The 72089-nt window shown below is 41.3% G+C and overlaps 1 long non-coding RNA gene across 1 annotated transcript; it reads right to left on the bottom strand.

Moving 5' to 3' along the window:
- Positions 1 to 24322: 24322 nt before the first annotated feature.
- Positions 24323 to 54192, bottom strand: LOC140134090 (uncharacterized). The gene is made up of 3 exons (XR_011856080.1): positions 54155 to 54192; positions 43365 to 43411; positions 24323 to 24556 (listed from the first exon to the last, which is right to left on the bottom strand). It is a non-coding gene; the product is annotated as an uncharacterized lncRNA (long non-coding RNA).
- Between the last annotated feature and the right edge of the window lie 17897 nt (positions 54193 to 72089).

A 72089-nucleotide genomic window follows, 5' to 3' on the forward strand; every position in this document is an offset into this window, starting at 1 on the left:
TTGGACAGGTGTACCTAATAAAGTGGCCGGTGAGTGTAGAGTTTACAGGGAAAAAAAGCTGCTCCAGTTTCCTGAGATTTGAAGGGTGCCTTCTCCAAACTGCCATTTTGAGATCTCTCTCACAGATGTGCAGACCTGAATCCCATAGAACACCCTTCAAATCTCAGGGACCTGGAGCAGTTTGCCAAAGAAGAATGGTCTAAAATTCCAGCAGAGCATTGTAAGAAACTCATTGATAGTTACAGGAAGCGGTTGTTCTCTCTTTTGTGTTTTTTCACTAGAAGAAAAATAAATGAAAATATTAATACCAAAGAATTTGTGATTGCAATCATTTTCTGGAAGAAAACAAGTATTATCTGAAAGAATTGCATGGGTGTCAATACTTTTGACCAACACTTTATATACTTGTGTATAAGCCAAGTTTTTTACCACAAAAAAGTGCTGAAAAATCCCACCTTGGCTTATACACAAGTGTATAAAAAAAAACTCACATACTCACCTTACACTCCTCCTCTTCCATCTTCTCTTCACTAGTAGCAGAGTGGGCTGAGATATGTACATGCACTCTGCCCGTCAGCACATTATGATGCCGCATCATAGTATGAGCCAGTGGCCAGAGTGCATGGTCGTGTCTCTGCCTGCTCTGCTATGAGTGAAGGGACGAAGAAAGAGGATCTGCAGGGAGGATTGAAAGGTGAGTATGTAAGTTTATGTATGTATTGAATGAATAAAGAAAATGTTTTCTTTATGCGCTGCAGGGCTACAGGGAATTTAATTATTTGGGGGGAGCTGCATGGCATTTCATTAATAGGGAAAATGCAGACCACTTCATTAATTGGGGGCTGCAGGAAGTTTCATTATTTATGAGGCTGAAGCTGCATGGCATTTCATTACAGGGATGCATGGGGCAATTCTTTACTGGGGGAGGCTGCTGGGTATTACATTACTCAGGAAGGCTGCTGGGCATTACATTACTCTCGGAGGCCATAACAATTGATTTTCCCCCCTAGGCTTATACTAGAGTCAATAAGTTTTCCCAGTTATGTGAGGTAAAATTAGGGGCCTCATCTTATACTCAGTTGGCTTATACTCAAGTTTATATGGTAAGTAGAAAATGCCAGTCACATTGATTCGCCCAGTGGGCATTTCTTTTGTCCAAGGGAGTGGCATACACTGCTGCATGCAATCACTGCTTGTTGCCATCACTAGACCTTGGTGTCTTGGCTGAGCTAACTAACGGATTCTTGAAATCTCTGGATGGTCAGTCTGGGGACTCAGACGGGTAAGTAAATGTGCTTCTTTGTATCTATACATACAAGGATACACGTTTGCAATAAGTAATACCTTTTACCTTTTTGTCACCCAGATTTACATTTTCAGCTGTTGTGACCAGAGCCCTCTTATTCTTTGCACTGTTGTGATTGCTTATGTTAAAGTACCTTATGAATTGTGAAGTGCTGCAAAATATTTTTTTTTAAACATGATTCACCATCATACCTTAAGTAAAATGTGCAGATTTACCTGCAGGACATTTCTTTCCATTTGTTACACATAACAAAGCACATTCCGATGGGATCATGTTCATGTTGTCTACTTCTGTATAGTAAGAGTAAGATTTCCCATTTAGACATAAGTAATGACCGATCCCTGACAGCTACACACTGTGGAGAATCTCAAATTAATTGACTGAGTGCATTGTTTTCACTAAACTGATTGGGCTCAGTGGTAGATGTCTAGTCAGCATTACAAACACATTTCAGGAATTTCTGTCTTCATGTTAATGTTCTGAGGTGTTTAATCCTTTAAATCAACTGTTTTTAATGTCAAACTACCAGAGATTTGGGGATCTGAATTATGAAGTCCCTATTATTGTTATTTAACCGATCTATATCCTGCATGAAAATTGCTGACTGATTAAGTGATGGCAAGGCAGGAACCGTATGTTGATAAATAATGTTCCGATACACACTTGCATCACTTTTGCCATGTAGCTATATGAAAAATCCAACTCCTACTGCAGAAAACTTTCCCCAAACCATGACACTTCCACCACCCCCTTTCACTGACTTCTTTACCCACTTTTGGCTCAGTTTGAGTTCAATTTGTTTACAAAAATAATGTTTCCCATCAAACCCAAACAAGTGGAACTTGCTTTCTTCACTAAAATGAAGTGAGGATCACCCAAAATGATCCAAACCTTTTGATTCTTTCAGGTATAGAGGGGCTTGGTCAATGCAGAGTGGGCTTTCACTGTTTAGTGCTAAACTGAAGAGCAATTCCAGTTGCAGTGTTGAAGCGATTACCCATGGAGATTCTCTGCATTATCCTGCACTCCTTTGCATTTGTCTAGGGCAACCAGCCCTTTTGGGGAAATTGAATGAGTTTGTGATGTTGTATAGGTATAGCAAAATTCTAGAATTCACTGATTTGGAATGACCAACTTCTCTTGCTATGGCTGATAAGGGCTTCTTAAGGGCTTCAGACACTTTGGAATGGCATACCATTTTTTCAAAGTCTATGAAAACTTTACAGTTAGTCTGGCAGTAAAATAGATTAATAGATTAACACAGCTAACTTGCAGGTATCTGAAAGTGTTCTTTAACCCCTGATCACCGACACTAGTTTTCAGCTCAATGACCAGACTCGATTTTTCAAATCTGACATGTCTCACGATAATTGGCTATAACTTCGGAATGCTTTAACATATCCTGGTGATTTTGAGAATGTTTTCTCGTGACACATTGAGGCAGATTTACTTACCCGGTCCATTCGCGATCCAGCGGCGCGTTCTCTGCGCTGGATTCGGGTCCGGCCGGGATTTAATAAGGTAGTTCCTCCGCCGTCCACCGGGTGGCGCTGCTGCGCTGAAAAGCATCTGAACGCGCCGGAATTCACCGAGGCTGGCTGAGTGAAGGTAAGCGTGTCCCAAGCAACACATTTTCCGTTTTTAAATGTGGCGGTTTTTCCGAATACGTCGGGTTTTCGTTCGGCCACGCCCCCCGATTTCCATTGCGCGCATGCCGGCGCCGATGCGACACAATCCGATCGCGTGCGCCAAAATCCCGGGGCAATTCAGGTACAATCAGCGCAAATCGGAAATATTCGGGTAACACGTCGTGAAAACGCGAATTGGGCCCTTAGTAAATGACCCCCATTTACTTCATGTTAGTTATAAAATTTAAGTGATAAGTTTTGCGTTTCGTTCTGAAAAAAATTTGGCAAAAGTTTGTAAAAATTCTTCATTTTCCAAGTTTGAAATGTTCTGGTTTCCAGACAAGATGTAAAACTACCCAAAAAGTTTGATAATTAACATTTACAGAATATCTGCTTTATTTTTCTAGAATGTTATGAGGCGCAGAACTTTAGGTGCGATTTTTCTTATTTTCATGAAAATTGCCAAAACGCACATTTTGAGGGACAACTCAGCTTACCCCAATATAGAAAGTTCACCCTTCAACATATGTCAAACAACTTCTATTAAGTCTATTAACCCTTTAAGTGTTTCACATGGGTTAAAAAATATGGACCTGCGATTTAGAAACTATAGAATTTTTTTGGAAAATACATTTATTTAGGCCAAACTGACAGTTTCAGAATAAATTAAATGATGAAACGCACTGCAACGCTTGATGCCAAATTCCTCCCGAGTTTACTGATACCCCATCCGATCGCTTATTCAAGCCTTTACACTGCAATACACTTGTATTGCAGTGTATAGTGTAAGTAACTGAGCATGCCGCGCATGCTCAGTTACTTACAGCCGGGTCCTGCCAGGAAGGCAGAACCCGGCAGGGAGAGAAGCAGGAAGCCCCAGGTCACTCGTCGGGACCCGGGGCAGCGGCAGGAGGGATCGGATCCCCCGGTAAGCACACCAGGGGGGGTCCGATCCACGGGGGACACACTTGCACGCCGCGGTCATGCTTGACCGTGGCGTGTAAGGGGTTAAACACTCGGGATCGGAGTTTTTCCGATCCCAGGTGTTAGTGCCGGGTCTGGGCTGTGATATCACATCCCGACACCGGCACCAGCGAGACCCGGTGTCCCGAAACCTTCTTCTGACGCGACGCCGTAGAAAGGCGTACGCGTCACAAGAAGTACCCTTAATGTCCGCCGTAAAAAGCCGATATGGCGGTCATTAAGGGGTTAATTTTGATCAGTGTTCTTTTTGATTTAACTGTTTTACATTTTAAATATGTGCTTGACTATGTATACAATTTATCAAATAAGCTTGAAAACTTCTATTTTACTCATGATAAGGATATTACATATCACATAGAGGTATGCAATGACCTTGACATTTAAGAAATGGTATTGTTCTCTAAGTTTGATTTACAGTGTACAATGTAAATTGTGACCAAACAGGTCAACATGATATAATTAAATAGGTTGGACTTCACGGACTGATGTCTTTTTATAATCATATTTACTATTATAGGAACCCCATTGAAGCCAATGGGAGACTTGAGCATTTTTCAAATGCACAGGAAAGCTTGGCCAAAAACCTGGAAACCTCAGAAAATGATGGAAACACCACGGAAATGGACAGGAAACAGCAGTGGCAGCATGCGTGGATGCCTCTGAGGCTGCCTGATCACACCATTATGCCAAAATTATGGACAACAGCATGGTGATGACAGAGTGACCGAGCAAGGCTGCTATGGAGACAATTAAATTTGGATAATGCCTGTATGTGGCAGTCCAAAAAAGTTTTCAAAACAGAGGACCGGGTAGGTGGCCCGGCAGAAAAAATTAATATATAGAGTACCTGTATGTGGCACTCCCAAAAATTGTTTAAAACAGAGGACCAGGTAGGTGGCCCTCCAAAAAAATTAAATACATAGAGTAGCTGTATGTGGCACTGTCAGTCGACAGCTGCACTGAAAACCCTCTCTGACAACACGCTAGCGGCAGGGCAGGCTAGAACCTCCAAGGCGTACAGTGCCAGTTCGGGCCAGATGTCCATCTTTGAAACCCAGTAGTTGGAGGGGGCTTTGTAATCATTTAGGACGATGGTATGGTCAGCTACGTACTCCCTCACCATCTTTCTGTAAAGATCACCCCTACTCTGCCAAGACTGGGGACAGGTGACTCGATGGGGTGACATAAACTGGTAAAGGCCTTGTAAAGTGTAACCCTGCCAGTGCTGGACAAGCTGCCTGCTCGCCTACTCTCCCTCGCTACTTGTGCCGCAGAAGTATGCTAGCGCTGTCAGATGGGAAAAACTGTTTCAGCTTGTGCACCAGGGCCTGCTGGTATTCATGCACTCTCACACTCCTTTCCTCTACAGGGATGAGAGTGAAAAGATTTTGCTTGTACCGTGGGTCCAGGAGAATGAATACCCAGTAATCGGTGCTGGAAAAAATTCTTTGAACGCAAGGGTCACGAGATCCTCGCAGCCTAGCATGAAATCTGCCATATGCGCCAGAGTCCCAACGCGCAACAATTCACTCCCCTCACTGGCCTGACTCTCCGTTTCCTCCTCCAACTCCTCTTCTTCTGCCCATACACGCTGAACAGTTAAGGACTGAGCAATGGTCCCCTCTTCTGTCTCGCCGACATTCTGCTCCTCTTCCTCTTCCACCTCCTCCTGAGAGTGGCAGCATCTGTGGTCGACTTTCTGAAATGCGCACAGATGCGGCGCACCTTAGGAACCGCTGAACTATCAGATTTAACACATGGGCCAGGCATGCCACATTTGTCAGTCTGCCGAGTTGCAGACCCGCCACCAGATTATGGCCATTGTCACACACAACCATGCCAGGCTTGAGGTTCAGCCGTGCCAGCTACAGATCGGTCTGCGTCGTGATGCCCTGTAATAGCTCTTGGGCGGTGTGCCTTTTATCGCCTAGGCTCAGCAGTTTGAGCAATGCCTGCTGCTGCACCTAGAGCTACCGACTGATGGCACCATGCCCACGGATGGTAATTCGGAGGAGGAGGTGGAGGAGGGGTCGGAGCAGGAGTAGGCATAGTAGGCCTGAGAGACCGTGAACGAGGTAGGCCCTGCAATCCTCAGCGTCAGCAGTATATGACCAGCCCCAGGGTCAGACTCGGTCCCAGCCTCCACCAAGTTAACCGAATGTGCCATCAGCGATATCTAGCGGCCCTGCCCGGCAGCACTCGTCCACATGTCCGTGGTTAGGTGGACCTTGTCAGAAACGGCATTGGTCAGGGCACGGATGATGTTGTCTGCCACGTGCTGGTGCAGTGCTGGGACGACACATCGGGGAAAAGTATTGGCGACTGGGGACCGAATACCGAGGGGAGGCCACCACCATGAGGTTGCGAAAGGCCTCGGTCTGTACTAGCTTATAGAGCAGCATCTCCAGGCTCAGTAATTTGGAGATGTGGACGTTGAGGGCTTGGGCTTGTGGGTGGAACTGTATTTCCTCTTGCGCTCCAGCGTCTTGGGTATAGACAGGCACATGGAGACATTGGTGGACGTTGTGGAGGATCTCGGAAGCGAAGGTGTGATTTTCGCCCGGGAAGTGTTTGTGCCAGGGTCCTGGGCAGGGGGCTGACTAGCAGAGGCAGCAAATGACAAAGGGGAAGGAGCAGTGGTGGACCCGGCCGGAGGTGAACGGCCTTGGTTCCATTGAGTGGGGTGTTTAGCACTCATATGCCTGTGAATTCCAGTTGGTGGTTAAGCTAGTAGTGGTGGAACCCCCGCTGATCCTGGTGTGGCAAAGGTTGCACACCACAGTCCGTCGGACATCCTCTGTTTCTTTAATGAACCTCCTGACTTCTGAAGATCTAGCCCTCGCCACTGGCCCCACCACTGCCTTTTCCATCCTGTTCTGGTATAGGACTCGCCTCCGTCTCAGAAGTACTGTGTTCACTCGGCCTATCAACCCAGCTTGCGTCTGTCACCTCATTATCCTCCGATCCCTCAGTCTGCTCCCCCCTCAAACTTCCTGCCCTGACAACAACTTCACCACTGTCTGACAACCGTGTCTCCTCATCCTCCGACACCTCTTTACACACTTCTTCCACTACGTCAACATTGTCATCATCATCCACACACTGCGACCGGTGGAAAACCTGGGCATCGGGAAAGTGCTCAGCAGCAACCGGACAAGTGGTTTGTGACTGTGGGAAGGGTCCAGAAAACAGTTCCTAAGAGTATGCCGGTTCAAATGCCAAATTTTCCTGGGAGGGGGGCAGACTCGGGGGAAGGAGGTTGAAGTGGAGGAGCTGGAGGAGTGCTCACTTGGGTAACATGAGTGGACTGCGTGGAAGACTGACTGGTGGACAAATAGCTTGAAGCATTGTCCACAATCCACAACATTACCTGTTCGCACTGTTGTGGCCTCAACAGTGCTCTTCCATGAGTCCCAGTAAGTTGAGACATGAAGCTAGGGAGTGTAGCTCTGTCTCGTTCCCCTGCTCCCTCATCAGCAGGTGGTGTCTCACCCCGCCAAGGACCACTGCCTCTGACCCCTGCAGTAATTGTATACCCACGCCCATGTCCTCTACCCTTAGCCCTCGGGTTGAACATTTCCCAAATAAAAGTCTCTTTTATAGAGAAAAGATTAATATAAACAAAAAATTTTTTGGTAATTTTTTTTTTTTTCTTTGGTTTAATAGAACAAAAAGTGCAGAAGAAATCAGACAGAAACCTCAGAAGATGATTGCTATGGCTAGTTTCTAACCAACAGTGACAGCACACAAAAGGATTTTGTGCTGTGACTGTCAATTTAACTTTCGAAAAACGCTAATATAGCCCTAACAAGGGCTGTTGGGTTCTTGGAGAATCACTCCTGCCTAACAGTAAGGTTCTTGGAGAATCACTTCTACCTAACAGTAATATACTAGAACACCCTAACGCTATCCCTGACCAGCACCAGCTCTATCCCTAACGGCATCCAGACAGAGAATGATCCGAGCAGTGCGGGCAGGGGCTAGTATATTCCAGGGTCACCTGATCAGGCCAGCCAACCACTGCTATTGACATGTAAGTGTACCACCTGCTGGGTGTACTGCAGAGTCTCCTGGCTTGTGATTGGCTCTGTTTCTAGCCACCAAAAATCTAAACGCGGGGAGATGCCATTTTCTCGAGCTGGCGAAATACTCGTCCGAGCAATGAGCAGTTGCGAGTACGCTAATGCTTGACGAGTATGCTCGCTCATCTCTAGTGCTTTTCATAAAGTTATGAATAATGGTAAATGCCTCCTGAAAACTAGAATTCCCCAATTCAGTGCCCAAAGTTAAGACATATATAGCACTGGCTTGCAACTACACCAAGCCAATAAAATAAGAAAACAAATACCCCAATAATTGACCCCATCTAAATAAGTTGCCACAGTATGAGGAGGTATGAGAAGCCACAGTGTAAGGGAATATGAGGGGTAACAAGATAAGGGGATAGACAGATGAGAAGGGCCCAAGATGTGAGGATGGACTACAATATGAGGGGGAGATGGGGAAGATGAAGGGCCACAACATGAGAAGGAGATGAGAGGCCACAATTTGAGGGAGATATGAGGGGCCAAAATATAATGGGGGGGGGGGGGAAATAACAGGGCCACAATCTGGGGGTAGATGATGGAGTCACAATATGAGGCAGAGCTGAGAGGCCACAACATGAGGGAGATAAGAGCAGACAAAATATGAGGGAAAAATGATGGGTCCAAAATATGAGGAGGAGATCAAAAAGGCCACAATTTGAGGTAGAGATAAGAGGGGGAAACAATTCATAGGGGAGATGAAGGGGCTAAAATATGAGATGACAGAGGCGCTTATTGTTTTTAATAACAGGTCCTACCTAATGCTGGATCGTAAGTCCATGTTCTCAAAATTTAATTACATTTTAAAATATATTTTTCATGAGTTTCTCTTCCCTGAACACAAATATGTTTATATCTAAATGCCTGCAAAAACCCAGCAAAACACCTAACTAATTACCAAATGCAAGCATTTAGGTCTTAACACATCTGCTTTCAGATGCGATTAAGATACATTTTTTAGGGGGGGGGGCGTGGCCGGCTGGGAATGGAGTAGGACGCACATCTCGCTGCTCCTTGCAATCTGACCCCAAAAGCGGCTAAAAAAGGCACTTGTGCAGAACGAAACTTACCCCAACAGAAGCCTTTGGCCTCTCATACTTACCGATCAAGGTGGGGAAGGCGAAAAAATGCAGAGAACCGGCGAAACTCACAGAATTCCTTCCCTCCATGAGGTCACAAGATGTTGGCGGACGAACGAGGGCAGCTTACTCTAGCGCCCATACAGCAACATCACGGTTGCAGTGATACTCCAGCAGCTCATCGCCAGCATCGAGAGATGACCACCTGATACAACAGTGTCAGCGGGGAGACATAAGTACGCCGGGGGGAAGCCCAAGCTTGATAGCCCACCAACAACTGCAATATCAGGTGAGCCATGCACACCAGCAGCTACATGCATCCATTATACCTCCGAACTCGTCACTTATACTTCAGGAATTACTGAAAACCATGCTAAGTGATTTGAGATCATCCCTTCAACAAGATATTCATAAGGCACTACAAACCTTTCAAAAAGAATGCACAGAACTCAGAGATAGAACGATGCATGTAGAAAGCAAAATGGTGGAGGTGACGGCAGCTCATAATGAGCTTGTAGATATGAGCAACAACTTGGAGGAAGAAGTGAGAGACTTGCGATTAAAATTAGCAGACATGGAGGACAGATCCCGCAGGAATAATGTGAGATTCCGCGGTATCCCAGAATCAGTTAAGCCAGAAATGCTGGAGGAGTTCCTCACTGACTACTTTGTGGCCTTACTACCTGATACGCCACAACCAGACCTGCTCATAGACCGTGTACATAGACTACCTAAAGCTAAAGCCCTGTCAGCTACAGTACCGAGGGATGTAATAGCCCATTTACACTTTTTCCACTTTAAGGAAAGCCTTATGAGAGAAGCAAGAAAACCAAGAGAGATACCGGAAAGATTTAAAGACATTTTACTGTTTGCGGATCTTTCGGACGTTACACTGGCTAGAAGAAGGGAGTTCCAGGAAGCGGCAAAAGTCCTTAGAGCGCATGATATCCCCTATAAGGGCTCATTCTGCTATTTCCTATGGAGGGAGGAGGGGTCACCTCCTCCTCACCTCCAGCACACGGCGGTATGCCCGCACGGCGGGTATACCTCGTGTGAATGTACCCTAAATGGGGATTTCCCGTTAAAATGATCATCTTAAAAGATGGGAAACAAATCATGGTCACCTCACCGGCTATGGCTGAGGTAATGGCTAATCACTACGACAATCTCTACAATCTCAAAAGCGATAAAGACACTATACAACGTCAAGTGGGGGACATTAATGCATTTTTACACTCGGTAGACCTCCCCTCCCTGTCAAAGGAACAAACGGAGTCTATAGCTACACCTATCACATTAACAGAAGTGATTAAATGAATCAAAACACTAAAAAACAATAAGGCTCCTGGACCCGACGGATTATCCAATGATTACTATAAGACATTCTGCACTATTGGGCCCATATCTGGTGAAGGTATATAACAATATACAAGAAACAAGCAAAATTCCCAAAGAGATGTTAGCAGCCTCTATAATCACACTACCCAAACCGGGGAAAACTCCGGACAAGCCATCCAACTTCCATCCGATATCATTACTAAATACGGACCTGAAGATTTACTCTAAGATAATGGCAGAAAGATTGTCTCCCATCTTGCCTGGGCTTATTCATAAGGACCAGGTGGGCTTCATTAGAGGGAGAGTGACATCTGATGGCACACGCAGATTTATAGATCTGGTAGAGATGGTGGGGCGGACAGGGACGCCTTCTCTGCTTCTCTCCTTGGATGCAGAGAAGGCGTTCGACCGTGTACACTGGGGTTATCTAGAGGCCGTATTAGAAAAATTTGGTTTCACAGAAGAGGCCAAACGGGGAATAATGGCATTATACTCAGTCCCATCCGCATTTGTATCCCTAGCGGGCTACACCTCCAAGCCCTTTAATATTACAAATTGAACAAGGCAGGGGTGCCCCTTATCCCCTCTTATATTTACACTAATTATGGAACCATTGGCAGAAAAAGTGAGAAAATCAAATAATATATCGGGAATCCAGGTAGGCCAAACATGTCACAAAATTGGGTTATTTGCAGATGACATAATTATCTCAATTACTCAGCCAGAAGCCACATTAGTAGCAGTGTCCCGATTATTGGAAACATTCAGTAAAGTTTCCTACTATAAACTTAACGCAACTAAATCTACAATTCTATGCATGAATGTTTCCGAACAGACCAAAATAGAAATACAATCCAATTTCCCATTTAAATGGGCAGACCACTCTATACCATATCTAGGTGTCCAGTTAGCATTTCCAGTATCAAAATTATACCAACTAAATTTTATACCCTTGTTAAATACCATTGAAACAGATCTATCAGAGTATGCAAAGCATCAGGTCTCCTGGGTTGGGAGAATAGCCTCCATAAAAATGATGATCTTACCGAAGATAGTATATTTATTTAGGATTGTGCCGATCCCATTATCCAACAAATACCTAAGTAAATTACAGCAGTTAATTAATAGGCATATCTGGCTAAATAAAAAACCCAGGACCGCAGCCAACATATTATATCTCCCACAGGACAAAGGAGGTCTGGGACTCCCCCGAATCACTAGCTACTACGAAGCTGTAGTATTAGAACAAGCAAGACAATGGCTAGATCTACAGGCCAATAAAGCATGAGTACAAATAGAAAACGAGATTAGTCCTGAAGGCTCGACTATAGCCAAGCTATGGTCATTAGCATTGGGTAAGAGTATAACCCCCCCACCCTTGTTGACGGCAAAGACGCGGTTTAAAATTTGGGAGAAGCAGTGTATAACCAATAAAATAATAACTTTAAGACCTCAAGAATCCCCAATCGCATTAATCCCTAAATTAGTTGAAAATCTGGATTTGTCAAACTGGGTTAATTCAGGAGTACACTCAGTATCTGATATATGGCAAAAGGATTACTTAATAGCCTTCACAGAAATCTGTAAAAAATTTGATATAACAAAGAAAGACTATTACAAATATCTTAGGCATAGACATTTTCTAGCAGCTACCCCAAGGGGTAATATTTCTCCCAAATCCATTTTTGAAAGAACCTTTTTACACCCAAACAAGCTACAAAAAAGTATATCATTTGCGTATAAAGCCATAGAATCAGTTTTAGAAATTAAAACATTAGGCTGCATAGAAAGTTGGGAAAAAGCCCTGAATATACAGCTTGAACCAGAGGATTGGGAATTCATTTTTAAAAACCCCAAAACATTATCTAGATGTGCTATGCACCTAGAAACGGGGAGGAAAATGTTGTATAGGTGGTATTATACCCCGGAAAGACTCAGCAAAATATACCCTAATGTGTCTGAAAATTACTGGAGATGTTTTAAAGCTAAAGGAACCCTATTACATACATTTTGGGAGTGCGAAGTGCTAAGAGGTTTCTGGACTCAACTAGAGATCTTAGTAAACAGCATTATAACCACTCGAATAACATTAACCCCGGCAATGGCTTTGTTGGGAGTGGGATTGGCAAACTTGCTCAACAATGAAAGAATAGTGATATTTCATATTACAGTGACAGCGATCACCCTCATAGCTTCTCTGTGGAAAACAAATAAAATTCCTTCCTTTGCAGAACTTACTAGAAGGGTAAATAATAACTGCACATTAGAAAGATCCTTCGCATACGGTGAAGGATATCAAAATAAATTCCATAGGAATTGGGAGTTGTGGATGAAAACCCCCTATTATAAAGCAACACCACAATACAGCATTACGGAACCTGTTCACACTCATTAATCTCTCAGGATTTTACTCTAAAAGGAGAAAAGACAATGCCCAAGGTATTAATTACATATTATAAGAAGTGTGCTAGAAATATATTGATTTAGGCAAATACGATTACCATAGAAAGTGTTTGCAATACATTGTGCACTATATATTCAAATGCCTGATTTTCTGTTGTTTATGTTCATAGTTAATGTTTAATAGTGGTAAAACTATAAAATATGGTTCCCAATTTGACTGCATATGTATGTGAACTATATGTATCATGATCTTGTAATTGCATATATTGAACCAATAAAAAAGTTTATGAAAAAAAAAAAAGATGCATTTTTAGATGCATGTGTTGCTTCCCTGATCAGGTCCGCCGGAGTTCCCCTTCTTCTTCCCGGTGTATGTAAGTGCATGGCTTGCAACACAATTTTTAAGTTAAATCCCACGGTTTGTCCGAATCTGTCGGATCGTCCGATGGCCTACCCCCTGAATTGTGTTGCATGAAAGGCAGCGCAATTGCCCCAAAATCCGATCGCATGCACCAATAACCCCTTTGAAATCCCTGTCCCAGCAGGGGGAAACCAAAATCATTGGGATGCCCGGCGAAAGTGTGGTCTGCGGGGCCCTTAGTAATGTGTTTAAACCTCAAAATACATATTCATTTTTTACAATGATTAAAACTAATGTTATTTGTGATACATTTTTCCCTGATGCATTTGATGTGCTTCTCAAAATGCAATTAAAGTTCATTTAGTAAACACGGCCTAAGAATGTGAGGGTAATTCCATGAAGCAGTAGGTGAGCCCCAAGAATCAATTTCACTGGTGGATCCTAGGACCCCAGTCCAACTGGGTAGGCCTTAAGTAATTTGTAAAGTGATGTAGTGAGCATTTTGACCCAGCAAAAACTTTCAAAAATTAATTTAAACTGCTGGTATATAGTGAAAATTACCATTCTTGCTACCAGTTTGCATTTTCTGCATTGAACCCTGCATAGACCACAGAGACAAAATGCTCATTCCCTGTCCTGCTGAAAATGTTTAAGGGTGCAGCTTCTGAAATGTAGTCTTGCAAAAGATTCTACCACACTATAATTTCTTTCTTTTTTTAATGTGGACTTATTGGGGCTTATTTTTTGCCACATGCGATCCACTTTTCTGGTATATAATTTTGGGGCATCTATAGCTAATTGATAAGAATTTATTAACTTTTTGTTAATCATCAATTTTAGGTAAGATTTTTTTTTGTCTTGCATTTTGGCCATTCACAATAACATAAAAATAATATATATTTTATTGATATATTATTATAAAATAATATTTTTATTTATGGGTAGACACAATTACAAAAATACCTCATTGTCAAGAACCAGGAGTATTGGAGCCACTGGACTACCACAGACGATAATGTAAGCCGACACCTGGGACCGGAGTCTAAGTGGTACCCCGTTTTCACCAGCGCCCGCCGCAAAGCAGGTTAGACTTGTTGCGGGACAGGCAGGAGGTCGAGACAGGCAGCATAGAATCAAATGTACCAAAACAGAAAAACAATAACGGCACTACCTATATCACTCGATAGTCTGCAAACAATCAAGCTGTCAGGAGCATGAAAAATCCGTAGATCATAATAAAAATACCTTCTCTGGTGGTGCTCAATTCCTGAGTAACAGTCCAGCAAAAAAACTACATGAAGATGTAGATAATGGACGGCACTCACCAATGTCTGGTACAAGTATCTTCTTCTTTATTATAACATGAACAGAGGCAAGATGCCCACTGGAAGGCAACTGCCTTCATATGAAGGGGACACTGCGGTAGGTCAGGACAGGCAGCATGGGATCGGAGTCAGGAACGGAATCGAGGTCACAAATGGAACTCAGGATAATCACAGAGGACATGGAACAAAGCTTTCTCTTAGGCATAGAAGCACAAAGATGCGGCAGGGGTCACAGGAAGGGGCAGGAATTTATCTTGGTAAATTCTTACAGAATCAGTGTGCACCCTAGAGAACAGGAACGCGCCCGCCACAGCTTGGGGAGCGAGGAGGATGCTGTTGAAAACGGGATAGGTGAGTCAACGTGCAGGCATGCTCTGGGGGCACAGTAAGGCACACAGGTGCACCTAAAACCTGGGATATGGCTTGCAGGAGCACCAGTGACACTCATTTATATTGATTTTTTATTTTTTTTCCAAATTTTACTGAATAAAAGCTACTTTGGAGAAAATGTTGTTCATTTTAGCATCACCATCTTTTCAAATGCAAAACTTTTTAATTTTTTTCAGGTTACAAATCTGGTCAAGAACTTGTACATTTTAATGGTCTTATTTTGGAGCAGGTAACATTTTTAAGCACACTTTTTAGGTTCACCAATTCCAGTAATTTTTATGTTTTATTATACAGATTGTTACGGATACAGCAATACCAAATATGTGGGGGGGTTTGTGTATTTTATTCATTTTTACTGAATAAAAACGAATTTGGAGAAGAGGAACGGATCCCCTGGTAATCAGCAGGAGGGGTCCCGATCCTTAGGGGGAAACACCCTTACATGCTGCTGTCATGTTTGACCATGGCGTGTAAGGGGTTAACACTCTCATGATAAAAGTATCTTCGCGCAGGTTCATACTATTACATCCTAGTGCATGAAGTGGTTAATGTCTAGGTGAGTGTTTTCACAATTCCCACTGTAGAATTTTCTGAGTGTTTTGTTTGCCACTCTTAAAAGGGTGGGTGTAGCATCTATCCTCTGTACCTCACGCACTCTATTTTCTGTAAAACAATGTCTTATTCAGGACTGTTTTGGAATTATCCTGTGAGAGTCACATGGCATATAATTTCATCGTAGCATCCTGCTTAGTTAATGTCACTGGTGTCCCTGCGACCCACGTCTCTGCCGCAGCAAGACCATCCCGCTTTGCGGCGGGCTCTGGTGAAGAACAGGTGCCACTTAGACTCGGGTCCCAGGTGTCAGCTAGTAGCACCTCCAGCGGTGGTCCAGAGGATTCACTCATCCCGAATCCTGACAGTTAACATACAGCAGCAGTGCCCAGAGTAGCTACATGAATAGTTTAGTAGGATTTGCTTCTTGGAAAAAGCATTAAATGAAGTTTGTCTCACCTAGATCTTCAATATATAAAACAGTAGGAGATGTTAAATCGATCAAGTCCTGAACAAAACAAATTATTATTATAATGTATAAAAAGTAACAAAAAAGACTATATTAAATTTTCATTATCATTTTGACTTGATCATAAAATAGTATAAAATAGCTATTATGTAATTTAATGTGCATAAAAATGATAGTGATCATTAATCAAAATTATATTTCTGGTCCACTTTCTAACTCTTGAACATTTCACACTAAAATTAATATCAATGAAATATCATATGCAAAAAAGTAAACATTGTTATATTTTCTATGACAGACAACTGCTTTTATCTTCCATAATTGCTTGTTGCATTGAATGTGGCAGTTAGCCCCCTAGATGCTGCAGCTGAGCCAAATCTTGGCATCCTTGCAGCAGTGGTGACTGACAGTAACAACAAATAGTAACAAATAGCAATGGTGATTTAGGTCTTTGCACACTCTCACTACACTCAACTTTGGATGGGTCCCTAACATGCTTGATAAGGGCATGTGGACATACTCTAGTTTTTTGGGGATTTAACTGTACCACCACGGCTGGATTATAGGTGGGGCTATATTATGCCCAGGGACCCCCACCATCTTGCTCCCCAAAGGACCCCCACCAGATGACAACTTCTGTTGGTATCTGTCACTTGCAGTTTGATTTGCATCAGTGCTGCACACCAGCTTTGAGGCTCACTGTCCAAGCATTGAGCTGACTGTTGCTCTCTGGGAGCGATGCACAGTGGTCTGCTGCCGCCCATCTGTCCCAGTCAAAGACGGTCAGCTCACAATCTGGGATACAGCTGTGGCCCGCACATATGGCTCCCATCCCAAACAGTCGAGTCAGCTGTGTACTGACTGTCTCTGGCTGGAGCGATGGTCATTTGTCAGGAACAATGCAGAGCATGCATGAACGTAAGTTGCACATGTGCATGCACGACTCACAGACTGGCCAAACCTAGGCGTGCCACACAGGAGTCCTCCAAGATATTTTTGCAAGCAGTGCTCTTTTAAGGAGCTCTTCTGCATGCAGCAACTCTGATTAACACCCCTGGACCTAAACCTGGACCTAGACTAATAGTGAGTATTCCTGACTACCAATGTTACTGGAAAGCAGGTGAGGGGTGAGGTGGCTCTATGTAGATTTCTTACTGGGTAATAGTGGACAGTGAGCAAGACGATGTGTATGTATGCTACATTCAATGGGTGCCTACACCAGATTTTGTGCCCAGGGGCCCCAGCTAACCTTAATCTGGCCCTTTTTACCGCTTGGAAGTTAACAATCATAACTGCATACCAGTTTACCAGTTATGCAGCGGTAAAGGTATTTTGGTCTGTAATATCCCAAAACAAAAAGTAGTTTTAATGGCATTCTACTTTATTAGATCAAATCAAATCCTGGTGGAATAATGATAGTTTCAAACAATGGGTAAAAATTAGAGATGAGCGAGCACTAAAATACTTGAGTGCTCGTTACTCGAGTCAAAATGGACAGGAAACAGCAGGGGCAGCATGCATGGATGCCTCTGAGGCTGCTTAATCGCACCATTATGCCAAAATTATGGGCAACAGCATGGCGATGAGTGATCGAATAAGGCTAGATAGCATCTAAAACATCCAATTATTGACCCTGACACTATAGGGGACGGCATGCAGAGGCAGCGACAGCAGCGGCAGGCTAGAGAGTGGCATGGCGACATACCCCAAATGGACTCAGGCTTCAAACCAATTAAAAAAATTCCTTTTGGCGAGGATAACGTGTAGCACTGTATGTATCAGTATTTTGCCTGGTTAAAGCGGCAGAGATGAACCAAAGGAGGTGAGCAAGAAGCGCTGAAATGATTTCCTATGTGAAAAAAAGGTTGACGGTATATTTAGTCGATAACATAGCATGGTGGCGACATAGTGACCAAGTTCCATAACGTATCTGGTGAAACACCTGAAAAATTAGCCTGACACAGCTTGTTTTCTAAGGGGACGACATGTGGAGGCAGCCATGGAGACGACTTCCATGATTAAGAGCGACAGTATGGGGCATCCATATTGCTCTGCTATGATTGAAACTTCAGGTCTCCAGCATGGCGGCGACAGATGGGCTGAGTTCCAATATGTATCTGGTGAAACACCCGAAAATGTAGCCTGACACAACTCGTTTGATAAGGAGATGATGTGCTGTAATTCCTCTCGCTCTCCAGCATCTGGGGTATAGACAGTTGAACGTTGCACATGGAGACATTGGTGGACGCTGTGGAGGATCGTGGAGGTGAAATGGACAGGAAACAGCAGGGGCAGCATGCATGGATGCCTCTGAGGCTGCCTAATCTTGTGATGCAGCTTTCGCCTGTCCAAGCCCCTGCATCTCGGCTCCTCCCCACCCAAAATGGGCCTGGGGGCAAGAAGCGTTTACTTTGAAAAATTATCATTTTCAAAGCAGGTGGGGGCTACAAACAGCACTTCTAAGAATCATTTGTATAAGATCAAGTGTAGTACTGTTCTTATAAGTAATTGGCCTGGTTATGGTGGGGGAGGGGAACATAAACAGATGCGCAAGTAGTGCTGAAATAATATCGGTAAATGACAAAAGTTTGGTGGCATATTTTGTGGATAACACAGCAGGGTGGCGACAAAGTTAACAAGTTTGATATGGAAGCCATGAAAACAACCCAAAATTCTGCCTGACGCAACACATTTGCTAAGGGGACGATGTATGGAGGGAGCTATATGGACGACTTTTGGAGGCAGCTATGGAGATGACGTGTGGAGGTAGCAATGGAAACAACGTGTGGAGGCAGCTATAAAGATGACGTGTGGAGGCTGCTATGGAGACAATTAAATTTGGATAGTGCCTGTATGTGGCAGTCCAAAAAAGTTTTCAAACCAGAGGAGCAGGTAGGTGGCCCTCCAGAAAAAATAAATAGATTGAGTGCCTGTATGTGTCACTCCCAAAAATTGTTCAAAACAGAGGACCGGGTAGGTGGCCCACCAGAAAAATTAAATACATAGAGTACTATAGCTAGAGCCAGTTGGCCCTGGCAAAAAATATCCAGTTTCCCCTGCTTTAGTGTACAAAGAGGGGGAGAAGGAGGAGAATGAGGAGGAGGAGTGCATACATTATTCAGGTTGAGCTGCTTTTACCTGGTGGAGAATGGAAATCCTGAGAAATCCAGGCTTTATTCATCTTGATAAGCGTCAGCGCTGTCAGTCGACAGGCGTGTATGCTTATCGGTGATGATGCCACCAGCTGCACTGAAAACCCGCTCTGACAACACACTAGCGGCAGGGCAGGCAAGAACCTCCAAGGCGTACAGCGCCAGTTCGTGCCACATGTCCAGCTTTGAAACCCAGTAGTTGTAGGGAGCTGTGTAATCATTTAGGACGATGGTATGGTCAGCTACGTACTCCCTCACCATCTTTCTGTAAAGATCCTAGTAGACTTACTACATGAACATGGCTTGTATCCCGTTCACTGTCTTATCTAAAGTATTTGGGTGACCTGGACCCATTATGATATAGTCCCATTTTTTTCACAGTGTTCATTAAAACTGCCTTTATCTTTCTTATTCAATAACCACAATGCTCTGAACCTCCTTTGCATTATCCTCAACAAAGAAAGCTGCTCAACAGGAGATTATTGACATGAATTTTCATAGCAAAGCAGCTTTTTGCATGTCTAACAGCAATAAACACAATTACAAACATCAAATATAGTTCAATAAAGCAGGCTACACTTTAAACGGAAATAATGAAAATAAGCAAAAAATGATGCTTCTCTGTCTGGAAATCTGTTTGGGTTTGGCAAATGCCAGAAGGATATTACCTCTCTGAATGCAGTGTGCCAACCGTTGGGTTTCATGGAGGAGGGATAATTCTGTAGGCTAATCTTTCAGGGAATGCTCTGATCCTGATTTGTTATTAACAGACACCAATGCTATTAATTACTATAAGTAGCTGATAATTGCTCTTGGTACAACAATGTTTTTGGTAATCTTGGTATTTCCACAGTGGCCAGTAGTCATTTTGTGACCATATTTTTTGTACTCTTTGTAACAGTATGTACAATAAGTTATATTTCATCACCTTACATTTGAACCCACTATCATTTGATAAATGTATTCTACTGTACAGGTATATTTTTATGTTTAATATGCACATATTTCTGATGGCTGGGAGTAGGGAAAGGCATGCTATCTAAAGGGAAATGCGGTGTTGCTGAGATGCAAGATACTGGAAACCTGTTACCAAATACTTAAATTCCACAATTTTCCTACTTTGAATGCAAAACATGAATTTGTGTGGTTAAACGAAACAGAATAATTTTTGGATAAATTATACAGTTGCAGAAAAACAACAGGACACTTCAAGCCAAAGCAGAAGTCCCGTTATTTCACTTGAGACTTTAATAGTCAAGTTAGTTATCTCAGTTTGCATAAATGAGGATTAACCACATAATTTGGGGATTTGAAACAGAATTGGCATAAAGTACAAATATCTTCTGCTTTGCTGTTTTACACAGTGGGATTTTATCTAACCAAATTTAAGTACAGACTGATATCACACCTTGTTTGAATTTTTTATCTGTGTGTACATAAGTACATGTAAAACATTTAGAAAGACACGATCCAGCTTCTATATGCAGTATCATAAAATCTTCAAGGTTTATTTTTACAGCTTACAAGCAGGGAATTATCCCACATGGGAAACATGGAAGAGAAAAGAAAAAAAAACGGTCTGCAGGCAAAACCTACGAGTTTCAATAAAACATCTTAATCATTGGCTAGTGTTCACGTCCGCTACCCTGACTTATATTCCCCTAATGAGCTGGTGTCATGTGACTACCAGTTCCGTTCTGAAACGCGGGAATGAGCGGGGTAGGAGCTAGAATAGAACGGGCTGACAGCACAGTAAAAAATATCCCTAGATCCAATCTACTAAAAACTGAAAAAAAGAAAAAAAGACAGCCAGAAAAACAAAATCCACTAACCTTCTCCACCACATTTAGTGTTCAATATCAAAACATTGTCTCCATTATTAAAAAACATGTCCCAATATTACAGAAGGATGAAACACTGTATCCTCTCTTAAATTCAGGAGTGCGATTTACAGCCAAAAAAGCACCTACCTTGGCGATGCAACTCTCCCCGAGCATGTTTTCAAGCATACGGCAAAAAGATGAAAACCAACACTGGTTATCAGTGAAGGGTTCTTATAGATGTGGTCGTAATACTTGCATAACATGCTCATATTTAACACCCACCAAAACATTTGTGTCAGTAGTAACGGGGGAAGAATACCAAATCAAACGATATATAAACTGCAATACCTCTTATGTTAATTATCTTATCACCTGCACTTCCTGTAACCTACAGTATGTAGGGTGTATGACGAACACCCTAAAAACTAGAATACGCAGGCACATATCTGACGCCTCTAGTCAACGTGTCTGCGGTGTCTAAGCACTTTCGTGACACACATGCGGGGAACTGCGGGACCTGTAAAGTGGTAGCCATCGAAAAAGTTAGTAAACCCAAAAGGGGAGGTGACCACTGGAGATGCCTCCTTAAACGGGGGACCTTTTGAATCTTCCTCCTACAAACCCGCATCCCGACAGGTATGAACAGCCGCCAAGATGTAATTTATTTCTATTAACCATTCCAAATGTAGTACCATCATACTTTCTTATTCTGTGTCTAGGAACAGTGGATAGATGGGCATAGGTATAAAATGTAAATGTATTTTGATATAAACATGCATCCATTTCCATGTGTTCATTCCCCCGTTTCAGAACGGAACTGGTAGTCACATGACACCAGCTCATTAGGGGAATATAAGTCAGGGTAGCGGATGTGAACACTAAGCCATGATTAAGATGTTTTATTGAAACGCGTAGGTTTTGCTTGCAGACCGTTTTTTTTTTCTTTTCTCTTCCATACATGTTTCCCATGTGGGATAATTCCCTGCTTTTAAGCTGTATATATACTGAATATAGAAGCTGGATCGTGTCTTTCTAAATTTCCGTATGGTGCCTTTGAGAGAAGGTTGGATCCGTGCTGCTGCAGTCGTCTAAACTCCAATCACGGTGTCCAGGTGAGCTGACTTTTCCTTGTCCATTTTTGAATACATGTAAAACATCTTATAATCCATACCAATAGCGATACATGTAGTTATTAAAGGGAACCTGTCACCAGGAGACCCAATTGTAGCACTCCTCCAGTCCCCACAGAGCGTAGTACATACACTGGCAAAGTGTTTTTGTATAAAAAATAGGTTTTACAGAAAAAAAGATATGTTATATTGTACCTTTCATTAGCATCTGCTGTGTGACTATTCAGTTGCCCAATAGGAGGGGCTGCAAAGGAGCAGTTCCCCCCCATCCTTGGGAAGTATATGACCTTTTCAAATATGAATGACTCCCCTCATTCGGGATTGGCTGTAGAGGAGCAGGGGCCAAGTGATGGGTGTTTTTATATATTTGAAAAGTTCACATGGAGTAGCTGTTCCCCAAGGGTGGGTGGGGGGGGCTGCTCCTTTCCAGACCCTCCCATTTGGCAACTGCCTAGTCACACAGCACATGCTAATGAAAGGTACAATATAACATATATTTTTTTCTGTAAAACCAATTTTTACAGAAACACTTTGGCAGCATATGTACTATGCACTGTGGGGACTGGGGGAGTGCTAAAAATGGGTCTCCTGGTGACAGCTTCCCTTTAAATAACTATAGAGAAGTATGGTGTAAATAATAATCTCACAAAGTAAATAAGTTCCCTTGTAATAAAATGGCTTCCTATTTTCTAGAAATCTGCACCAGTATTTCTGCGTAGGCTGCATGTAATAATTTACTAACCAATGGACTATGGACATTTCTTCTTTATCCCTAAGTAACCAAGCCCAGGTCCTGCCCCACTGAAGGTTTCTGTGTAATACTATGTGACGCAAATAAAGCATCCCACATCTGCCTAGCCTTGCATAGCATCAGTGCTCCACAGAGAATGAGATATTATACCATACTTCTGAATTGGTGTGATTTCTTTGAGCTTGGATTTTATTAATAATTAGAGAACCTGAGGTTGTGTAAACAGGAACAAAACTCAACACATAAATACATGTGCATACTGCTTGCACATGTATTTATAAATTGTTTACATTAGTATTGTTTCGTAGCTGCATTATGTACGCCAAGACACAATACCATGCACATAAAGTAGTCTTTCAGTGCGTATTTTGCATACTAAAATTCAAGGATTATGAAAGCTCTGGCCAACCGCATTCACCCTAGTCTTACTTTTTACTATAGGTTTTCCCACAGGAACTAAAGTTGCAATCTCTACCAGGCCCAACTGGAGTTTATTTTTGCCAAAATTGCTTTAATTTACCATGATTTACGCCAAAATTACGTCCACATCTAGAATTTCAGGAGCAACATTGAAAAATTTCAGGGCGTCTAACTTTGCTAGGCAAGTGGAAAGGTTGCAAATTATGGTGAAAATATACAAATGCGCCAAAAAAGATAAATGACTCCCATAGTATTTTGTATACAGTATTTTATGTATGAATTCTCAAATTCTCTTACTCAAGCAACTGTATTATTATTCATGCATCAACAATTACTACATTTTAGTGGTCATTTATGTGCTATTAAATGATTTATGCTGTGACAAATCTGTAATATACATGCATACATTTTAATTTATTATTTCGCTTTTCTTTTAGTTTTTCTTTTCTTGATTACGGCTTATATATTTAAGATGAAGACAATGAGATTGATAGCTTTAATTTACTAAGGGTCCTTTTTATTAATATTTTTACAGTAGCTTCAAGATTGCTTGTGCATTTTACAGGAAGAAGAAATACCATATATACTCGAGTATATATACACGAGGCCCCTAATTTTACCACAAAAACCTGGTAAAACCTAAATTTTGTTTTACTCGAGAATAAGCCGAGTTTGGGTTTTCAGCACATTTTTTGTGCTGAAAAATTAGGCTTATACTCGAGTATATATGGTATATGTTAATTTTATTGCTTGCTATGTGTTTTACCTAGAATACAAGAAGAAACGTGAGATTGAGGCGTGATTGTCATTTATTTATTTACTACCCACAGGAATTAAAATAATCCCATCATTGAGACCCTAACAGTATAATCAAGCCTCATTTACTTATTCTGTGGTCTTGCAGATTAAATGACACAGTGATCATGTGTGTATTAGATAACTCCATTCAATGTTTGAGTGATTGGCTGAAATAGCCACTTGAGTGAAGCACTTTTTTAATTTAAAAAAAACATATACTTTTAAATCAAATCTTTATTGTCTTTCATCGTTACAAACTAAAATCAGAATATTCAGTAAGGATACACCTACTTATTTCTGACCTAGAGCAACCAACCCATGTGATCAAGTTGGCGATCCCAAAGACCCAAAGAAACATTTCTGATCAATTACTTCATCAACACGTCATTAAAAAAAAGAGAGAGAGACAAAAGGGAGAGGATATGAGAAGAGAAGCAAAATTAACAAATAAGTGAAATTAAAAAAAAATATTTTCTTGGAGTGATTTTTTTCCTTCTTCAATTAATCTACAGGATCAGGACCTTTTCCCACCACTGCCATTGTTTTTTATTACCTGTTTTACCTAGAATACAAGTAAAAATGTGAGATTGCAGCATAATTGTTATTTTATTTTTCAAATAAAATTTTAAAAATTGTCATTATTTATTTTATATCCACCGGACTTAAAATAATCCTGGAGACCCACCATTGAGAACCCCATAGTAATACTGTAGAATACTTAAGAAAACCCTATACCTATTACTGTGGTCTTGCAGATTAACCCCTTAACGCCAAAGCCACCTTTCACTTTCCTGACACGGCCCATTTTTTCAAATCTGCCCTGTGTCCCTGTAAGTGGTTATAACTTTGAACGCTTTAACATATCCAAGTGATATTGAAACATTTTTCTCGTGACACTTTGTACTTTTTTGTATTTTTTCCATTTATTTATGAGAAAATCAGATATTTGGTGAAAATTTGGAAAAATTCTTGATTTTCAAAATTTAAAATGTTCTACTTTTTCCACACATAGTCATAACAGAAAAAAACGTAATAACATTCACCGAATGTCTACTTTATGTAGACATGTTTTTTTATTCACATTTTCATAAAAAAATGCAAAATCATGCTATTGAGGGACCTGCTCAGGTTTCAAGTTACTTTGATAGACCTAAATAAAAGTAAAACCCCATAAATTACCTGATTATAGAAACTACACCCCTCAACGTATGTAAAACAACTTTTGTGAAGTTTGTGAACCCTTACATTGTTTTACAGGGGTTAAAACAAAGGAATCTCTGATCCCGGGTGTTAGAGGCAGGTTTTTGGCTATAATATACAGCCGACACCAACAGCTTCTGGTGCCAGCTCTGTTCAGGAGCCGGTGCCAGAAGCTTGATGTAATAGTACTGCAAAATGCGGGAACGCACCTCCCGCCATGCAGGACTATTAAGTCAAATGTAAGGAAAGGGTTAAATGGCACAGAAATCATGTTTGTTATGTATCTCCATTCAATGTATGGTGAATAGCCACTCAAGTGAAACACCTTTTCAATAGAAAAAAAACATACTTACATATTCATGGGGCCTTCTTAGTCCCTACTTCTTGTACATTCAGTCTGGTCATACCAGAAACAATGCTGTCACATGCATTAGAGGAATGGGCTGGAACCAAGAAGACCCTCTGGAGTGACAAATACTGGGGCAGATTTATCAAGCAGTCTGAAAGTCAGAATATTTCCAATTGCCCTTGGCAACCAATCACAGCTCCCCTTTAAAATATTCATGAGCACTGGTGAAATGAAAGCTGAGCTGTGATTGGTTGCCATGGGAAACTGGAAATATTCTGACTTTCAGACACTTGATAAATCTGCCCCACTGTGCAGGCAGTCCCTGATTGATAAATCTGCTCCATAATGTTTATAGAATAAATGTTATTTCATGTAATTACTAGGTTTGCATAAAACCCATGAACAAAATCCAAGGTAACAAATTGTTTTGTAAAATAAATAATAAACATTTTGCCAGAAAAACTAAAAATAAATATTAGCGATCTGTGATCCATGCATCTGTGTATTTTAATTACAAATACAAGAACCACTCGGGGAGAATTAATATGCCTTCTCTGCCAGTTTTTTGCAGAGAAGACACACAAATCTCTCCCTCCCCACCAATTTCCCTGACCCACATGCCTCTTTCTTTGCTTTTATTACACGGGAAAGTAAAACTGCGTGCAGTTTGCCTCACTAGTGTGCAGAGTGTATAGGATAAATGAAGAGTGCACAAAGCGCATAAACTAAGTGCACCAGTCTTTTTCTGTTGCATTTGGTTTATCGGGCATGTGTCAGTATTATGTCGAAGTTGCACAGTACAAATGCACACCAGAAAGCCCCTGTAAGTGCACAGTATTGTGTTGCAGTGGACACAGTGCACAAGCGACACAATGGGGAAGATTTATCAAGCTGTCTGAAAGTCAAAATATTTCTAGTTGCCCATGGCAACCAATCACAGCTATGGTTTGATATATTCATGAGCACAGGTAAAGTGAAAGCTGAGCTGTGATTGGTTGCTATGGGCAACTAGAAATATACTGACAGCTTGATAAATCTGTCCCAGTATTGACGGAAACACTTGTATTTATGTGCTAACTGTGCCTGAAAACAAGCACAGTTAAAATAATACTTCTGTGTCTATATTTTAAGTTTTGGTATAATAAATGCTAAATAATTTTTGCACAAGCTACTTCACTGAGGAATTTAATGGTCCAAATATAGTTACCATAAATGCTGAGTTCAGTTCAATTTTACAAATGGAACCAGTAAATCCAGCAGATAAACTTAAGAGTTTGTTGGAGCAAACTTGTTTGTGTAAAACTCAACTGGTAGTTAAGGTGTATTCCTCCCCACATGATATATTCCTATTTTTGCTACAGTAACTGCGCTTCTAATCTGCTGAATGTTGGATCAGACTGCCCCAGGAACCTTAAATCCTGATAAGATATCTTTGGGTTAAATGCAAGTATGTGCAATAAAAAAAATAAATAACTATCCATGCTAAGTATTGCTTTTGTATTAACTTGTTAGTTAATAATAGAATATGAGCACCATTCCATCCAGAATGGTACATGAAAATCAGATCATTTACCATTCTGGAAAAATATTTGCATATTTCCATACCCAGAATCCTAAAGTGAACATACATGGCCTTTACTGCTTTGAAAGTAAAATGTTATATGAAAGAATACACGATTGTTTATGTCCCATCGTTAGGCCTGCTGTACAACCAAACAATAAGTGGTTGATTAAGAAAAATATTGTATTAATAATAGGATGCCTATAAACATAAAAGTAAAAGAGAAATAAGAAATGAAAGGAAACTATATGGCTATAAATTAATGTAAAGATGTCAGTGTTGTATATCTAGAAAAAATAAATTCATAAAACCTCAGGGAGTAGTAAGGTGAGAACATCTTCAAACATACCTTTAAGTTACAGGTTGAACTCCAACCTGTACTCTTGATACTCTGGCTATTCAATTGTTTAGATTGAGTTGTCAAGATACCCCTCTAGGTCTGTGCCTAACAATTTATGTCAGGATAGTAGAAGTCACATAATAATTATTTTGCTATGCAGCAAAATAACTCATGTATATTGAAGTAGTAAACTCTAGCATACTGTGTGATAACAAAAAAACATTTTGTTATGAATCAGTGTGTGCCAGGTATGGTGGGGAGAAAGTGTTAGAGTCAAGGTAAGTGAGCTCTGATATTAAAGGGGTTTGTTCATGAAAGAAAGTTCTCGAATTTTAATTGATTAGTTAATTAGTGGTGTTTGCCCAATACATATTATTTTAACCTCTTACTTTGTAATTTTACACAGTTTTTTTTTTTTTTTTTTTAAACTCAGTTTTATTGTAACAATGGATTACAGATAAAAGCGTTACATCCGTCATGCAAGCAAGTTGTTGAAAGCATTAGAATCGCAAGTCATTGTAATAGATATTGAATCCATTTGTGCTAGACATTTGTATATGCGAAAGGCAAACAGATGTGTACATTGGTAAGGAATAACAATCCTAACATACATCCCAGTAAAGGGGACAAACAAGTAAAACAGACATTAAAACTGTACAAGAGGGAGGATCTGTCTTGGTGTGGGGGGGAGTTAGCCTAAGGCCTGAAGGGCATCAGATAAGTCATTAGAGGTATATGCAGTTAAGTCGGATGAGCACCACCTATCCCAAATTTTGTGGAATTTGTCAGGACACTTCCTGTTCTTATATACTACTTTTTCATATGGAATAATGTTGTTAACAAGGCCCTTCCACATATCCACTGTGGGGGGTCTTGGGTCCATCCATCTAAGGACTATGGTTTTCCTGGCTAGGAAGAGGGTGGATGTTAGGAAAATTTTAACATATTTTGGCCATAGTTCCTCATCCAAAATTGCGAATAAGCATATCTCTGGTCGCAATGGGACTGGGAGATTTAGGATGTCAGAAAGCAGGGAGATCACCTCAGACCAGAATGACTGTAGCACAGGGCAGTCCCAAATCATGTGCCAGAATGCGGCAGGGGTAAATCGGCATCTGTGGCATTCCGGGGAAGGGATGCGGTGCATCTTAGCAAGTCTCAGGGGGGTAATTTTACACAGTTTTATTGACGTTATTGCTCCTATCACTGTCTAGGCTGGTCACTAAGATTTAACAGTGTGGGTAAGTACTAGCTTAGCAGACACTTAATGATTCCTTTGTGCTATGAAATGCTGTATGCAGACAATGTGTTTAGATTATCATGGTACATTTAGCTTATGAATATTCTACTAATATATGACATAGAACAAGAGAGATGGGACAAATCAGAGTCATTAGATGGATGTAAGACATAATGACGCACTTAGCTCTGCTAGCTATCCTAATCAATAAAACACACAGTCAGCACTTCTATGCCCCTCTCCCATCGGATTTAGAGCTTATCTTGTCTGTAGAGCTGCTGATGTCTCCTCTCCGTGCTGCTGCTGGACAGGAAGTGTCTCTGCATGTATGCTTTCTGCCTCCTGTGCTTCTCCCTACATTACAAGAGAAGCTAGAGGAATCTGCCCGACCATAGTCAAGAGTTTGTGGTTGTATCCAGGGACAACCAAAATACAAACACCAAAAGTTATAGAGTCAGCCGGTGAGCCCTCTCCATGCACCCACACCCGGCATGTGATGTAATGTTACACCACATGTTAGTAAGGGGAATCAATTCGATTTGGGTCCAATCAAATTTTCAGAAAATTCAGTGAAACAGGTTGAATCGAATTTTGACAAATTTGCCCATCTCTAACAGTGACTACTGTGGCATAAGGGCAACACTGTGACTACTAGGGGCAGCATTGTGGCTAGTGAAGGCAAGCACTGGTTAGTAGGGAAAAACACTATGACTAATGGGATTTAGAACTAGTTAGTGGGGGGAACACTGTGATTAGTCAGGGCATTACTTATTGCTCGAGACAAGCAATGGCTAGTGGAGGCAACACTGTGGCTACTGGGGCAAGCACTGGTTATTGAGGGAAGCACTGTGACTGCTGTAGCCTGGAGGCAGCACTGTGGCTACTAGGAGCAGCACTGGGGCCTGGGTACAGCACTGTTGCTAATGAAGGGCAAGCACTGGCTAGTTAGAACAACATTGTGACTAATGGGGGCAAGCACTTGTTAGTGAGGGTTGCACTGTGATTAGTCAGGGCATTACTTACTACTGTGAACAAGCAATGGCTAGTGTGAACAACATTGTGACTAATGGAGGCAAGCACTGGTTAGTGAGTGAAGCACTGTGACTAGTCAGGAAACACTGACTACTGTGACAAACACTGCCTAGCGGGTACAGCACTGTGGCTACTGGGGACAAGCACTGGCCAGTGGGGGCAGCACTGTGGTTACTGGGTGCAAGCATTGGCTAGTGGAAGCAGCCCTGTGGCTACTGGGGGCAGCCGTGTGGCTACTGGCTCCTGTAAAGGCATAACTGTGATTTCTAGGAGAACAACAGAATAGTAACACAATTGTCATAAAAAGGTGGAGTAGACAATGATAAATTGAGAATAAGAACACCATTTCAATATGTAATTCCTTTAGTGCACAGAGAGAAGAATCAGAGGTCCCACAATGCAGCATACAAACAAAAATACTTCAGCACATCCACAGGAATAGAGGTTAAAAAGCTTATCTGTTCCTTATTGAACTTGTATAAAATCCATGGCAAACATCAAATAGTAGTTGTACTTACCTCCCTCTGGTGGTCTGGTTAAGTGATGTGCCTCCCTGGTCTCTGTATAAATATAGAGATGTAACTGGGACATCACAACCACAGCGTGTTCCCTCTGCAGCCTCTGCTTGTGGTTGCTCAGGCCACACCCAGGAGCTGCAGCAGCTTCCACTCTGGTTGTGTTCTCACAGCTGCTCCCTTGCATACCAACAGAGCAAAGGGGTGATAGAATGGATAGTGATGGACTAGAGCACCAGAGAGAGGTAAGTACAACTGTTTTCTTGTTTTATCTCTTCCCGCCTCCAGCTTGGAAAACCCCTTTAACTATGGAGGATAATGTGTATGCTAGTGGGTCAGTAGCATAGGGTTAGTAGGCACAATTAGTTTCCCGAAGTTAAATTCACACGCTGTGCTTGAATTATATTTATGAACACAATTCATGCACACTGAGAGTGCCTAGGGTAGCAGCAACACTTAATATGGCCTTGGGTATTGTTCATAATGAAAATATAAATAATAGCCCTTAAAGGATTCATAGAGCTAAAGAGTGAGTGGTGGCAAGGTCTCCATTAAACCTGTCTTCAAGTCCTGAATCCATAAGGTATGTATGCAAAGCATGTACAGTACTTCTGTGAAAACAACCTGTTCAGATGAATGAAATTATTTGTCATACCCATCAAATGTGTCTGAATCCAACCTAATAATTATGATACATAAATCAAATAACCAGAACAGGTTCCTATAAAAATAAGTTATACTTAAAAGTTGTTTTTCTACTGTTCCAGGATAAGTAAATGAAGCATTCAGTGTTTAAAATACTATTTGTGGAGTTTGACTGTGGAGATTTCTTTATTTTACTATTCAGAATTTAGAGAGATAACAGTAGATGACCTATTTACAAGCAGACAAATCTTTTTGGCTTCACCAGTCTTTTCACTTAATACATTAATTCTTAAAATACTGTTTTCCACACCGGTGTGATGGTGTTTATTTTCAATATAACACGTTGTAAGGGAAGAGCTATAAACTCCAGGTAATCACTGTAAATTGCAGTGAAGATTTAATGCAACTTATTCAGCTACAATGCTAATGCCTTTCAAATCTGTCAGCAGATGTAAAACTTTAATTAAAAGGTGATCTTTGTCAGTCACTCTGTAATCAGTGCTGAATTATCATTTTCAATTAAGTTGACATTATTCATTGTCAGAGGCACATTTGAAAGCAACAAATTTACACCTTAGTCGTTCCTATTAATTCTTGTCAGTAAGGTTGAATGTGACTGCAAATCAAGTTAGGTATCCTTTAAAACTAAAAGAAGAACAGCTCATTTGGGAATTCTATTTCCTATGTGTATTATTTCAACATAAAAAAAGAAATGAAAGCAAAATAAATAAAAAAGATGGAAAGAATTGAATTGATTTAGACATAACATCATATATCTCATATGTCAATTCCCCTCATCGTGGCCCAGGGTCACTGACAGCCAAAGCATGGTGTTCTCCATGTTCAGCTGTTACAACCCAAGGTTATTACCACTTGAAAAAAAATTCCCCTGTAGACCTCACACAGACCGAAGGTTAGTGACTCTTGGTTGCATGCTATATTCCTATTTTTTAACTTTTCTATTGATTCTTGTTACAACTCACCCATGTGCTGACCTTTGCCCCGGTCTTGCCACTTCAAGTTTATCTGGTACATTGTGCATTTAACTAGGATATCAAGCTCAGCTGACTATGTCTCCTATAGTATCATTCTATATACCTCTACTGAACTCTGAACTACTCTTGGTTAGTTTCACCTGTATCAGAGGACACAGTTTGTTGAGGTAAATGTCCATTCTAGCGCAGTAAAATTCTCCCAAAACTTCTTTCAGTACGACATGTACAGTAGTCTTTTCAGCTACCTTGGAGATAATAAAAATAATTCCTTTATTTATATAGGTCACACAGATTACGCAGTGCTGTACAGAGCTTGCTAAATCAGTCCCTGTCCCCAATGGGGCTCACAATCTAAGCAACCTACCAGTATGTTTTGGAGTGTGGGTGGACACCCGAGAAAACCAAGGCAAACACGGAGAGAACATACAAACTCGTTGCAGATGTTGACCTGAATGGGACTTTTAGGAACAGTGCATTTATTTACATATATATTCTTTTTCTTCAATCAGATAATTTTTATTAAACAGAACCATATTTGAGAGATACAAACATTAACAGGTATTTTCAAATTACAGAGAAAGCAGCATAATACCATACATTTTGTGCAGTATGTATGATGAACCATAGGGGCACAATATAGGACACATTCATTACCATACTCTTCCAACTGGAACAGACGTTATGATATGTGTTTATTGTTTCTTGTGTTTAGCAAGTTCTTTTTTATGAAGAAGTAGATTTGTCTTTTATCAAGACTGCTTTCCTTGTTTTGTATATAAAGGGCTTTTAATGTAATGAGTCAGCTTGCTTAACAAAGAACTCTCCTGCAGAGTGTGAAACACATTGCAGATGTGCTACTTTTTCTTCCTTTATTGTTTACTTCTCTGTCTGGTGTACCCTCAGTATATTTTATGGCATTATTTAAATAAAAGTTCATGACATTTTTAAGATAAGGACACTGTTAATTTCCTCTTTCACCTGACATCATCTGAAATGATTATAATAAATCAATAATTCCATAACTTAGAACCTTTAATGGCAGTTTTCACCAGTGACTTTTTGTCTCTACTAATACAAAAAAGTCTAAACCACAATAAAAAATAAAAAAAGAGCAAAAGAGACCAGACAACAATACCCCAGTTATAAAGCTTACTTTATTACATTTCAGGCCTAGAGATGCCCACACATTGACAAAGGTGTTAGTAACAATGGTGATAGCTCTGACTTGCAGAATTAGATGAATGTACTAGCATCTATAAATTGTCCATTCAGCTCCACATCACAATCAGCTCTCATTGGATTCAAGCTTACATCTCTTCTTTCCTCAATATACCTACACCTAAAATGTAATTGTAATTTATCATTGAATGGGTACTTTGAATGAAGTATGTGTACTCAATAAATTATTATGTATCATCCACATGTGCAGTACGTCTTCAAACACGATTATAAAATACAAGTTTGTCTATTTTTGAAAAATGTTATATTTAGATCAAAATAATGGACACTTAATGAATGATTGGCCAATGGATCAACAGTGGAAACAAGCTCTCAGCTCCTTCTACCAAAACAAACAGTGATACTAGAGTAAACTGACAAATTCAACACAGTAGGATTAAAGTAAACCTTTATAATTCCTTCTATAGCATTTATTATTTTATAATCTCCCACTAGCCGTGATTGTTTAATCCTGTCTGCTTGGTTGCAGATTACAGCAGCTGCTTATGGATCATGTATTTATCATTTATCATTTTAAGACACTGTTGACAAGAACAGGGCATTAAATAGTCAAAAAGAAAGTCAAAGTAACACAATTATTTTGAGATTTAAGCTTATAAAAATAATTTACCATTATTCACAGAGTGCACAGCAGATCATTGCATTCAAAGTCATCTTCTGACATAAAATTATCATGCAAAAGATTATGCCACAAAGGCAGATCATTTTTTTTTTAATTTTAATTGTTTTAATTGAATTAGCAGCTTTTCTTCTTTTACATTTGATACAGTGAACATCTATGATATCATTAATGAAAAAATCTACACAAAAACATCTGTTCTATTAAATTATTATTATTATTATGTTTTATGCATGGCTGAAATACAGCGGGCAGATTTATCAAGTATATGAAAGTCAGAATATTTCTAATTGCCCATGGCAACCAATCACAGCTTTCATTTTACCAGTGCTCATGAACATTTTAAAAGAGAGCTGTGATTGGTTGCCATGGCAACTAGAAATATTCTGACTTTCAGACACTTGATAAATCTGCCCAAGTGTGTGAATATTGCATCCCTGAGATGCTATTTCCAAAACAACACAATTTCAGTATAGTCTCTCATCACTCCCTAGTGGTGCTTTACATGTGAGGGGTCTTGATAGTATTTTGTTTTACTTTTTTTGTTTGGTTTCCTGAAAAAATTCACTCCCTACCAAAATTTAAACAGAGTAAGTTAAGAGTAGAAAAGGCAACTATGGAATATCTTGGCGCTATTAACCCCTTCCCGATGCGCGCCGTACTAGTACGGCGCGCGCCGGGTCCCGGTGCATGGAGAGGGCTCGCGGGCCGAGCCCTCTCCATAGCCGGTAAGTCTTTGCTGCATATTGCAGCAAAGGCTTACCGGTAACACCCGCGATCGGTGCTAGCACCGATCGCGGGTGCTTTCACCGCGATCACCTCCGGCAATGCTGCTGGAGGCTTCAAAAAGATGGCGCCGCATGGGCGCCGCCATCTTGGCGCGGATCTTCGCTCCCCGATGACGTCACGGGGAGCGGTGATCCGTTGCCATGACAGCATCGGGCCTCACGAAGGCCCGAAGCTGTCTCGTTTTAACCTATTCATTACAATGTGCTATCAGCACATTGTAATGAATGAGGAGTAAAATCCCCATATACTGCCATATTGCAGTATGGCAGTATATGGTAGGATCGATCAGACAACCTAGGGTTAAAGTACCCTAGGGAGTCTGAAAAATAGTTAAAGTAAAAGTAAAAAAAAAGTTTAAAAAAAAAAAATTATATTAAAAAAACCTAAAAATTCAAATCACCCCCCTTTCCCTAGAACTGATATTAATATTAATAAACAGTAAAAATCATAAACACATTAGGTATCACCGCGTCCGAAAATGTCCGATCTATCAAAATATAATAACGGTTTTTCACTGCGTTTAACCCCGTAACGGAAAATAGCGTCCAAAGTCAAAAATGACATTTTTTTGCCATTTTGGAAAATATAAAAAAATTAATAAAAAGTGATCAAAAGGTCGCACAGTCCTAACAATGATAGCAATGAAACTGCCATCAAAAGTCGCAAAAAATGACACCACCCACAGCTCCGTACACCAAAGTATGAAAAAGTTATTAGCGCCAGAAGATGACAAAATCAAAAAAAAAATTTTTGTACAGGAGGTTTTAATTTTTTTAAATGTATGAAAACATTATAAAACCTGTACAAATGTGGTATCCCTGTGATCGTAGCAACCCAAAGAATAAAGTAGACCTGTCATTTGGGGCACACAGTGAAAGCTGTAAAATCCAAGCCCACAAGAAAACGTCGCAAATGTGTTTTTTCACCATTTTCACTGCATTTGGAATTTTTTTCCCGCTTCCCAGTACGCGCCATGGAACATTAAATACCGTCACTACGAAGTGCAATTTGTTACGCAGAAAATAAGCCATAACAGAGCTCTTTATGTGGAAAAATAAAAAAGTTATAGATTTTTGAAGGTGGGGTGTGAAAAATGGAAGTGAAAAAACTAAAAAAGGCCAAGTCGTTAAGGGGTTAAAAAAAGATTAATAATAATCATTATTATTAATATTAGATCAGAGTGTAAAAACTGAATATTAAGTTTCAGTTAAGTTCAGAATATTGAGTTTCATCAAGTCATTAGGACATGTGATGTAATGCATTGTCAGGGCACCATGCAAGTCCTTACCGATAACTTTTTCCACCTAAACACAAACACTAAAAAGTGATGCATTTTATAATTTAACTTTATCTACGTGACAGGATTTGTGCTATAATTTATGCCAGTTGGTGGTATAAATTATGGAAAATATAGCTCTCCTGCTATATTTGACTTAAATACAGCACCAGAACCAGGCTCAGGTCACAAATACAGCAACAACTTCAGAATCAGTACATATTTACAACAATAGCATAAAGCTTTGTTTACAAATGCATCAGCTGAACCAAGTTCTGTAAATAAATCCAGCATCAGAACCAAGCTCTGTATATAAATACAGCACCAGATCCAAGTTCAGTACATAAATACAGCAGCATAACCATACCCTGTAAATAAAGCACCAGAACCAAGATGAGAAAATAAAAAAGCAGCAGAACCATGCTCTGTAATAGATTTGTCATGTTAGAAAAATTCTCCATATGATTTCCAAGAAAAAATCAAAGATGATGTTTTTGATTGAGGCATTGTCCGTTCATCTTCTACTATGATTAGAAGTTAGCAAATTTCTCAAAAATTGATTTGACTGATTAACCGAATTTTGTGAAAAAAGAACTGTGATGTTCTACACCCTTTAGGGGTATGCATGGTCACTAAACATTGGTTTTCACAGACACCCCCTGGACACAAAGTTTAGGTAGGTGCAGGAAGGGAGGCACAGTAGTGAAAGAGTATATAAGACCAGATGCCAGCACCTGGTAGCGTGAATTTTTTAGACCAAAAATATGGATTCATGGATCAATATAAAAGAACATCCCATGTTAAATGTAGTGTGACTTAAGGGCACACCAGACAAATATATATGCACATTGGAAAAAGTTACAAAATACAGGTTGGGGTATAACAATTCTAACTAAGTCAATTGGAAGTTAATTACCAGTTGTTGCTGCCAACACTGGAAGGTGAGTGTTTTTCCAGCACATTGTTTGGCATGACCTTCCCCAGAAGAGAACAAAGTCCCTAAAGGCTACAGGTGCTTCAATGTATATGTAAGACATGCCTTTCCTGCCAATGGGAGGATATTGTGCACCTCTAACCTAAGACCAATCATTGTAGTCCCAGAACTCTGGAAGAATTAGAACTCTTCACTGGCTCAATCAGATCTAGCTGAGCTTCCAGTTTATTTGAAGACCAAATATGACCCATGTATTATGCTTTCACTGGGAGTTCAACCTATTTCATCCTCTGAGGATTCCGGAACAGACTGAGACCCAAGTGGGCATATGTAGAATCTAGTATCTGGCTAGGTTGCACCATAAACTCATAATTTATGTTATATAAATTGTACATGTTAGGGAGCTTGCTGTCAGTTTGTCTACCCCTGGACCCCTGGTGTTTGATTGCAAAAAGGTTATAGTAAAGATGAAGAGGGGTTGTATTTGGTGTGGTTTAAAATAATAAGACATGAGAAGTGACCCCCTTGTTGCAGACATCTATATGTTCCACAATAATGATTTGATTCTGGGATGTCATGGAAGTCCTATCTGACCTTCTGAAGCCCTTTCTGAACCAGTTCCCACAGAGAATCGGACAGGTCTTTCACAACATCTCGGCTTTGCCACAGAGCCCCTGAATCTGCCAATTTCTTCTGTTAAGTATATATTCTCACGGTGTCCCATTAGCATGAGGTGTCCAAAGTCCACACTCAAAATTGACAAGTGAAACGGGGCAGTATTGGGCTTTCTGTTGCAAGACCATGGTGTAGCCCATTCTGGCAAGGCATTGCCAGTTGCCTTGTCCCAGTGGCAGGGAATTTTCTGTCAAGACTGAGAGGCTCTAATAAAGTAGCCCTCCATCTGGAGCCTTGATTTGGCCCGCTGGATTAGGGCTTCTTATGCCAGGACTTCTGAGGGTCCTTTTCCTACCAGACTGAAATGTGAGATGGCCCATAGATTGGTGAAAAGTTTAAGGTTTTAAAAAATATACATTGGGGTGCATGGTTTGGCCTCAAAAGAAAATTGCCGTGTGAATGGTGAGCTCCGTCCATCACCATCCCCATACAGCGCCAAAAACAGCTACCTGACTGCCTAAGCAACCCAGGCACAGCCGCAAAGCGAAAAAAAATTGGAGCACCGCCAAACTAATCGATCGGCCATTACTTCCCAGCGGACCCGCAGAGAAACAAAGATGGCGCCGATACATCCACAAGCGCTACAAAGACATTGCGCCACAGCACATGTGGTGATACAGAGAAATACCATCTCTTAACTCCCAAGACCAAGTAAATACCCACCAGAATCAACCTTATCTACTAGAAGCAGCCAGAGAAATAAAGGGAACTTCTCCAGTGCAGAATCCTCTCCTGACCACACGGAGGGGGAAGGAAGCATATCTCCCCTGCAGCAGCACCTGCTAGAGAGCTCAAATTCACCCTCAGCTCTTAAAGAAAGAGTCAGTGACTCCAACTCACCAGGCATCAGCCCAGTGAAGCATAAAATCCACAAACAAGATTTTAATGTGAACCCAGAGGTAAGTCCCTCTTTTCCTGCAACTACTCCAGACAGCTTTTCACTATTCCATGCATCCAAGCTAAAAGCCATGCTGGAGGCCTTTAAACTATCCCTACAAAAGGATCTCTCCAAACTAATTTCTCCATTACAGTACTCCATCAATAGCTTAGGAGAGATTGTGGAAGAAAAAATGTCATCGCTTACAAATGCACATAATGAGCTAGTAGACTCTCATAACGAAATTGATGAAAAAGTCACTAACATTCAAGCTAAGCTAGTGGACTCTGAAGACAGAGATAGGAGAAATAACATAAAGCTAAGGGGTATACCAGAGAGGGTTCCAGGCATGCAACTATGCAGCTATATACAACAGCTTACTAAAACATTTTTACCCAACCTGGCGGAGTATGAATTGAGCATATATCGTGCACGTAGGATACCTAAGCCGAACTCTCTCCCCGACTCCATACCTAAAAAAGGTGTCTTGGCTAGGTTCACCTTTCATCATCCAAAAGAGCTACTGATGACAAAAACTAGAAATCTGCAAATCCTACCAATACCATATGATTCCATAAAGCTTTATGTAGACCTCTCTACCGCCACATTGCAAGCCTGAAGAGAACTACCTCCAATAACATCTGCACTAAGAAAAATCAACATCCAGTACAGATGGGGATTCCCCAACAAAATACTGGTGAAATACCTGAACACCATGATAGCAATAAAAAAATATTATAGAAGGATACTGAATTCTGAAAAAATGGGGAATACCATATGAAGAAATAACCCAACCCAAATAAAGACAAGAACCTAGAAGGTTGGACCCCGAATGGCAGATTGCAAGTTAATACGATCCTAGAAGCAGTCTACACAAGTACAGGAGGAAAAGATTGATTGAGCACTCAGACCTCCCCGTCACATTTCCCCGAGGACTATCCCTATGCAAGTACTACATATACAGATTAGTACAATTTTGTTTATTGTATTTCTAGTTTATTTTTCTGTAATATTCACTTACAGAAGATGTATGGTTTCACATAAAGGGTTATGGTCTATTGCCATTGGTCACACTGATAACAACAAATGGTAAAGGAACAACACCTCTCATATAAGAATTAGCAACACAAAGCAGTACATTTCCTATAATTAATGGGAATAAAAATACTATCTTTAAACGTGAAAGGACGTAATAGTCCATATAAAAGGTCGCTCCTATGGAAGGAAACCCAAAAACAGAAAGCAGACATCATCTGCATACAAGAAACCCATATTAGTAGCAAAAACCCGCCCAAACTATCAAACCCCCACTTCCCCAGAATTTTATTATCCTCCCACTCCCCAAAAAAAGAGGGGTGCTGATAAAATTTCGGTTGTCACTAGCGGTAACAATACAGCAACAAATCACTGACTCACAGAGTTGCTATATAATAATAGTATGTACAATAAACAATTTACTATACACATTAGTAATTGTATACGTCCCAAACACAGGACAAGGAGAATTTTTAAGAAAACTTCTTAAGAAGGTAAACAAACACAAACAAGGAGAATTAATAATGTGCAGGGATTTTAATACCATTAACCAATTTGAGCTTGATACAACAGCTAAATCCCCAAAAAGGGATTTCATACTAAATTCTTGGTTATGGCGTAACCAGCTCTTTGATGTATGGAGGGTGCAACACGCCTTTGAAAAAGACTGCTCCTTCTATTCACATAGACATTGTACATACTCAAGAATTGATATATTCCTAGTTAATAGAGACTTACTAGATAGAGCTAAACATACCAATATTGGATCAATACATTGGTCAGACTACGCACCAATAACACTAACAATTTCAGACGATTTATCTAATGTTAATGACTTTGTATGGAGGGCCAATACTACATTTTTTTTCCAATACCAAACAAGACACTTAACACACCGACTTCTTTTTGGTATGGATCACACATAAAGGATTTATAAGAGGTGAACTCATGAACATAGGGATAAAAGCAAACATTCAGAGGAGGAAAGAAATTAATGATACAAGAAATAAAATAGCCATACTAGAAGCATTATACAAAACAAATCACCAACACAATACTTACATAAAATTACGGGAGGCTAGAGATCACCTTAGAAATCTATACCTTATCAACTACTCACACTCCCTAAAAAAATTGAAAGTGAAATACTACTCACAAGACCAAAAAGCCGGAGCCGTACTAGCTCTTAAAGCTAAAATCCCCCTATTCCACCACCCCTACACCAAGGAGAAAATTATATCACCCAGAGGTATAGCTGAAGCGTTCACAACGTATTACAAGGGTCTTTACAACATTAAAAATGATACCACAAACCTAATACCAACAAAAGAAGCCATAAACTCCTTTCTTAAAAAAATATTACTCCCTAATGTACCAACCAAACAACTTAACTCCCTAAATGCCAAATTTACCCCAAGAGGAAATAACAAGGACTATCAAGTCTTTCCTTCAGCTAAGACACCAGGCCCTGTCGGCCTCCCAGGTGAATATTACAAAAAATTCACAACTTCACTTACCCCACATTTAACTAAGTTATTCAATTTAGCACAAGAAAAGGGAAAATTCAAAAGTGAAATTTTATCAGCTTTGATAGTCACCTTGCCAAAACTGGGTAAACCCATTGACACAACAACCAACTACAGACCGATATGACTTCTAAACCACAACATAAAAATATACGTACGTCATTATATCAGCAAACAGGTTAAAACCAATTATTTCCACACTAATTCACCCGTAACATGCCTGTTTTAAATATGGTAGGCAAGTCCTGGATAAAACAAAAAAAATTTATCAACACTCTACAATATTGCAAGTTTAAAAAGACAAGTGCTATAGCCCTAACTGTTGACGCCAAAAAGACATTCGACAGAGTGAATTGGGAGTACGCCTTTGCAGTACTAGACAAAGTTGACATAAAAGGCGAAATATATTGCGCCATAAAGGCACTATACTCGAATCCCCTAGCCAAGTATTTACAAATAGCAGTCTATCCTCACCCTTTAAATTGACAAATGGCACACGCCAAGGATGCCCCCTTTCCCCATTATTTTTCAATTTATCAATTGAGCCTTTAGCAGAACTCATCAAAATCAACAAATAAAGGGAATTAAAATGGGACAAATCAACAATGTCATCTCCTTATTTGCAGATGATATAATCCTAACACTAAGTGACCCACTCAAGTCACTTCCAGAGACATTACAAAACATAGCAGAGTTAAGTAAAATCTTAGACTACAAAATGAATAAAACAAAATCTCAAGCTTTACCTATAAATCTGTCTCCCTCCTTATTGAGACAACTCAAATCCACATGTGACCTAAATTGGCAGGACACCTGTATTTCATATTTGGGTGTAAAACTAACATTCCCAACCAACCAACTAATACAATACAATTACCAATAACAATTGAAAAGGATCTAGAATCGTATTCAAAACAATACTATTTTGGTGCGGCAGAATAGCGGCAAACAAAATGATGATACTTCCTCATTACCTTTTCATATTCAGAACTCTCAAAGGGAGAGGGAAAAAATAGGTGGTGGACCTAAAAAATTACTACTATGCAGCTGAACTGGACCAAACCCGTCACTGGTGGGGCGAAGCCTAAAAAAACTGGTACAAACAAGAAGAACACTTAAACAGCAATTTTCCATTGGCATTTAGGTTATACAATGGACTATGGGGTTCATCCAATTTGCCCACTAATACACCCATAAAATCAAGCGGCAGACCAAGCATGGCAGGTACTGCTCTACAAACGAAACTCAAATAAAACTCCTTTTCCGCTTAGCAGAATTCCCATAGACTACCTCAGTTTTAAAACATTTAACTTAGATCTAACAACATGGAAGGCCAAGGGAATTGAATCCCTACAAGACATATGGGGATATAAATATATACAATTATTTCAAGAGATCTCCTCAAGATATAACCTGCCTCAAGAAGACACACATCTATACCTGAGAATATGTAGCATACTAAACAATACCAACCAATCTGTTCCCCACATGGATCAAACAATATTAAATTATCTTGACAAAACCACCTCAAAGCTTAGAGGAATATCCTTCTTTTATAAAATGCTGCAAGAAAATACTAAGCAAGAAAAACTCACATACATGTCCAAATGGGAAAGAGATCTATAAAAATAATTTACACCAGCATAACGGAAAAGGGCAATATCAACCATCCATACCTTCAGATGTGTCTCTCACCAGGAAGCAATTATAAAGTCTCTCCAAAGGTGGTATATCACACCTTCCAAACTAAGCATGATTTATCTAGGAACTTCCCCATTCTGTTGGAGGGGATGTGAATGCAGAGGTACACTACTCCATATTTTATGGGACTGCCACTATGGGCTAATATCACTAACATTCTATCGCACATCTATAAAAAACCAATAAACCTATTGCCACAACAAGCTCTGCTGCTCTGACAAGCATAGATAAAAAACACCCAACAGTACCAGCACAATTACTTATGTCTACCAAACTTACCATAACAAGGCATTGGAAGGATCCCAGTGGACAAAATATTGAGACAATCTAATACTACTTGTGCTTATGAGAGAGCCATAGCTGCCCAAGGAGGGACAACAGCTTTTGTTGAAGTTCAATGGGAGACTTGGACCAGTTCCCAATACTACTCTGAGTAACCAAACCACCTGCAATATCTACCATCTCAATACCATATGGCAAGACCACTATAAGGAAAATACAACAGAACGTTACATTTTCATTTCTATCTTATTTGTTCCCTTTTTATGGTTGGACGACTCAAAAAATTAAGTCCAAGTTGATTTAAAAATAGGAGAATTAATATAGATGTTATAACCTTACTAACCAAAATGAATGCCACTGGCAAAATTACCATTGTTTAGGAGATTAACATGTAAAATGTTCATTATATACTCCTGTATATAAGATTTTATGCTTTTTTTCAATAAAAAATTCTTTGAAACGCAAAAAAAAAATACATTTCATATCTCAAAGTGCTTTTGCCATTTTTCGCTTGAAAAGTCACAATGTATTGATACTCACCACAGAAATATTTTCATTTTGCTTTGTCTTTTCCCCCCAGCTTCCCACTGACAAAAATAAAAATAAAAATGACAAAGCGGAATAGAAACAATGTAGTTCAAAATTGGGATGCGTTGAGGAAATAATAAGCATTCTGTATATCATTAAAGTGTAACTGTAACGCTATAGTAATTTTACCAAATTAGTATATGTGATTCCCCCTTGAAAACAGCCAGAACGATGCCTACTCCAAAGTTATGGTATTTTCTGTTCTGAAAGTTTTTGACAAAAATCTTTCTCACCAGAGGTGAAGTGGGTGGAGACAAATATCTGTCAGTGTATGCCCTCAGGCTGAGGCCAGCTAGCTTGCCCACTGTTCCCATTATGCCCTGAGTTCTCTCTCAAAGTAATTTAGCATTAAATCCATTTAGTTTCTCCCATGTAAATCTACTGAACATTGCACAGTGCACATACAGGATGCATATGTTGACCAGCCTGGCAGCTTCTGACTGATAGGGGACATGAACTTCTTGTACCTCACTATTCTGTGCAGGAGACATCTGCATTCACTGTTCTGTACATATCCAGCTCTGCTACACTCATTGTCACATGATCTCCTCCTCTGTGAGCAGGGAACAGAAGTTTCTCCCCTCCAATGAATCCATCTGGGAAACATAGTGTAAAAAAACTACAGATTCATAGAGCTTATCAGCACATGGAGAGAAAGCAGCCATTGCAGCAATCTGAGGGGGATAGCAAGTAAACTGCTGCATATAGGTAACAAATATAATAGGCAAAGTTGTTTTACATCCCAAGAGCTATTAAGTTGAGAAAAAAAAACTTTACAGTTACTCTTTAATATTACTGATACTGATTAAATAAATGGCTAAATTGCTAGAAAAACAGATATGTCATAAAGGATGAGACATCTATAAAGCAATAGATTTTTCTTATATTAAAGGCTATACAAATAAAATTTAGAAAGAGATCTTAAGATAATTGTCATAAACAAAATATCACAGATGACAACAAAACATCTGAGTGATTTTAAAGGGAACCTGTCACCAGGAGACCCATTTTTAGCACTCCCCCAGTCCCCACAGAGCATAATACATACACTGCCAAAGTGTTTTTGTATCAAAAAATTGGTTTTACAGAAAAAAAGATATGTTATATTGTACCTTTCATTAGCATCTGCTGTGTGACTAGGCAGTTGTCTAATGGGAGGGTCTGGAAAGGAGCAGTTCCCTCCCACCCTTGGGAAACATGTGACCTTTTCAAATATATAAATAACTCCCCACACTCGGGATTGGCTGTAGAGGAGCAGGGGGCGTCGCTAAGCCCAGTCGTGTTTTCATATATTTGAAAAGGTCACATGGAGTAGCAGTTCCCCAAGGGTGGGGGGGGGGGGAACTGCTCCTTCCCAGACCCTCCCATTTGGCAACTGCCTAGTCACACAGCACATGCTAATGAAAGGTACAATATAACATATCTTTTTTTCTGTAAAACCAATTTTTAATACAAAAACACTTCGGCAGTGCATGTACTATGCTCTGTGGGGACTGGGGGAGTGCTAAAAATGGGTCTCCTGGTGACAGGTTCCCTTTAAGTTCACTCACATTATAATAGGGTAATGAAAATCAGTTACTGAGTCATGAATTACTACTCTCAGGTATAGCTGTACTTTGTTCTATCTGATTTGACTTATGATAAATTCACAATGGAATTTCATTATATGTTAATATGTTGTTTATATGTAACTTAATTCCCATTGTAACATAAGAACTCACAAAAAAGGCCACTGAAAGTCATCAAAAGATATCAAATTAAAGTTTGCTGCAAATTTAATTTAACTTGTTAGCGGTAAGGCTAATACTTCACTATATATGTGTAGTATAATTAAAAAACAAATTTAAAATCAATAATTCAATAGTGTATTGCATAAGCCTTGTACAACGGCTACCAAGCAGTCCAATAACCTTGATGGTAAATTACATTATGTAACTGTAAAGTAAAGGCTGCTATACCCATAAATGTTGGTTCTGTCTTTTCTTAATATTATTCTATTTATCAGCCATTTAATTGTAAATGCTGCTGTCCATTGACTCCATTGATGTTACTTTGTCACTAGGGATAAGGCTGAAATGATTTCTATTACTCCTAGGCCTTGTTCACATAAGTGTGTTTGTTTCTTGTCAGATCTGATGCACTGCATTGGAACTGACATGAAACATGAAACAGAGATCATTGAGGCATGCAGCAATTTCAGTCTACTGTGTATTACAGCGCATGGCTAGAAACACTAGTAGTGATCCAACCTACCATGATTCACTTTGCAGACGTGTTCATTGATCAAGTAACATTATTTCTAAAATTGAGGATCTTGGTCAGCTTGTTTCACGCAACTGTGCTTCACAACCTATTAACTGTTTAACAATCCTGTTGCATAATGCACAATAGCCTCTCAAAAATGATTTGTGTCACCAATATTAAACAAGAATTTTAACACATGACCCCGCACATTTGCTACTTAAAGATATTTGAAACGCATTTATTTTTACCAATGCTTGTACCAAATATCTTATACACAGTTTTTATTAATCTTCTTTCAACATTGGTTGATTTTTTGATGCTGTGCCTGTGTCAGGAAAAGAGATGGCATTGCCAAGTACAATGATAGTATGAGTCAGAACCTGTGGTAGTGGATCCTCTGTACCACCATGGACGTTGGTGTAAGCCGACACTTGGGACCGGAGTCTAAGTGGTAACCGGTTTTCACCAGAGCTTGCTGTAAAGCAGATTGGACTTGTTGCGGTGTGGTACCACCAGGTCGTTCCACAGGCACGACTTTGTCCACAGTGGCGGCAAAGGCGAAGTACAAAATTGTCAGGCAAGCTCGTGGTTGGGGACAGGAAGGAGGTCGAGACAGGCAGCACAGGATCAGAGTTGGGGCGTAGCAATAGGTCAAGGCAGGCAGTGGAGGAGCATAGTCAGGAATGGAACTGGGGTCATAACAGGAAATCACAATATCAGCACAAGAAATGAGACAAAGCTTTCTCTAAGGCACAAGGCACTAAGATCCGGCAGTGTGTGCAGGGAGAGGCAGATTTACAAAGAATTCCGGGAAAATTGGCAGCGCCAACTAATGGTGCACTGGCCCTCTAAATTCTCTGAAGCCGGCGCATGGAGACGGGGAGGAGCGCACAGGGCCCGAGGTCCGGAATCAGGTGCGGGCAGAGGTAAGCCAAGCAAGAGCCACAATGACACACACAGAGGGGTATGGGGGTGCCCATGACCCAAGATATGGTTCGCAGGAGCACCCGTTACAGAAAGTTTTAGCTTTTTGATTAAGTACCTGGGATTAGATGTATCAGTAAAGGATGAATTTATAACATTTACTGGGGTTACATCCCTGTATGTTGGGTTTGAATAATCTGACATTATGTGATTAATTGTACTTACATGGCTGGTTACATAAACATGAGAAGGAATTAACAGGATAACAGCAGAGCTGGGGTCACAATCATTTTCTTGTTTAGGTCTTTATGGAGACCAATAACTTTGTGATTGCATGCTGTATATTTTTGTAAACAATGGTTTATCTAGTGTCTGAATACAGTATTTGGAAATAGCAAATGTAATAGAGTAAGGAAAGACAACCCTATCCTTTTTTTTTTTTTTTAAATAATTCAATAAAGCATTTTCATACTGACAGGGACCCCATTGTGCCATGTCTCTAAAAAAGTCCTTTAAAGGGTTATTACCAACTAGTAGAGATGAGCGAGCACTAAAATGCTCGGGTGCTCATTATTCGAGACAAACTTTTCCCGATGCTCGAGTGCTCGTCTCGAATAACGAACCCCTTTGAAGTCAATAGGAGACTTGAGCATTTTTCAAGGGGACCAAGGGTCTGCACAGGGAAACTTGGCCAAACACCTGGAAACCTCAGAAAATGATGGAAACACCACGGAAATGGACAGGAAACAGCAGGGCAGCATGCATGGATGCCTCTGAGGCTGCTTAATCGCACCATTATGCCAAAATTATGGGCAACAGCATGGCCATGACAGAGTGACCGAATGAGGCTATATAGCATCTAAAACATCCAATAATTGACCCTGAAACTATAGAAGACGGCATGCAGAGGCAGCGGCAGCAGCGGCAGGCTAGAGAGTCATGGCGACATACCCTAAATGGACTCAGGCTTCAAACCAATGGGTGGCAGAGAGGAACCAACGGAGGTGAGCAAGAAGCGCTGAAATGATTTCCTATGTGAACAAAAGGTTGACGGTATATTTAGTCGATAACACAGCATGGTGGTGACATAGTGACCAAGTTCCATAACGTATCTGGTGAAACACCCGAAAAATGAGCCTCACACAGCTCGTTTGATAAGGGGACGACATGTGGAGGCAGCCATGGAGACGACTTCCATGATTAAGAGTGACAGTGTGGGGCATCCATATTGCTTCTATGATTGCAACTTCAGGTCTCCAGCATGGCGGCGACAGATGCGCCGAGTTCCATTATGTATCTGGTGAAACACTCGAAAATTCTGCCTGACACAGCTCGTTTGATAAGGGGATGATGTGCTGTATATCCTCTCGCGCTCCAGCGTCTGGGGTATAGAGAGTTGAAAGTTGCGCATGGAGACATTGGTGGACGCTGTGGAGGATCGTGGAGGCGAAATGGACAGGAAACAGCAGGGGCAGTATGCATGAATACCTCTTAGGATGCCTAATGTTGGGATGGAGCTGGTGGTCCGCTGCCAGGCGAGCTTTCGCCTGTCCAAGCCCCTGTCTCTAGGCTCCTCCCCACCCAAAATGGGCCTGGGGGCAAGAAGTGTTTACTTTGAAAAAATTATAATTTTCAAAGCAGGCGGGGTCGTTTGAATATTTCATCTAGGAATAATGGAATAGCATAGCGGTTCTATTTTTAATAGTTTTTCTGGAAATGGTTCCATGATTAAGAGCGACAATATGGGGCATCCATATTGCGCTGCTATGATTGCAACTTCAGGTCTCCAGCATGGCGGCGACAGATGCGCCGAGTTCCATTATGTATCTCGTGAAACACCCGAAAATTCTGCCTGACACAGCTCGTTTGCTAAGGGGACGATGTATGGAGGCAGTAAGGTAGTAGTAGATTAAAGGTGCTGCAGTTAAAACTATGTTAGTTGGATCTTGGGGTGGAGCTGGCAGTCCGCTGCCAGGCGAGCTGTCGCCTGTCCAAGCCCCTGTCTCTCGGCTCCTCCCCAAACAGCACATCTAAGAACCTTTTGTATAAGATCAAGTGTAGTAGTGTTCTTATAAGTTTGGGTTATGGCGGGTGAGGGGAATGTAAACAGATGCGCAAGAAGGGCGGAAATAATATCGGTAAATGATAAAAGTTTGCCAGTATATTTTGTGGATAACACAGCAAGGTGGTGACAAGTTTGATGTGGAAGCCATGAAAACAACCCAAAATTCTGCCTGACACAGCTCGTTTGCTAAGGGGACGATGTATGGAGGCAGCTATATAGACGTCTTTGTGAGGCAGCTATGGAGATGATGTGTGGAGGTAGCAATGGAGACAACTTGTGGAGCCAGCTATAAAGACGATGTGTGGAGGCTGCTATGGAGACAATTAAATTTGGATAGTGCCTGTATGTGGCAGTCCAAAAAAGTTTTCAAACCAGAGGAGCAGGTAGGTGGTCCTCCAGAAAAATTAAATAGATTGAGTGCCTGTATGTGGCACTCCCAAAAATTGTTTAAAACAGAGGACCGGGTAGGTGGCCCTCCAGAAAAATTAAATACATAGAGTACTATAGCTAGAGCCAGTTGGCCCTGGCAAAAAATAGCCAGTTTCCTCTGCTTTAGTGTACAAAGAGGAGGAGAAGGAGGAGAAGGAGGAAAAATGAGGAGGAGGGTGCATACATTATTCAGGTGGAGCTTCTTTCACCTGGTGGAGAATGGAAATCTTGAGAAATCCAGGCTTAATTTATCTTGATAAGCATCAGCCTGTCAGCGCTGTCAGTTAACAGGCATGTACGCTTATCAGTGATGATGCCACCAGCTGCACTGAAAACCCGCTCAGACAAAACGCTAGTGGCAGGGCAGGCAAGAACCTCCAAGGTGTACAGCGCCAGTTCGTGCCACATGTCCAGCTTTGAAACCCAGTAGTTGTAGGGAGCTGTGTGATCATTTAGGACGATGGCATGGTCAGCTACGTACTCCCTCACCATCTTTCTGTAAAGATCAGCCCTACTCTGCCGAGACTGGGGACAGGTGACAGTGTCTTGCTGGGGTGACATAAAACTGGCAAAGGCCTTGTAAAGCGTACCCGTGCCAGTGTTGGACAAGCTGCCTGCTCGCCTACTCTCCCTCGCTACTTGTCCCGCAGAAGTACACCCTCTGCCGTCAGAAGGGAAATACTGTTTCAGCTTGTGCACCAGGGCCTGCTGGTATTCATGCATTCTCACACTACTTTCCTCTCCAGGGATGAGAGTGGAAAGATTTTGCTTGTACCGTGGGTCCAGGAGAGTGAATACCCAGTAATCGGTGCTGGAATAAATTCTTTGAACGCGAGGGTCACGGGATAGGCAGTCCCAACGCGCAAGAATTCACTCCCCTCACTGGCCTGACTGTCCATTTCCTCCTCCTCTAACTCCTCTTCTTCTGCCCATACACGCTGAAGAGTGAAGGACTGAGCAATGCTCCCCTCTTGTGTCTCGCCAACATTCTCCTCCTCTTACTCCTCATCCTCCTCCACCTCCTCCAATATGCGCTGAGAAACAGACCTGAGGGTGCTTTGGCTATCAACAAGGGAATCTTCTTCCCCCATCTCTTGTGACAAGCGCAAAGCTTTTGACTTCATGCTGACCAGAGAGTTTTTCAACAGGCCAAGCAGCGGGATGGTGAGGCTGATGATGGCGGCATCGCCGCTGACCATCTGTGTTGACTCCTCAAAGTTACTCAGCACCTGACAGATATCAAACATCCACGTCCACTCCTCATTGTAAACTTGAGGAAGCTGACTGACCTGACTACCAGTTCTGGTGGAAGTTGACATCTGGCAGTCTACAATCGCTCGGCGCTGCTGGTAAACTCTGGATAACATGGTTAATGTTGAATTCCACCTCGTGGGCACATTGCACAACAGTCGGTGAGCGGGCAGTTGGAGGCGGCACTGCGCTGCCCTGAGAGTGGCAGCATCTGTGCTGGACTTCTTGAAATGCGCACAGATGCGGCGCACCTTCGTGAGCAAATCAGACAGATTGGGTTATGTCTTGAGGAACCGCTGAACTATGAGACTTAATACATGGGCCAGGCATGGAACATGTGTCAGTCTGCCGAGTTGCAGAGCCGCCACCAGGTTACAGCCGTTGTCACACACAACCATGCCTGGCTTCTGGTTCAGCGGTGCCAGCCACAGATCAGTCTGCGCCGTGATGCCCTGTAATAGCTCTTAAGCGGTGTGCCTTTTATCGCCTAGGCTCAGCAGTTTGAGCACCGCCTGCTGTTGCTTAGCTACGGCACTGCTGCTGTGCCTAGAGCTACCGACTGATGGCGCCATGCCCACGGATGGTAATTCGGAGGAGGAGGTGGAGGAGGGGTGGGAGGAGGAGGCATCCTGGACCGAGGACCGAGGACCGAGGACCGACCTGGACCAAGTATATGACCGGCCCCAGGGTCAGACTCGGTCCCAGCCTCCACCAAGTTAACCCAATGTGCCGTCAGCGATATATTTTGGCCCTGCCCGGCAGCACTCGTCTACGTGTTCGTGGTCAGGTCGACCTTGTCAGACGGCGTTGGTCAGGGCACGGATGATGTTGTCTGACACATGCTGGTGCAAGGCTGGGACTGCACATCTGGAAAAGTAGTGGCGGCTGGGGACCGAATACCAAGGGGCGGCCGCCGCCATGAGGTTGCGAAGGGCCTCAGTCTCTACCAGCCTATAGGGCAGCGTCTCCAGGCTAAGCAGTTTGGAGATGTGGACGTTTAGGGCTTGGGCATGTGGGTGTTTTGCACTTTACTTCCTCTTGCGCTCCAGCATCTGGGGTATGGAGAGCTGAACACTGCGCATGGAGACATTGGTGGAATGCTGTATAGGATCGTGGAGGCGAAGGTGTCCTGGGCAGGGGGCTGACTAGCAGAGGCAGCATGTGACACAGGGGAAGGAGCAGTAGTGTGCCCGGCCGGAGGTGAACGGCCTTGGTTCCATTGAGAGGGGTGTTTAGCATTCATATGCCTGCGCATACTGGTGGTGGTTAAGCTGGTAGTGGTGGAACCCCTGCGATCCTGGTGTGGCACAGGTTGCACACCAAAGTCCGTCGGTCATCCGGTGTTTCTTTAAAGAACCTCCAGACTTCCGAAAATCTAGCCCTCACCACGGGAGCTTTACTACGTGAAACATTTGGCGCTGATGCACCAGCTCTGGCCCTGCCTCTGCGTCTGGCCCCACCACTGCCTCTTCCAACCTGTTCTGGTATAGGACTCGCCTCCGTCTCAGAAGCACTGTGTTCACCCGGCCTATCAACCCAGCTTGGGTCTGTCACCTCATCATCCTCTGATCCCTCAGTCTGCTCCCCCCTCAAACTTCCTGCCCTGACAACAACTTCACCACTGCCTGACAGCCGTGTCTCCTCATCGTCCGACACCTCTTTACACACTTCTTCCACTGCGTCAACAATGTCATCATCACCCACAGACTGCGACCGGTGGAAAACCTGGGCATCGTAAAAGAGCTCAGCAGCAACCGGACAAGTGGTTTGTGACTCTGGGAAGGGTCCAGAAAACAGTTCCTCAGAGTATGCCAGTTCAAATGCCAAATTTTCCTGGGAGGGGGCAGACTGGGAGTAAGGAGGCCTAGGTGGAGGAATGCTGATTTCGGTGACATGGGTGGACTCCGTGGAAGACTGACTGGTGGACAAATGGCTAGAAGCATTGTCCGCAATCCACGACATAACCTGTTTGCACTGTTCTGGCCTCAACAGTGCTCAGTAACTTGAGACATGAACCTAGGGAGTGTAGCTCTGCGGCTTTCCCCTGTTCCCTCAGCAACAGGTGATGTCTCACCACGCCAAGGACCACGGCCTCTGACCCCTGCAGTAGTGGGACGCCCATGCACTTGTCCTCTACCCCTAGCCCTCGGGTTCAACATTTTAAAAATTAAAGTGTAAACTGTTAATTTTTTTGGGTTTTTTTGAGTGTTTTTTTGTGTTTTTGTTTTTTTAAGAAAACAATGCTATCCTATTGCTATGGCTGGTTTCTAACCTACACTGACAGCACACAACAGGATTTTGTGCTGTGCCTGATGACTTTAGTTTTGAAAAAAAAAAAAAGAAAAGAAAAAGCAGACTGTGCCTAATTCAATCAAACCCCTAATAAATTGTCCCACTTAGGTCTTTGAGATATGTGTGTCACTAAGAGCTATACAGAACGTTCACAAGACTCCCTGCAAATTCGTCACAATATGGTACTAGCTGCATTACCAGTGCCAGCAAGGCCAGCCACAAGCAAATCAACAAAATATATATAAATATATATAACGCTATTGTAGGCCTAAGAAAGCCGGTTGGGTTCTTGTATGCCTAGTTTTTAACCTACACTGACAGTACACAACTAGATTTTAAGTCACTTTAAGTTTTGAAGAAAAAAAAAAAGGCAGACTGTGCCTAATTCAATTAAATCCCTAATAAATTGTCCCACTTAGGTGTTTGAGATGGATATGTGTGTCACTAAGAGCTAAATAGAACGTTTGCAAGTGTGCCTGCAAATTCGTCACAATATGGTACTAGCTGCACTACTAGTGCCAGCAAGGCCAGCCACAAGCAAATCAACAAAATATATATATATATAACGCTATTGTAGGCCTAAGAAAGCCGGTTGGGTTCTAGTATGCCTAGTTTTTAACCTACACTGACAGTACACAACTAGATTTTAAGTCACTTTAAGTTTTGAAGAAAAAAAAAAGGCAGACTGTGCCTAATTCAATCAAATCCCTAATAAATTGTCCCACTTAGGTGTTTGAGATGGATATGTGTGTCACTAAGAGCTAAATAGAACGTTCGCAAGTGTGCCTGCAAATTCGTCACAATATGGTACTAGCTGCACTACTAGTGCCAGCAAGGCCAGCCACAAGCAAATCAACAAAATATATATATAACACTATTGTAGCCCTAAGAAAGCCAGTTGTGTTCTTGTATGCCTAGTTTCTAACCTACACTGACAGCACACAACAACTGGATTTTAAGTCACTTTAAGTTTTGAAAAAAAAATAAAAAATCATCAGACTGTGCCTAATTCAATCAAACCCCTAATAAATTGTCCCACTTAGGTGTTTGAGATGGATATGTGTGTCACTAAGAGCTAATTAGAACGTTCGCAAGTCTCCTTGCAAATTCGTCACAATATGGTACTAGCTGCACTACTAGTGCCAGCAAGGCCAGCCACAAGCAAATCAACAAAATATATATATAACGCTATTGTAGGCCTAAGAAAGCCGGTTGGGTTCTTGTATGCCTAGTTTCTAACCTACACTGACAGCACACAACAACTGGATTTTAAGTCACTTTAAGTTTTTAAAAAAAAATAAAAAATCGTTAGACTGTGCCTAATTCAATCAAACCCCTAATAAATTGTCCTACTTACCGTATTTTCTGGACTATAAGACGCACTTTTTAGCAAGAAAAAATCTTGCTAAAAAGTGCCTGCGTCTTATAGTCCGGAGGATCCAGCACTGCCAGACCCTCCTGACCTCTGTAAGGGAGATCGGATGCTACCCAGAACTGCACCCGATCTCCCAGAGAAGAGCCTCCGCACTGCTCTTACCTCTCCCCGAAGTCCTACTGTACGGGACCTGCGGTGATGTCAGAATCATGTGACTGATCACATGCTTCTTACATCACTGCAGGTCTCATACTCTCATGCTGCGCTGGGACAGGGTGAGAAGAAGGGGAATGGGGGAAGTATGTGTGTGTGTATGTGTGTGGTTCTGTGTATGTGTGTGTGTGTGTGTGTGTGTGTAGGTGAGCTGTGTGTGTGTATAGGTGAGCTGTGTGTGTGTGTATAGGTGAGCTGTGTGTGTGTGTATAGGTGAGCTGTGTGTGTGTGTGTATAGGTGAGCTGTGTGTGTGTATAGGTGAGCTGTGTTTGTGTGTATAGGTGAGCTGTGTGTGTGTGTGTATAGGTGAGCTGTGTGTGTGTGTATAGGTGAGCTGTGTGTGTGTGTGTGTATAGGTGAGCTGTGTGTGTGTGCGTATAGGTGAGCTGTGTGTGTGTGTATAGGTGAGCTGTGTGTGTGTATAGGTGAGCAGTGTTTGTGTGTATAGGTGAGCAGTGTGTGTATAGATGAGCTGTGTGTGTGTGCGTATAGGTGAGCTGAGTGAGTGTGCGTATAGGTGAGCTGAGTGAGTGTGCGTATAGGTGAGCTGAGTGAGTGTACGTATAGGTGAGCTGTGTGAGTGTGCGTATAGGTGAGCTGTGTGAGTGTGCGTATAGGTGAGCTGTGTGAGTGTGTGTATAGGTGAGCTGTGTGTGTAAATGTATGTCTGTGTGTGCTGTGCTTTAGTGCAACCGACAGAAATATTTTAATTGGTGTAAAATATATTTTTCCTTTTTTTGGAAGCCTAAATCTGGGGTGCGTCTTATAGTAAGAAGCGTCTTATAGTCCGAAAAATACGGTAGGTGTTTGAGATGGATATGTGTGTCACTAAGAGCTAAATAGAACGTTCGCTAGTCTCCCTGCAAATTCGTCACAATATGGTACTAGCTGCACTACTAGTGCCAGCAAGGCCAGCCGCAAGCAAATCAACAAAATATACATATAATGCTATTGTAGGCCTAAGAAAGCCGGTTGGGTTCTTGTATGCCTAGTTTCTAACCTACACTGACAGCACACAACTGGATTTTAAGTCACTTTAAGTTTTGAAAAAAAAAAAAATCGTCAAACTGTGCCTAATTTAATCAAACCCCTAAAAAATCATCAGACTGTGCCTAATTCAATCAAACTCCTAATAAATTGTCCCACTTAGGTGTTTGAGATGGATATGTGTGTCACTAAGAGCTAAATAGAACGTTCACAAGTCTCCCTGCAAACTCGTCACAATATGGTACTAGCTGCACTACTAGTGCCAGCAAGGCCAGCCACAAGCAAATCAACAAAATATATATATAACGCTATTGTAGGCCTAAGAAAGCCGATTGGGTTCTTGTATGCCTAGTTTCTAACCTACACTGACAGCACACAATTTTAAGTCACTTTAAGTTTTGAAGAAAAAAAAATCGTCAGACTGTGCTTAATTCAATCAAACCCCTATTAAATTGTCCCACTTAGGTGTTTGAGATGGATATTTGTGTTACTAAGAGCTAAATAGAACGTTCGCAAGTCTCCCTGCAAATTCGTCACCATATGGTACTAGCTGCACTACTAGTGCCAGCAAGGACAGCCACAAGCAAACAGAAAAAATAAATAAAATATAACGCTATTCTAGCCCTAACAAGGGCTGTTGGGTACTTGTAGACTCACTCCTGCCTAACAGTAAGCTAATATAACACCCTAACGCTATCCCTGCAGCAGCAGCAACTCTCTCCCTAACGGCATCCAGACAGATAATGATCCGAGCAGCGCGGGCAGGGGCTACTCTATACCAGGGTCACCTGATCAGGCCAGCCAACCACTGCTATTAACATGTAAGGGTACCACATCATGCTGGGTGGAGTGCAGAGTCTCCTGGCTTGTGATTGGCTCTGCTTCTGGCCAACAAAAATCAAAACGGCGGGAGATGCCATTTTCTCGAGCTGGCAAAGTATTCGTCCGAGCAACGAGCAGTTACGAGTACGCTAATGCTCGAACGAGCATCAAGCTCGGACGAGTGTGTTGGCTCATCTCTACCAACTAGGCATTTAAAAATGTACTGTCTGAAGATAATTTCTCGTGGATACCACCACCACTTTTGGAGTGATTACACAAAAAGACAAATTGTTTATGTAGATGAATAGGTTGAGAGTCACTGCTTGTCCCACCGCCATCCCGTGGAAGTGAACACTGAATTCAGGTGGTCAGGGCCTCAATAGAGTATGTGTGGTCACTGCTCCCAGAGTGTGGTATGAATATCTAATAACTGTGACATAGTGGTTAAAATTATAGTAAATTATCTTCACACAGGTACTTTTTTTTAATAACATGCAATTGAAGAAAGGTGTATATATATTGCAGATGAATTGACCCCTTGCCTCTTTGGGACTGGGTTGTAAGTGGTTACAACTTTTAAACGCTTTAACATACCCAAGTGATTTTGAAATTGTGTTCTCATGATACATTGTATTCATTATAGTTTGGTGATAAGTTTATGAAAAAATTTGATAGTTGCTAAACATTTTGAAAAATTCTCAATTTTAGACGTGTTCTAATGTTTTACTTTTTCAGCACATAGTCATAATAGCAAAATTACTTGATAATTAACATTTACTGAATGTTTGCTTTATGTTGACATGGTGTTTTATCCGTCCTATCATTTTTATAGGGTGTTATAAGGCTTAGAACTTTTTCACAGTTTAAAAAAAAAAAAGACTTTTGAGGACCTTGTCAGCTTTCAGGTTCCTTTCAGTGCCTAAATTATAGTAAAACCCCATAATGTAGCCCATTATAGACACTAAGAGCCTCAAAGTATGTAAAACAACTTCTATGAAGTTTGTTAACCCTTTAATTGTTTAACAGGTTAAAACAAAATTGGGTGCAATTTTGAAATTCTTATTTTCTTTGGCTAAATGAATGTATTTTTCACAAAATGTACACATTCTCAGTGGATAAAATACTGAAGTGCTCCACAAAGTTATATTCTCTACCGACTATTTCAATGATTCCCCACACATAAATACAGGAGGATTTGCTGACATGATCCAGTTAATGTGATCACAACAGGAAGTCTTTGTGACTAATCGGTTAAAGTTAATCCAGTACAGGATTTATGAACAACTTACAGATGACCCCTAGTTACAAATGGACCTCTGGATATTGGTAATTTACTGTACTTTAGCTCAAGGCTACAATGATCAGATGTAACAGTTATCAAAGGTATCTGTAATTAAGCTTTAGTCTTAGTCTTATGACAACATTTTTAAAATCAAATCACCCAAAAAATTCTGGCTGGGGTTACAATTAGAGATGGGTAAATTTTTCAAAAATTGGATTCGCTGAGTTCGCGGAATTTTCCGACAAAATCGTTTCGACTCGAATCAAATCATGGCAAATCACGTTAAAAACAGGTATTTCATGGCTGCAGAGAGCCTGTAGAGTGTTGTAGAATGTTGTGCCATGCTCAAATAGGCATAGGGAGCGTGGTTTGGTCTTCAAACAATGCTGTGTTTTAGTATGGCACACACATGACAGCCGCCGCTCTTAGAATCACTTCACTCTTCAATTCCATGGGCCCTTACAGGGGCCAACTAGACCAAATAAGTGAAGCGGGAATGCAGCGTGACAAGGTAACATCTGGACTGAGGACTGAGCTGAGGGTCAAGATCCCAATATAACATTAAAGAGTGCACTCTTTTTACACTGACATCAGATGATGTCATAGATTACAACAGAACCTGTTCTATCAACCCCTTCCAGACAAGCGCTGTAGTAGTACGGCGCGCGCCGGGTCCCGGTTTATGGAGAGGGCTCCCGGGCCGAGCCCTCTCCATAGCCGGTAAGTCTTTGCTGCATATTGCAGCAAAGGCTCACCGGTAACACCCGCGATCGGCGCTAGCACCAATCGTGGGTGCTTTCATGTCGATCGCCGCCGGCAGCATTGCACCGACATGGGCACCGCCATCTTGCCACGGATCGTCGCTCCCCGATGACATCACGGGGAGTGGCGATCCGTTGCCATGCCAGCTTCGGGTCTCACGAAGGCCCGAAGCTGTCTCGTTTTAACACATTCATTACAATGTGCTATCAGCAGATTGTAATGAATGAGGAGTAAAATCCCCATATACTGCCATATTGCAGTACGGCAGTATATGGTAGGATCGATAAGACAACCTAGGGTTAAAGTACCCTAGAGAGTCTGAAAAATAGTAAAAATAAAAAAAAGTTAAAAAAAAAATTGGAATAAAAAAACCTAAAAATTCTAATCACCCCCCTTTCCCTAGAACTGATTGAAATATTAATAAACAGTAAAAATCATAAACACACTTGGTATCACCGCGTCTGAAAATGCATTTAACCCCGTAACGGAAAATAGCGTCCAAAGTGGAAAATGGCATTTTTTTGCCATTTTGAAAAATATAAAAAAATTAATAAAAAGTGATCAAAAGGTCGGACAGTCCTAAAATTTATAGCAATTAAAACGCCATCAAAAGTCGCAAAAAATGACCCACACAAAGCTCCACACACCAAAGTATGAAAAAGTTATTGGCGCCAGAAGATTGCAAAATCCCCCCAAAAATTTTTGTACAGGAGGTTTTAATTTTTTTAAATGAATTAAACCATTATACCTATACAATTTTGGTATCCACGTAATCGGTCCGATCCAAAGAATAAATTAAACATGTCATTTGGTGCGCACAGTGAAAGCTGTAAAATCCAAGCCCACAAGAAAACGTTGCAAATGTGTTTTTTCACCATTTTCACTGCATTTGGAATTTTTTTCCAGCTTCCAAGTACACAGCATGGAATATTACAAGCCATCACAGAGCTCTTTATGTGGAAAAATAAAAAAGTCATAGATTTTTGAAGGTGGTGAGTGAGAAAAGGAAGTGAAAAAACTAAAATAGGCCAAGTCCTTCAGGGGTTGAATGAGGATACATGTAGAAACCCCCCAAAAGAGTGGATAGGGTGTTAGCCGTAACTTTGCATTGATGTCACTGATCATTTTGCCCTTCTTTTCATTCATCAGTGTCCGCTTTCAATCGGTTAATAATCGATCAGTACTGCTAAAGCCAAAAACAAACAGGAGTTGATCCAAAATACAGATGACCAGTAAATGGTATATGTGCATGTTCTCTGTGTTCTGTATTTACTCCTGCTTTTGGCTATCATTCCTGAAGCATTTCATTCCTTCTGACAGATGAAATAAAGGGGAAAACCAAACATAGTGGCAACGTCATAGAATGGTGAAGGGTGAAAACATTATGGAAATCACAGGGTGTTCCAGGAAGCAACATGGTAGGCCACAGTGTGGCACAATGACATAGTGTGGAGATGGTGGCAGCAGCATGAGGTCAGAGAGTGGCACAATGACAAATTCTGGTGGTGGCAGCAACATGGTAAGCCACATTGTGGCACAATGAGTGTGGAGGTGGCAACAAATATAAATATACAGTTCCTAATTACATACAAATTCAACTTAAGAACAAACCTACAGAACTTATCTTGTACCTAACCAAGGCCCTGCCTGTACTTGGTGCTTGTTGGCTACTCACCTCCATAGGCCACATGTGTGTAATCAAGTCTCAGTATAAATATTTCTGCTCTGTGATAGTCTCACGATTCTGTTTAAAGCACAGAGAGAGTCATGAAGACAAAGTCACCCAACAGACACACCCCAAGTGACTTGCAGCTGAAATCACAGCAAAAGGTGGAGCTACAAAGTATTAACTTAAGGGGCCAAATAATATTGCATGCAACATTTTTAAGTTTATTTATTTTTTTTTTTACAAAAGTTTCAAATATACAATAAATTTCATTCCACTTCACAATTGTGTCCCACTTGTTGTTGATTCTTCACCTACAAAATTACAATTTTATATCTTTACGTTTGAACCTGAAATGTGGCAAAAGGTAGAAAAGTTCAGGAGGCGACTACTTTCACAAGGCACTGTATATATAGAGAGACTTTGGGGGCTGTGTATATATATATATGAATACCATAGGGGAAGGCTATATAATAAAAGTATTGTATATCATAAAACCATTGGGGCTGTATAATCTATGGGTGAGCTGTATAATAATAAAACTAGGGGGCTCTTTAAACTTTAAGGGGTCTGTATTCAATTTTAAACAGTTTAGGCTGTATATTCTAAAACTATAATGGATGTATAAGGGGTAATGTTTATAATTGTATTTTATATTGTGTGAATGCAAATAAAATAATAATGTATTAAGTTTATGTGAACACAATTATTGCCTTGTGCTGGCTGTCTTAGGTCGTTGACCTCTGACAAGAATAGACATTGTACAAGTTTGTGAATGACAGCTGTAGCTGGACTCTGCAAGACTACCCCCATCACTAAAGACTATTTTTATATTTAGTTACACATTCTAGCTTTATCATCAGCTTTATGTAAAGGACATATATGGCATCATGTGTTCTCTTATGTCATAAGTCACATGTTTATGTAGATTGTGAGGGGCAGTCCCAGGATCTCACTATATATAATAAAGTTTATTTGAATGCTCTGGGGGGGTGGAAGGTGGATGGAGCACTAAGCAACAACGTGTCACCTGTGTCTCTGTCCCTACTCCCTACCCCCACCATCTCCCATGGGGGGATGACTGTTCTCTCTGTATGTCTGTCAGTCTGTCTGTCTCACTCTCTCACACCCATAGATAACTTGCTGTTAGCCGCTGCAACGACATTACTTGGGGGCTATCGTCCGCGGTTATGGAAGGAACCAAAAGAAATAATCCATGGAGGGCAGTGGCTAACAGGACAACAGGGAATCACACCATTGGACTGGTGAGTAAGACAATTAACACAATTGTATTGGCTGCTGTCCAGGTATTGTTTTCTTGATATTTAGTAGGTAGTATAGTTTTCTGTGGGTTGAGTGTATGTACAGTTGTCTATGTTTAGTTGTTGTTAGAATAAGAAACTGACTGTGTGATGTTCCTAGGTTGTGAAAGTGATCCTGGTTGTTAACAACTAGCTTTGAGTAGTAATTTGGAAAGTATCTAGGGGCCATTCTAGTTTAGTAATTTAAGGTTGAGTGCTACTACATTTGTTAAGTAACTAATTGATGTTGTTTATGGCCATTCTGCATGGAGCCTAGCAGATTCTGGTGGTAGTTTAACCAGCTGCGGTATACAAGTTGATGCTAGACGCTTGATCCGGTGGAAATCAGGTTGGCTGTGAAGGTAGGGTGCAGATTGGTTTTTCTACACCCGGTGATAGTTACTGATTTTTTCAGGTGAGGGATCGCGTTTTGGCCTGCGATATCAGAAGTCTGATCAACTTCTTTTGTTTAATTACTGTAGTGGCACCTGTATTAAGGTAAGGTGCAGACCGGTAGTTAATTAGTTGCGCCTGTAAGGTCAGGTGTGGATGGGAATATCGGGGTCTAAAGCTAATGCAGGAAAGACCACAGAGAGTGGGGAGCTACGGCAGCAGAAATAGTTACTAGACAATGTACGGTGAAGGCAGTTAAAAGATGTGGCCCTCTCTAGATGTGGAACTAGAGATTTAAGCGATGTGATTTGGAGATACACAACAGAATGAACTAACAGTAACTTTTAACAACTTTAAGAATTGTGCCTTATCTGGAAATAGTATGAGTGAATAAGTGAATTAACATGTTTTTATGTTTTTTTTTCCAGGTAATGTGAGTAAAAAGAGAGAACTGTCTATTTGTATTGTCATAATGTAAAATGTTTAATGTAAAATCTAACGGATATCCATCAAATTGGTTAACTGGTACCAGGTAACGTGACAACGAATGAGCTCAGTTAAATTTTGCATTCTGTGTGCATTTCGTCTGTTTTTGTGTAATTGTGCATGTGCATTTTTGTGGATGTAAAAAATTGACGTTCCTATTTTTAGGTGCATGCCATTGCTTCTGGAGTTATGTGCTGTGGAATGTTGGGAAAAAAAACATGCCAATTGATTGACAGGAGCAAAGTGCCATCTGTGACCATTTGGGGCTAAGAATAGGTTATGTCACATTTTTGGTGTCTGTTTAAATGTCACTTAAGTGTAGAGTCAATGTATTATTGTTCATGTTAGGAACTGTATTACTTATGGTTTTTGGTGCCTGGGTAAAGGCCTTCCCAGTCATCCAATGTATAAGGTAAATTATAAGAATACATTTGCAATTAAGATCTTGGCAATGTCTTTGTTTTATTTGTTTATATGTGATCAACAACTAACTGTTCTCTGTGTTAATTCTGTGTAGTTGTTGTTGGAGCTCCAGTGATAAATTTGTCATAAGTGTCTTGTGGGCCCATTGTCTATTTATGTGAAATGTATTTTGTAGTACCCTTTTTTGGTGTAATTTGTTTCACTTGTGATGTCAGACAGATGTCACATACAGTGATTTGTATTTCTTATTTGTTGTCTACAACAGGCGAAGTTTACTTGTGTGTGGATCATAAAGTAATAGCAACATAGAGTCTGTCTGAGACTATTGTGGGAGAATGATTTCTCTATGCATCTTCACTCAATGTTTACTTTATATTTGTGTATATATCACTTTTTGCTTATTTATTACCTGAGCTATTCAAATTGCTTCTTATATTGATTTACAAGGCCAGAAACAAATATTATCATCAATTATGTTTTAGTCCGGTTGTTTAAGTTAGTAAGATACGCAGTCTCCTATTGAACATTTGTCTGTGTCAGTGGGAATGAAACCCTTCCTTTATTTAATTATGTTTTTGTATCATTAGTGGTGTATTTTGTACCCTGCTATATTACATATTCAGGGTCCAAAAAGACGGGAGATATGATATGGTTAAATAAGGGATGACAGACAGATGGGACTGTGGGATAGAATACAGACTGGTCACAGGGAATTCTCATAGTACACAGGTGACTACATTGCTCATTGTCTAACTGATACTTTAAGTTGTCTTGTAGATTATGTCCTGAGGAATCTACTAGATCAGAGATCTTCTTACCATCCTGACAGCTGGGATAGAGAACCACTCCTGCCCTGTCAGCACAGGAGGGGGAGCTGAGGGCTTCGCTGATACATGTAAGCTGGTAAGAGGTGTCTTTAGTATTGTGGTTATGGCCAAGTCTGAGATGTTAAGACCTTGCTGGGTCCTCAGGAAATCTCATGATGAATGTTGATGAGTGGTTGAGATCCTGACACTGCCTCTGTATTATGTAATATCAAGGTGTGGACACGCATATGTTATCTGATGAGGCAGCTAAGGCTGCTGCCCTGCTCTACCTTCCCATAGGATATGGTCTCTTTCATGACTGTGGAGGATAAAGGTCCTGTAGTCGTGTTAGATGAGCTGCAAGGATGGATCCCAATGGCTGAGAGGAAGCACTGGGAAGCCTTCAGTGTATCTTGGAGTGATTGAGCAGGAATAAAATAGTGCCTGCCTAGAACTATGTTTCCAGAATTGTTTCATTTTCTGGATGGAGGGACAAGTGTCAGGACAAGGACTATGTTTGCATGATGATGGGTCACCCTGGGATCTAGCAATGCTGCCAGATTTGTGCAATGATATATGTGTCTGCCATAACCTTACGACACTGTGTGAGTTACAGAAAGGCACATGGAGCAGCTTACACATCTCAGCGACTGCAAAGAGTAACTTGAGACTGTCAAGGGTTGGTAAGTATAAGGATGTTCTGGTCTGTGCAGATCTCTTCTCAGGTGGACAGAAGGTAGATGTACCAGTATGAGGTCAGGCTTTACACACTCCTTAGTCTGAAGAGAAGTGGGAAGGGAAGGTGGAAAGACTGAATTAGACCATCCAGCTTGGAGTTCAGGAGGCAATGACAAATGTGTGTTAACTAATGAGAAATGTTTGTCAACTGATGAGAAATCAGGAAAACCAGTTGTTAAATGTCTCCTGGTATGATGTATAGTGTTTATATGTCAGCCTTTTTCATTTTCATATAGGAGTATTATGGCTATAAGCTTGTTAAACATCATGTGACCATAGTAAAATATAATTTTTATTATAAGTGTTTCCTATTTATGGAAGTAGTTTTTTTGTTAAATTATTGGGACCTGGCATAGAATTGTTAAAAGTAGTGTCTTTTCTAGTAGTATGACATGTGCCAGGTGGTGGGTTCTATCTGTTATATATAGATCCTATTGGTCTTTGTGGGTCTAACATGATGTTGAGCAAGTTTAAAGGTTAAGGGAAAAAAAAATTCAACCATTATTTCTAACTCAGTAGAGGATGAGAATTTCTAGTGACCGTCCTGTCTTAGTTTGTTTAGTTAACTGGTGGTGGCCTTGAAGGATTAATCAATTTTAGGAATTTTAAATTTATTGATAGTAGGGATGTGTAGTTTTGCTGTTTTTGCTGTCTTTTAAGCTTGTGTTTTGCTTTTGTGTAAGGTAATTTAAAGCATACAGCTGAAGATGCTGAAACAGTACAAGTCCAGTGTGGTCCAAGCTCAGCAGAGTCCAAGGGGAGATGATTAAAGCTTTCTGGAGTCAGATGATGTGACCCTTGAACTTCTGGAGTTTGGCGCCACATAAGAAGATCACCCTACTTCAATACTATATTTCATACAATCCCTTAGATATAGTGAAATAACTGGTCTGCAAGAGTTCCAGAGTTTTAGTATTTCCTTATGAGGTTGTGGCCCAACTGGTGAATGACGTTCAAGTGTCCTGGTCCGGGGGATCCGGCCAGAAGTAGCTGTTTGGGTGCAACAACATAAGGAGGCAATAAATGTGTTCAAAAGGAGGAAATGTGAATGCAAATAAAATAATAATGTATTAAGTTTATGTGAACACAATTATTGCCTTGTGCTGGCTGTCTTAGGTCGTTGACCTCTGACAAGAATAGACATTGTACAACTTTGTAAATGACAGCTGTAGCTGGACTCTGCAAGACTACCCCCATCACTAAAGACTATTTTTATATTTAGTTACACATTCTAGCTTTATCATCAGCTTTATGTAAAGGACATATATGGCATCATGTGTTCTGTTAGGTCATCAGTCACATGTCTATGTAGATTGTGAGGGGCAGTCCCAGGATCTCACTATATATAATAAAGTTTATTTGAATGCTTTGGGGGGGTGGAAGGTGGATGGAGCACTAAGCAACAACGTGTCACCTGTGTCTCTGTCCCTACTCCCTACCCCCACCATCTCCCATGGGGGGATGACTGTTCTCTCTGTATGTCTGTCAGTCTGTCTGTCTCACTCTCTCACACCCATAGATAACTTGCTGTTAGCCGCTGCAACGACAATTGCATTGTTAATAATTATAACTAATGTTAAAGACCAAAGCACATGTGTGGGACATTATTAGGCAGGTTACATTACACTTTAAATGACTATGGTATTTTTAGGGGTGCAGTGGGGAGATGTGCTGCATGGAGCTAAACATGTCTGATGACAAATTCATCAGTGACAAGGGAAAAGTCATAATGCAGGCCAGATGAAGCAAATCATCTTGATGCCACAAATTTCTGGCACTGACTGACTACTGGTGTGTGAGATAGTATCAACATGTGTGGTGTCAGTCACTGGGTGTCAGTGATCTGGAGATGTTGTTTGGAATTATTGTCTACATTTATTGATAAGGCTGTGGCAGCATTTTTTGTCTGTAAACTCAGTTGGCCAAGCAGGAAATCAGGGTATAGATGGTGAAAGGGGGCATTTTAATTTCTGCCTCAGGCAGCAAAAAGGCTAGAATCGGACCTGGCTACAGCACCTTGCGGCATCTTACAAATTCTCAGGAACCACGGGTTACAATTATGTAAGCCGCGATGGCGGCCAAGGTGAGGTGCAGAATCATGAGGCAGAGACATAGTCTTGGACAGAAGATCCTGCAGGAGTCATAGGAAGAGGCAGGCTGGCGAGCACCAATTAGCGGTGCACACGCCCTAAACTTTACAGAGCCGGCACGTGCCTGCCCTAGGACACGTGTGCTGAGCTGCGGGAGATGCCACTGGAGAACAGAGGGTAATTGAGGCTGCAGCATGCATGGAGGGGCACACAGAGGAACACGGGTGCGACTGAAACCCAAGACATGAGTCACAGGGGCACACGTGACACACATGGCATCCTGAAGAGTTGCTGAACAGTCTGATCACATGTACACGACCTGCCTTGTCCTCTAGACTTTTTGAAGATTTAATTTACTGGTGGCTAAAGAACTGGTGATGATTTTGCTAATCACAGGATGCTGACATCATCACAGGTACTTAGACTAACCCCGAAATTGCATCTACACAACCCTCTTGCCTACTAACATGTTGTCCCAAACAAATTATATGTCACGGGTACTCCCGCAACCCATATCTCAGTTTGTGTTCTCACACGTGCGACGCCTATGCTTTTTACCTTTCCCCGCTCCTGTCCCCGGTCCTTCGGTCATGCACGCTGGCTTCAGAAAATTTAAAGGGCCATCACATTGTTAATTGGCGCTGGCCATTTCCCAGAATTCTACATAAACTTACCTCTCCCTGTATACCCTGCCGGATCTTCATGCTCTATGCCTGAGAGAAAGCTTTGTTCCATTCCCTTTGTGATTATCCTGATTTCCTGTTGTGACCTTGATTCCAATCCTGACTCCAGTTCCGCGGTGCCTGTCCTGACCTACCGCTACATCCCCAACTCTGATCCTGTGCTGCCTGTCTCGACCCCCTGCCTGTGCCCAACCACAAGCTTATGATGTTGACCTTCATCCTCCTCTTTCTATCCAGGGCTGTGGAATTGGTAGGCCAAACCACCAACTCCACCTCTGACTCCTAATTTTCCTGAACTTCAAAAATGTCACAGACTCTAACTCCATAGTCCTGTTTACCTGGTCACTCTAGCAGTTCTTGAGATAAATGCCGGCATTTCTTCCGAGTGCTTTATTTATCTAGTGCAGTGATGGTGAACCTTTTATAGACTGAGTGCCCAAACTACAACCAAAATTCACTTATTTACCCTGAAGTGCCAACATGGCATTTTAAGCAGTAAATTATTGCTACCTGTTCTACCACTGCTTTCAATTGTATCGGCCGTCTGAGGCCACCAATACAGTTGACAGAGGAGAGCAAATTCAGATTATCAGAGTAGCTTCTATCCACGGTCTCTCTGTGCAGGAAGAATAGTGGGTCCAGCAGGATGATCTCTAAAGATAATGCAGTTTTGTCAACACCTTCTTACTATCCCCGGAGTTCCAAACAACCAATAAAGTGTCACTTTAAAATAGCGCTGAGAGCAGCATCTCTTAAGTTGCCTTGGACTGCAGGAAGATTCAGTGTTTGGTGAACTCTGTCCTTGGACAATGGCCTGAGTGCACACAGAAAGGGCTCTGAGTGCCACCTCTGGCACCCGTGCCATAGGTTCGCCACCACTGATCTAGTTTAAAGCAGAGAAGCTTAACTCCTGAGCATGAAAATAATATGCAGACATAATTATTAGTTAAGAAACTAAAAGGGGATCATGGGTGCACAAGTCGTGCTGATAGGCTACATGCAGCCTGTCAAGCCATTAGTTTAGGTTCTCATCTTGATGACGGACAGAGTGCAATGAGCACTTCCATAACTGATGTGAAATAATAGATAGCAGATCATTGTGCCGGAGGCCGGGAAGCAGTGAGTGCAGCTGAGAAGTTCTAGCTGCTCCAAAATTCCCTACTGCAGCTCCTCTCTGTGTCTTTACACTGGTTGTATGTGCCTAGGTAAGGACATAGAGCAGAACGAAATAGATGACCTAAGAGTATTAAGTACTTGTTGCCAAGTACTGTACTGTTCTGGGGCCGCAGTTTGTGCTCTACTGTGGTTGTTGGTACATCTAAGGTACTATTTACTGATGCAACCCCTCAAAGTTGAGCAGTTTGTATAGCCATTGAAACAATAAATGTTTCCCATGCCTGGCCTAAATCTTTAGATCAGGGATAGAAGGGATATTTAAGTTTTTAAACTTTTATAAGTTATTATATGTTTGTGGAGACAGAGTCGGTCTATTTTATCACGACTCCGAATATGACTCCACCCATGCTTTCCCTGCTTGTCAGGCAACAGCCTGGGAAAGCATACATTCATGTGCAAGGAATCTAAAACCTCTTTCACACAAACATATGAAAACTGACATATGCTATCTGTACCATACAGTTTACATGTGGGAAGCATACAGCCATATACATATACTTAGGTTAGGGCATTTAAAACATAACTTTTCATCAATAATTTAAGAGTATAAAAAGGAAAGCAAGAGACCACCATGTACATAACCACATCATACTGACCAACACTTCATGGTCAGTCGCTCAATAGGACATGGTGACAAACAGTCAGAGTCCTGTGAAAATCCTAGAAAGCCCTATGGGTCCAGTTCTTATAGCGTTCCTAGGGAACGCTATCAGAACTGGCCCCACAGGGATTTCTAGGGTTTTCCTAATATCAGTGGCCACCTGGGACTGTCCTTGTTAGGACGGGAGCTATGTTCGGTGTATGAGGGTGAGTTGAGTTCAGGGCATACTAGGGGCAGTGCTTCCAACTTTGTCCTGACCTGGAAGTTCCTTGAGTCTGTCGACAACAACCCTCTTCATCGTAACTCGCATGATGGGTGAACATTTTTTCATAATGACACGACCTAAGACTACGTTGAGTCCATAAATTTGATGCTGTTTGTGTTTGCATATACTCTGCATAAGGACTCCGACAATCACCGTGTTTTATGGAGAGACTGACCATGGATTGGTGGACAGTGTGATGTGTTTATGTACATGGTGTTTCACATTACTTTGAGTTCATACAATTGATGCTGTTTGTCACTGCACTTTGTGGTCTTTTGCTTTCCTTTTTATACTCTTAAATTATTGATTAAAAGTTATGTTTTAAATGCCCTCACCTAAGTGTATATATATATATATATATATATATATTGAATTGGGTTGGTGATTCTAATTAGCTGTCTGTAAGTGCCTTTGGCAATATATGATTTAAGGCTATTAATTTATTGAAGCATTTTCTATGGGGAATACACCATCCATTTAAATGGCCATATTGTCCACTATACTGTACCTTATGTGAGACTTAAAAAAATAATAATATTTGCTATATACATTTGTAAAACGTATGCTTCCATATACATGTGTAGTATTTAGGGAGACCAGAACCAGTGAGAGGTTTATTCTGTCAGTCAGCCAATAGCCAGCCATCTTTCAGCCAGCCTTTATTTGCCAGCCCATGGTATTTTATATAGTTACGTTACAGATACAGTAACATACGTGCACATATGGATTAAAAACGTAACGTATAGACGGATTCTTACGGCACAGAAATACAATACTTTTGTAATTATTCTTCCATGTGGAAGGGGCCTAAGTGAAAAAGACTTCCAGAGTAAAAAAAAATCATATATTGTAGATTGCAAACAGAGCCCTCATTCCTATTATTTACTCTCATTGCTCTAGATTTTATTATTTTATTATAATTTGTAAAGCCCTGTGGAAAATGATATCGCTACATAGATGAACATTTATCATAAACCTGATAGAATTTTAAGAATATGAATTTTAGAGACTACTGTTAGTATTGTGCGAAAAGCTAACTACTTCAATTGTAGCTTACAAGGAACATCCTTGTCAGGGCTCGGAGTCTGTGGACCCTCTGGACCACCACGGGAGATAGTACTAGCCGACTCCTGGGACCGAAGTCTAAGTGGCAGCTGGTCTTCACCAGAGCCCGCCGCAAAGCGGGATGGTCTTACTGCGGCGGGGTACCAACAGGTCATTCCACAGGTGCAACTAACCCGTGGTGGCAGCCAAGGTAGCAATGCAGAAGACAGTCTGTACCCAGGTTGACAGCGGGAGAACCACACAGGAAAGCACACTAGAACTCACGTCAGGAATAGCAGGACCTGGCATACAGATCAGGAACACAGGAATAGACTGGCACACTGGACAGGAACGCAGAAACGGACTGGCACACTGGACAGGAACGCAGAAATGGACTGGCACACTGGACAGGAACGCAGGATACACAGGAACGCAGGATACACAGGAACAGAGGATACACAGGAAGGCTTTCACTTCATGGAAATGGCTTGGAGATCCGGCGGGGAATGATTGAAGATGCTGCATTAAATGCATTCTCAGAAATGGCCAGAGCCAATCAACTGTGAGCTGGCCCTCTAAATCTTGAAGTACCGCTGTATGCGCTCCCAAGGAGCAGAGCCGAGTCCGGGCAGGATCGCTGGAGACCTGAGTGAAGTTGGCCCCCCCACCTTGTTCAAATCAAACAAAATTGGTGTCAAACGTTTGTGCTACATTTGTGCTGGTTTGTGCAGCAAAAATTTTCGTTTGTGCCGCTATCGTTTTTAAGATATTAATGAGAGTTTCCAGAGGTCATCAGAGGTCAACCAGCCCCCCCACATTGTCCAAACCAAACAAAACTGGTGCCTAACAATTCTGCTACGTTTGTGCTGGTTTGTGCTGCTCAAATTTTTGTTTGTGCTGCTTTTGTTTTGAATTTACGAACAAAAAATGAAAGGTCAAAAGTTCAAGCAGCCCCCCCACATTAACCAATTTGAACAAAACTGGTGTCAAACGTTAGTGCTACGTTTGTGCTGGTTTGTGCAGCAAAAATTTTTGTTTGTGCTGCTATCATTTTTAATATATTCATACTTTTTTCTAGAGGTCATCAGAGTTCATTTCTTCCAAAGTACAATGTGTTTGCTAGCTCCCCCTGGTGATCAAACCAGGGAAGTGTCACTAAGTTTGTTTTTTACCAGTTCATCTTAAACACCTTTAACCTATGTAAACACCTGAACATACCGTAAAAATGATAGTGGCACAAACGAAAATTTTTGCTGCATAAACCAGCACAAACGTGGCACTAACGTTTGACACCAGTTTTGTTTGATTCGGTTAATGTGGGGGGGCTGCTTGAACTTTTGAACTTTCATTTTTTGTTCATTTATTCAAAACAAAAGCAGCACAAACAAAAATTTGAGCAGCACAAACCAGCACAAATGTAGCCGAATTCTTCTGCACCGGTTTGGTTTGGGCAATGTGGGGGGGCTGGTTGACCTCTGATGACCTCTGGAAACTTTCATTAATATCTTTAAAACAATAGCGGCACAAACGAAAATATCTGCTGCACAAACCAGCACAAATGTAGCACAAACGTTTGACACCAATTTTGTTTGATTTGAACAAGGTGGGGGGGCCAACTTCACTCAGGTTCGCTGGAGATGCAAGTCCATGGCAGCAGGGCTGGGGCGGGGCTGGGCAGTGGCCCTCCTATTAATTGCAAAAACCCACATCAGCATTTATTCTTAAGTTGTATAATAGAAGCCCAAAACAAGCTGCTGACTACTGTAAGGCAGTGGCTGGAAAAGTCATCAATGGCATTTTTATTCCAGCTAAGTTTTTCAACTATGCTTGGTAAAGGGATTGCCATTGATGATTAATCCAGGTTCTGGGGAAGCCTTAATGCATCTCGTTAGCCCGCACCTGGACCAGGGATTTATAAAACCTAGCTGCACCATGGGAGGGACCTCTCTGACCAGAGCTAGAGGTGATGCTGTGTGTGAAGCAAGAATGGAGGTAAAGACTGCCATTGCCTTTGTTTTTTATTATTAGCTAGAGAGGTAAAAACGAATGTGTTAGCTCGCGCCCGTATGGGCAAGTCATTTGTTTTGTTTCCTTTTGTTTTCAGCCTGTATGTGTTGGCCCTGTTCATATACCTGATAATAAAGACTGGAAATTGAACCAGTTTGAAACTACAAGTCTGCCTCTGTGTCTTTGTGAACTGTCTTGGCTCTCACCAGTGAGCTGAACCCCTGCACTACATACATTTTCAGCTGACTATGGTTGAGTCATTCACTTTTTATCAGCCAAAGTAGTTCCAAGCCTATCATGAACGAAAAACACATGCCTCAAACTAGGACAATTCCAATGGAAATAGTCATG

Source organism: Engystomops pustulosus, chromosome 5 (assembly GCF_040894005.1).
Source record: "Engystomops pustulosus chromosome 5, aEngPut4.maternal, whole genome shotgun sequence".
NCBI lineage: Eukaryota > Metazoa > Chordata > Amphibia > Anura > Leptodactylidae > Engystomops > Engystomops pustulosus.